At 41.0% G+C, this 72,089-nt stretch overlaps 1 protein-coding gene across 1 annotated transcript; it reads right to left on the minus strand.

The window, feature by feature from the left end:
* Window positions 1-25,874: 25,874 nt before the first annotated feature.
* slitrk6 (SLIT and NTRK-like family, member 6) lies at window positions 25,875-54,190 on the minus strand. The gene is made up of 2 exons (XM_060898432.1): window positions 53,973-54,190; window positions 25,875-34,496 (listed from the first exon to the last, which is right to left on the minus strand). Exon 2 carries the CDS (start codon window positions 34,478-34,480, stop codon window positions 32,003-32,005), a length of 2,478 nt encoding a protein of 825 aa, XP_060754415.1. The 5' UTR covers window positions 34,481-34,496; window positions 53,973-54,190; the 3' UTR covers window positions 25,875-32,002.
* Between the last annotated feature and the right edge of the window lie 17,899 nt (window positions 54,191-72,089).

A 72,089-nucleotide genomic window follows, 5' to 3' on the forward strand; every position in this document is an offset into this window, starting at 1 on the left:
ACACATCTGGACCACACATTTCAGCCTCTCACACTCTTTTGACTTCAGCTACGTTTGCAGGCTGCTTCCTCTCATGCTGTCAAAATATTTATAGAAACCCGTTTTAGCATTTTTATTGTCATGTAAAAACTGTAAGATTGGGCGGGGGGGATCATAATGAGGTTCAGTTACCCAAAAGTTAGTTGTTAGTTGTAAAACATTCAATTTGAAAAACTTTAGCATAAAATCCAAGAAGGATTTGTCTAGAGTGCCTGGCTAATTGGACTTAAAAGCAATGCCACACTTCCTTTGCTAATTTAAATCACATTTTTTAAGCTAAATTAACTTAAAGGCAAATAAATCCAACTTAATTAGCATACTGATTTAGTTCTATTTTTGACAATGGGAGTACCAATTTAAGTGGCCAAATAGATAGAAATGGCATAATTTTTGCTTTTTTTGAAATACAAAAAAAGGTCATCACCAAAGGGGATTTGAGGCTATGTCTGAGGTGTAAATTAAATGATATTATTAAATGATATTTTATTAAGATATGGTATGGTACTGATGTCCATAGTACTAAGGGACAGGTGCCAAAGCTATGAAACACCTTTTAATAATGTTTATATTTTGCAGCTTTGGTTCAGATCTTTATGCACAGGAATGGAGGTTTCAAAAGGAAACCCAAGCAGATGAGGGCTTTGGCTCTATTTTAAAGACTGAATAGTGGCTCGCTAGCAGTCTTGAGTTACTAATGCTAACCTTCACCTTCCATTGTCCTCACTGGGCGTATACATTTAGCAGATTATGCAAACACCCTACAACTGAACCTTTCATGTTATTCAAGCAATACTTTTGTGTCTGCTTATTAATCTTCAACATTGTTCTGTGTTTGTTAGGACTTGCAAACCCACATGCCTTTGAAATATGCATGAAAATGAAAGACCTGTTGAGCTTGGTACAAGCTATAATGATTAGTTTTGAGGCCATGACCATTTTTGGACAAGAATGCTAGCCAAATTGCATGATCTGGACTCTGCGAAAATAACCATGTACCTAATCCAGTGCTAATTATTCCTGTTTTTGCATGTCCTTGGATCAGCACCATATGGAAAAATGTGATGCATATTTTTTATTTATTTAACATCTGCTCACTGGGAAGTGGTGTTTACATGAAGAATTGGATTGAAGCTCAATTGCAGCAGCTGAAACTTTACACTTTCTTTGATCAGACATATGACAATTGAGCATATCAGACTGGAGCATGGAGTGAAATACCAAACCATCAACAAATAAAAACCTACTTCTGATTTAGGATACTAGTCACAGAGGTGCAAAAGAGATATTTGCTTATTAAGATCTAGTTTTACCCAAGCTTGTTTTTTCCCAGCTAAGATTTCTGGTGAAGGCTGTGTGTATTTGTGTGTATCTTCATATCCATACATTACAATTTTACCAGACCTCCACTACAAATACTGAGCATATGAACAACATCTTTGAAGAAAATAAAAAAAAATTGCCTGGCACAAATAAATGACAAATGAATGTGAGATAATGAAAAGCACCAAGGGAATGCTTCAAATTAGGTTCAAATTTCAATTTTATGCAGCAATTGACAGTCAAACCTATTACAAATCAAATATAAAAGTGTTGCATTTATTTTTGGGTTAATATCTCCTGTTCAAGGATGCACAAGAATTTGAGTGACATGTCTCATTATTCAAGGTGATGCTGAATCCTAAAATCTATAATGCTTGGAGCAAAAATGCAAAACACAAAGGAATGCAAAACTGAAAGCTCTTGAAAGGAAAAAAAATGTATGTGTGCAAAATGTTCTCCTTATGGGTTTGTTTGGAACTAAACTGGGAGCTAAATTGGGAGCAATAAGATTCTGTTTCAGAACTGTTCTCTGAATAAATGTCCCAGTTAGTTAAACCTTTTGGTGCGACCAATTACTTCTTATATTACGGAATATAAGATATAATGTCCAAGTTGCAGAAATATTCACATGTTTTAGCCATAAATGTTTTTTGTCTTGCTTTCACAACCAACCTTTTTCATGACACTGAGCACCAGACAACTAATGGAAACACTGCAAGTCCTTCAGTCAAAGAGTGAAAGAGTGACATTGGAACAGTGCAGCAGGAAGAGGAAATGCTGCTGAAGGCCATTAGAGTGATTGGAAGTGACAGCGCCCCAACACTCATTAGCACCTAGCTCCTACCAGCGATGCCGATACACCAAGTGATGTGACACCGGCTGTCTAGAACTGACATGTGGAGACGTGACATATTCTTTTATTTTGAAAATGGAAAGACGTTGATTGGGATCAGCTGTCTACCAGGGAACCCAGTGATGTGTTTATGCTCTGAAGGTTTGCAGTCAACTTGGTCACAATGTAGTCTACCAAGCCCAAAGCACAGGCCTGGTACAAGATAATACCTTGTCCAATACAAGGCTAGTACCAGACCTAGTGTAATCTAATAACATGTTCACTATCCAGTCCAGTACCCAACACCTAGAGCTGTCCAGTACTTAGCACCAATTCTGGTCCAGTACCCAATACAAAATTCTGTCCAGTAACTAACACCCAGTCCTGTCCTGTGTCTAGCATCCATGCCAGTGCAAAATGCCCAGTCCAGTACCCAACATCCAGTCCAGATTGTTCTGATAGTAAGTTTGCTACCCAATCCCATACCCAACACTCAGACAGGTTCAAAATATCCAGTCCTGTCCTGTATGAAACACCAAGTCCAATGCAGTCTAGTATCCAACACCTAGTCAAGTCCAGTCTATTGCAGTACCAAGCACCCAGTCCAATTTAGTCTAATATCCAACAACTAGTCCAATCCAGTACCCAACAAGCAGTAGAATCAAATACAGTAACTAATCCAGTATGCACTACAGTCTAGAACCCAGTGGCCGATGGGAGCCTTTCTGTGTGTAGTTTGTATGCTCTCCCCGTGTCTGCGTGGGCTTTCTCCTGGTGCTCCGGTTTCCTCCCACAGTCCAAAGACATATGGATTAGGTCGACCGGCTATTCTAAATTGCCCATAAGTGTGTATGTGTACCTGCCACCAGATGAGGGTTTGGGTCCCTCTGATGTGCTATAATCACCCAAGAGAATTGAGGGAAACTAGTTGATAGCTTCCTGGATCGCCGACCCTCAACTATGAGTACTGCAACAGACAGACAGACTACAGTCTAGACCTAGTCAACTAAGTACCTAACACAAATACAGTCCAGTACCCAGTCTCCAGCATATCATCCAATCCAGACCCAGGTAATTGTGTACAGTCCAGACCAGAATCAGTCTACTACCTATTCCAGTTCATACTCAGTCAAGTATCCAGACATTTCCCCAGGCCAGTCAAGTACTCAGACTGGTCCAGTGTACAGACCCAGTTCAGCCAAATACCTGGTCCACTGGAGCCTAGGCCTCAGGCCAATCTACAGCCAAGTAGCCATTCAGGTGCTACTCCTCAGTCAGTCGAGTTTAGTGTCTGGCAGCAAGTGTAGGTCTAGTCAAGTACCAGTCCGTTCCAGTGCACAGACTCTGGTGAGTACAGTTCAGTATATTTAATAACAGTGGTCCTACAATGGCATTGTAGCCATGAGTGTAACCTTAAAGTGCATATTCTGGACCAATTTCGTTTTTTTTTATGAAAGTATGTCCCTTTACACACTCATCCAGAAGGGTAATTTTGCACAAGGCCATCTGTCTACAACAGAAAAAAATAAAATAACAAAACGTGTTTGGAAAAATCCCAAGGGAGTCTGGAGCCAGATCCGTGATGTTACCTGCAGAATCGTAAGCAGGCTGTGCGAGCTTGCACAGTTTCGGTGCACAGCCTGTGTAGACCAAGCGCTCCCATTTCTCTCTCATTGTCTGGTCTTTTGGGAAACGATGAGTACTAATCCCATCAAGATTGGTGCTGCTACACCCTCCTACAATACATCTGTTAACCATTTTAATAATTACATGATAACGTTGAAGAAATTTGCAGAAAACCACCAGGTCGTTTTCTCATAAACAAACCAGCACTGATGTAGGATTCAGAGGGAGGCGTCCCGCACGCGACGTCACAAAAATCAATGTTTCCCAGGAAATACAAATGCCAAGTTTTTTCAGAGGGGGACCAATTTGCCTCAAATGGCTTGATTTCAACTGATTTTTTCTGGTATTGCGCAAGGTAAAAAAAATTGCACAAAATGCAAAATGTGACAGATATTTGACGAAAGTTTAATATAAAATAGGAGAATTACATTGATCTTGCTCCTGAATTTACCCGTGATATGCAGTTTAAGCACAACCATGTTGATTTTGTCTAACCAGTCCCCTCAGGGCCACACCCACCCAAAGAACTGCCCATACAACTTTCAATGATAAAAATAACAGTTTAAATTATGGGTAGTTATGAATAATCAGCCTTGTTCCACATTTAATTATTTAGAGTTGTATTTATTATTAATTCTTACTAATTCAGAACATTAAATCATATTATTTATGTATATTTATTTTTATTTAAGTGGATGTGACTTGAAGAGATGCTTTTAGTGATGACTCTGATTCTCCACACACATTATTATGCATGTATGTAACCTTAGCCTTCAACCAAACCAGATAGACACACACATACATATATACAAGAGTTAGTCATGCTCTGCCTTCCTACTCCTCTCAAATTCATTGGTGCTGCAAATGTGACTTTTCCCGCTTGAATAAGTACAAAATACTCCAGGGCTTGTTCAATTAGAAAAGAGTGAAAGGGGAAAAGGAATTTTTAAAAAAGAATGAGAAATACACCCTCCACTGCACACTAATCTCCACAGTGCTTGTTAAAATGTTTGTGTCCTCACTTTTGGACAAGTTTGTCTTTAAATGTTATAAAGAAACAAGCTGAAGAAGTCATCAAGGCTAATTCAGTGTTTCAGATTGATAGCAGCACTCAGGGATGGACCAGTATGACAATATATTGTGTTTACCAGCTCCATCTGCCACACAGGTTTACAATTACTGACTACAGTCCATCTGTTATTCTGCACAAAATATTGGCCCCACTCAGCCCAATGGATAGAGCGCATCATAAGCAGATATTGATTGTGTTCCAATCAGAAGGGAATGTCTGTAGTTAAACAGCATGCTGGAGTTCCTAAACACTCAGAACTTAAAAAAGTAAAATAGATAGATAGATAGATAGATAGATAGATAGATAGAAATGGGAATGTTCTTTGCTTACATTTTGTACTAAAAGTTAAGAAAAGAGAAATAAAGTAAGGAAGAAGAAAACAGAATGAAAGGAATATATTTGACAGAAAGTTAAAGGAAACAGAAAGCAAGGTGAGAGGAAAAGGCAAAAAAGAATGAAACAATGAATGAACAAAAACATAGAAAGAAAAAACAGGATAAAAAAGAAATTTGACATTTAAGAAATATATATATTATAAAATATGTGTGTATAAAATACAGTTGTGGTCAGAAATTTACATTCGGGGCATTCATAACATGGGAATATTGGATTTTCAATGGTTTCCTCAAGCTGTTCTTTTTCTGTGGCAGAATGGCTGTACTACATGCATCTTTAATTAAAATAATAATAATTTGGTTCACGGCGGCACGGTGGTGTAGTGGTTAGCGCTGTCGCCTCACAGCAAGAAGGTCCGGGTTCGAGCCCCGTGGCCGGCGAGGGCCTTTCTGTGTGGAGTTTGCATGTTCTCCCCGTGTCCGCATGGGTTTCCTCCAGGTGCTCCAGTTTCCCCCACAGTCCAAAGACATGCAGGTTAGGTTAACTGGTGACTCTAAATTGACCATAGGTGTGAATGTGAGTGTGAATGGTTGTCTGTGTCTATGTGTCAGCCCTGTGATGACCTGGCGACTTGTCCAGGGTGTACCCCGCCTTTCGCCCGTAGTCAGCTGGGATAGGCTCCAGCTTGCCTGCGACCCTGTAGAAGGATAAAGCGGCTAGAGATAATGAGATGAGATGAGATAATTTGGTTCACCAGCTTTAATTTATTTTGGGTTTTCTGAAATCAACACAGGGTCATTGATTTAAAACAACTCAGGAATGTCTCTTGGGGCCATTTCTAAACAACTACAGATTCCAAGATGATCGGTTCAAACAATTGTATGTAAATACAAGTTATTGGGAGGTGTATCCACTTTACCAAGCCACTTCGTTGGATGAAGACACAAAATATCATCCTCAGCTCAGAGGAAATTTTTTAGGATGGCCAGGAATAACCCAGAAACTACCAAGGCACAGGCCTGCCATGAACTGGTAGCTGCTGTACACTGTCCACAATCAAGTGAGTTTTGCATCACCATGGACTGAGAGACTGCCATCCCAGAAAGAAGCCCCTGCTCCAAAATTGACATCTTCAACCTCAACTAAAATGTGCAGCTGAAGACAAAGAAAACACCTTCTGGAGGAAGGTTTTCTGGTCATATGAGGCAAAGATTGAGTTGTTTAGCTACAATGATCAGAGGTACAGAGGAACACTGGATCAACAGTTTAGCATGATGATGATAGCATCATGCTCTGGGGCTGTTTTGCTGCCAGTGGAACTGGTGCATTGCACGAAGTGGATGTAATTATAAAGGGGGCGGACTACCTCAGAATTATTCAGCATAAACTTAAACCATCAGAAACTTGGACACAAATGGGTGTTCCAACAGGACAATGACCCCAGACATACATCAAAGCTAGTTGTGGAATGAATAAAGCAGGCTAACATTAAACTTAAAACAAGTCCTGACCTCAACCGTATTGAAAATATGTGGGCTGTGCTTAAAAGTCAGGTCCATGCCAGGGGAAATACACATTTATTTGAACTACCAATTCTTCCAGAAGCTTCGTGATGGCTACTAAAAGCATCTGGTTAAGGTGAAACTTGCAAAAGGGTCTCATCTCATCTCATTATCTCTAGCCGCTTTATCCTGTTCTACAGGGTCGCAGGCAAGCTGGAGCCTATCCCAGCTGACTACGGGCGAAAGGCGGGGTACACCCTGGACAAGTCGCCAGGTCATCACAGGGCTGACACATAGACACAGACAACCATTCACACTCACATTCACACCTACGGTCAATTTAGATTCACCAGTTAACCTAACCTGCATGTCTTTGGACTGTGGGGGAAACCGGAGCACCCGGAGGAAACCCACGCGGACACGGGGAGAACATGCAAACTCCACACAGAAAGGCCCTCACCGGCCACGGGGCTCGAACCCGGACCTTCTTGCTGTGAGGCGACAGCGCTAACCACTACACCACCGTGCCACCTGCAAAAGGGTCATTTAACCAAATATTAGGTGTGCTGTATGTACATTTTTGATCCTGTGTGTATAATATTGACCCTGTGTTGATGTCAGAAAACCCAAAAGAAATGAAAACTTCACCAAATTTTTGTTTTGTTTTGTTTTAATTGAAACTTTATGTTGTGCAATCATTTTGCCACAAAACAAAACAGTTCAGAGAAATAATTGAAAGCTCAATATTGCCATGGCATTCATGTCCTTGATGACAGTCATGTAAACTGTTGTCTGCAACTGTATTTACATGCACACACATTTTCTTTCTTTCCCATGGGTGCTAATAATTATTAAGCTGTCTGTATGTTATTCAGCACACAGTAGTATTCACCACTGCATCAACCTATCAGGCACATCACAATAATTCCAAAGCATGTACCCTAGGTGCTAGCACCACCCATAGTGCACTAGAGAGTAGGGAGTAGGGAACGATTTAGGACAGGGCAGGGCTCCAATCTGAGAGAAGTAGGGTTTAGTTTCACAGTAAGAATACAGTTCTGATGTTGAGCCCCTCAGGCTCTAAAAGGTGCTATTAGTCACACAAACACACCTGTATGGCAGGGTGTGTTCTGTATGTGTTGGAAGAATTTCTGGCGTAGGTGTTGGAGGTGTGCCTGAAACCCAGAACATCCTCGTGACAGCACTTTGAAAGTTCCACAAGCTCTAAACAAACTAATTATTGGACTGTCTAATATATGCTAACATCTGCACATCCTCAGAGTGAGGTGTGAGGGATAAAAGGAGGAAGAAAAAAGAAAGAAATCAAGACAGTAACATTACAAAACAAAAATGAAAAATGAAGCAAGGATAGAAGAAAAAAAGAAAAATATATATGACAGGGCAAGACAAAAAAGAAGAAAGGAAAATAATGAAAGAAGAAAGGAAAATCATGAAAGAATGAAGACGTTTTGAGCCAATGATGAAAAAAGAGACAATATTTAACAAGAAGAAAAGAGGAAACGGGAAGATATTAGAAAGATGAAGGAAAAAAGTAAAAAAAAGGTAAAGGGTTGTTGCCTTATTTGTGATGTAGCATCTGTATGAATGCTAATAAGAATTTCCACATAAATTCACAACAGAGCTGAACTGCTGTTTCACACACTTCACCTTTGATGTTGACTTGTTTCTTCAACGCGCTAACGGAAATGTCTCGTGGTTGGGCCTTCAAGTTCCTGATAAATGACAAATTCTCTCTCTCTCTCATGTACTTGCTTGGGGCCAAATTCCAGACGAGAGTCACAATTCAAGTGCCTCACATCTGAGTAATTCTGTTTCTGTGCTATCTGAAGAAGTGCTTTGTGAGGCTGTGTGTATGCCGAAGGTCTGCTGTATTTCTGAATAATTCTCTCTCCAGATGTCAATGTTAGTGGCTAATTTTTTGCCTGCTTGGATCCACATTAGTTCTAGACGCATTTGATTTTGCGTCTGTCACAGTCTGAGTTTGCTGTCAACAAGACATCATCAATTTTATTTCAAACTTTGTCAGCACAGAACACATACCCAAAGATCAGATGTGATAAACTCGGACATGATGAGGTTACCAATGCAGCTCAAAAGATCACTAACTCAACTAGCTATATGAAAAGCTAGTATTATATAGGAGCATTAGCCAATCAAATGAAAGAAATAAAGATTAACTAAAGTCCTTTCCATGCCACAAGGCATATCAGGCAGCGCCGCCGCCAATCTCCATTTTAGTAGCCCTTGGCCTCTCGTCTATTACATAGCTGGGGTTACAGTTAGAGGCTGGTCCTCTGGTAACCACCAGAGTTTGACTCCCTACACACATTTGTGTTGCAGCTTGCCTTGCCAGATAGCAGTAGGTACCATTTTTATGATGGTCTTTGATATGACACACAACAGCAAGTAGAACTCACGATCTCCCTGTCAAGAGGTGGACACCCTAAGCACAAGGCCAAATCGTGGTAAAGAATAACCAATCAAAGGAAAAAAAAAGAAAAAAAAACAAGTAAAACATAAAAGGCATTGCCTCTGTGTCTACAGTATCACTAAAGAAGGTGGGGCCTTTAGTAGTTTCACAAGGAAGACACAGCAGTCCTGTCAGTCTTCATTGAACATCAGCAATGCACACTAGTGTTCTTCATCCCATTATTCCTTTAATATGACTCCGTTCCTCCCTCTATCCCTCATTCGCTCCTTTCCTCTCTCCATTGCTTCACCTCCACCACTCTGCCTCGCCACTCTGAAGCTATTTTTAGCTTCCTAGCTGCAAACCTGGAATAAGCAGATCCTTCCTCTGCAGAATCAAATAAACTGATGCAGCATCTCCTGCTGCAAAAGTTTAGCCAAGGGGACAGTTGAGGGACAAAAGCAAAAGGGACAAATTGAGGGACAAAAACAAGAGGAACATTCAAGGAATAAAAGTGAGAACAATATTCACGGGGAAATTGTGGAACAAAAAGAAACAAGGGACAAGAACAAGAAGGTTAATTGAGGGAAAAACATGTGGGACACTCAAGAATAAAAATTGACTTGGACAATTAAGGGACACAGACAAGAGAACTATAAAGGAATAAAAACAATTAGGACAATTGAAGGACAAAACATAGGCAAAATCAGAAGAAAAATCAAAGGGCATAAATAAAACAAGTGTGGGGGGAGAAATAAGAAGGACATTGAGGGACAAGAACAAGACTGAACACACAAAAATGTCAAAAAACAGGAGGGAAAAAACAAGGACAACTGAGGGAAAAAAGGGACAATTGATGAAAAAAAGCAGTAGATACAACTGAGGAAAAACAACTGGGGGAGGACAACTGAGAATGAAAACCAAGAGGGACAAAAAGAGGGAAAATAGAAGGGCAATAGAAGGACAAAAACAAGAGGGACAATTGACAATCAAAAACAAGAGGGACATAATGAGGGACAAAAACAAGAAGGACAACGCCAAGATTGACAAAAATGAGAAGTACAACTGAGGGGCAGAACAAGAGGGACAAATGAGGACAAAGGACAAAACCTAACATATACAACACCTTTCAGTACAACGTGTAATAAAAGCAACCTAAACAAGATGTAAAGACCAGTATCTTGTCTCTCTCTGTCCTGCCTCTATCATCTCCGTATCTCTCTCTCTCTCTCTCTGCTCTGCTCATGCTGACAGGAAGTTTCTTCACCATGAGCGTGTCAGGAAGATAAATTCGGACATGATTAGGATTTCTGACTGTCAGGACGTACCTCTCTCAGGAAGCGTCTCTCTGACATAAAAACAAGCACATTCATGTCTTCATCATCCTGAAGACCTTCATGAAAGCCTCTTCAACAGATTTATTGTGCATGCAGTGTGTCCCAAAAAATCCTGTCCACAAAAAAATACCAGTAGTAAAATTGTATCTGGAAAAAGTGTAGTAGCATAAAGTCAAAAATACTAAATAAGTGTCGACAGGGAAAAAAAATAAAGCCCCTCCCCCAAATAAATAAATAAATAAATAAATAAATAGTAAAAGAAGAGGGACAATGGAGGGACAGGAGCAAACGGAATAAAAATAGCAGGGATAATAATCAAGGGAACAATATCAAGAGAAACAAATGAAACAAAAACAAGAGGGATAAAATGGCAGATGAAAACAAGAGGAACAACCAAGAAAAAACAAAACAAGACAGACAAAACAAAAGGGACACAAAGACAACTGGGGACAAAAACAAGAAAATACAAATAAACAAGCAAACAAAAAACCTAAATAATGGTGTGTGAAAAAATGTATGACAGTCTCTAAATATTTGTGTCCATGAGACTTACTTGTGAAAATAGTGCTACAAAACAAAAAAATATATTAATAGCAAATGTCCAAAGCGAAAGAAGGTGGAACAAAAGTAGAAAACATTGAAAAAAGTAACAAAAAATGGGAAAACAATTTAATTAATGTTCAACTTAAGTCACACATACAGGGGGCTGCAAAAGTAGGTATACAGTAACGAAAACCAAAATGTTCGCAAAAAAAATGTAAGTATTAAATGAAACCTAGCACCACTATTATAATACTGGTAATACTGGAATAATCCTTACTGTATACCTACTTTTGCAGCCCCCTGTGTGTGTATATATATATATATATATATATATATAAAAACAGTTATTCCATGAAATCGAATCATACATGAGCTGATAGCTGACGAGGCACATAGCACCGAGTTGGCTATAAGCCAGGTATGACGAGATTGAATGGAATAACTGTTTTATTCTATACACATTCACTGGATTTTGAGAAACAGAGCATTTTTATTTTTATTTTTAGCAAATTCGATAAATAAAAACTTTATACAAAACATCTGACAAAATTATTTCCACTTAGAATGTAAACAAACCAGCAAAATGCCATGTGGGAATTAAGGCTGGACTGGTGGACATTTAATGGTAATTTTCGCATTTGTCCATCTGTATTTCAAAAGCATCAGACCGGATGGCCGATAAAAAATAATTTGAATGTGCCCATCTATATTTCAGAAGCATCAAAGCGGATGACTCATGAAAAATTGTAAAGGTATGGGTCTAATCTACTTTGAATTTTCTTCCAAATGTTACACTGGGTGAATACTAGGGTTGCCACCTGTGTCTGACAAAAATCCTGGACATTTCGACCATCCAATCGACCTTTTTGCTTGTAAGCAACGGCGCCCTTCGCACATCTAACCCAAGACAAAAATCGCCCTTCTATGCTGAAATTGTATTGCTCTAATTAGTAAAAATGACGCTTTTGCTAGTTATTTGTTTAGTTAATTGCTTTACATAATATAGCAGGTCTTTATTATTTTGGTTTATTTCCAACAGTTTTTGGTTATGGGCACCTGGGGGCAGTAGTGGGCACAGGTAAAAGGGGAATGCATACTGTAATTAAGTTCTGTTTGTTTGCTTATGTGGAATAAAAATAAATAATTAATTTTTCATTGTATCTAAGAATACCTGAATGTAACAGTGTAAGGTGTAGTGTCCAACAGCTTACCTGATTGCTTAGAGTGTGGTGTGTGCTTTGCTTGTGCTTGCCTGTGCCTCTGCTGCTCTTGGCTAAACAAATACATATAGGAGGACATGTAACTGATATAACTGGGCACATACAGGAGTATGTACTACACTACACTATTTCATTTAATTCACCAAAACCTTACCTAATCTTCCGTTTATATTTGGTGTTTTTCTTTGCTGCTGCTATGAGTCCTGGCTGATTTTCAATGAAATGTCTTGAACTCAGTACAGGACAACTGAAAGTTTAGCCTGACTTGAAGCTCAGCCTTCACCATTGCAACAGAGAGTCTGTTTCTTTTATCCGTCCAAGCATCCTCCATTGCCCCTTTTCCACCAAAGCAGTTCCAGGGCTGGTTCGGGGCCAGTGCTTAGTTTGGAACCGGGTTTTCTGTTTCCACTGACAAAGAACTGGCTCTGGGGCCAGAAAAACCGGTTCCAGGCTAGCACCAACTCTCTGCTGGGCCAGAGGAAAGAACCGCTTACGTCAGCCGGGGGGCGGAGTTGTTAAGACCAACAACAATAAAAAGACCGCGAAAGATCGCCATTTTTAGGCGATGAGAAGCAGCAGCTGTACAAAGGCGAAGTCATCCATTATTATTATTATTGTTGTTGCTGCTGCTGCTTCTTCCGTGTTGTTTTTGCTTTGATATTCGCGCCAAGGTTTATGCAAATGCAGCGCCGTAACTGACGTATACAGCGACGTAAGTGACGTATACAGCGACGTAATGACGTATTCAGCGACGTAATGACGTGGCTCCGCTTAGCACGGCGAGCTTGGAAAAGCAAACTGGTTCTCAGCTGGCTCGCAAGTTGAAATACACATTTTGCCCATTATGTACAAAAAACCGGGACATTCAGTGTCCCGGTTTTTTTTTTTTTTTTCCGGGACAGACCATGAAAATCCGGGACAATCAGGAAAAACCGGGACAGGTGGCAACACTAGTGAATACATTATGTCGTAACATGGCCTGTGACTGGCTGATTGCGGACACTCTCGATGAATGACAAGTTGCCTCTCATCAGCAAATAGGAGTGCATTCTGCCAGGACACCACACAATGCTGTTATCAGCTGGGTAGGTATACTACTAACGTTAAAAGAAAATAGACTACTACATGTTTTGGACCCTGACAAAGCGTTTTTTACATCGTATTTTAACCCTCTGGGCTCCAGAACTTTGCTGGGGAAGCTCGGCATGTTTAGAATGAGGAAGTCATGTATTTAGATAAATATCTTTGCGAGTTTTTATCATACAAGCATGCTAAACTTATTGATAAATTGCCTAAATTAGATCAAACATAAAACTTGTCACCTTACTCAGTCACACTGGAGTTGGAGTGCTGAACTCCCACTTACACATTCATAAAAGACGATTCACATGGCATGATAATCACTTTCACTCTTTTGGTTTCAATTGGTTTCTCTTACGTGGTGTTTTCTTCTATTTTCTAAGTTCTAGTCCAGTAGATTTTAGTCTGAATGCCAAATAATATTACCATGTCGAGTTTTGAGTCATTTTAAAAGTCATTTTGTGACTAATTTACTTGGAATCTTGTACTCAAAATTTTAACTCTATTATGTAAGAATAGTTGTATTGTTAATTACTAAATTTCTTATAGACTCACTAGAAACATAGTATAAAAAAATAGTCATTGTTGACAATGTTTCATGAGTGTTATTATTGTACCTATATATGAGTCCCAGTAAGTTGTAACCAATTGGAACTTCCTTGCCCCCATACATTTTTCTAGACATGGAACTGACCTGTGTGTGCTACTGTTTTCTTGGGTATAACTTTAAGCATGTTTTCCTTGAATCTTCTGACATTTTCTTGGAAATTATATTCAATTTGTAGTGTAATTAGCAACTAATTTCTAGGGTAATTTGGTTAATCTTTGAAAATCACAAAAATGTGCCTGAAAATAGCTGAGAAGCCATCTCCAGGCATCTAAAGTCCTTCAGCTTCCAGGGCCCTAAGGCAGGCCCCAGACCCCCAGCCGCATTGTTCCAGGCCTTTCGCCTGTCATTCGGACAGGCTGAAATTTGGATGGACAGACAACATTTCAGACTTGTCTGTCCTGTGACAGTCTGCTGATAATTCCTTATTTCCCACAAGGAAATGACAGTAGCAATTTGTGAAAAATGCTAGAATAATAATTATTGAAAAATAAAAAAAGATACATTTTTACCATCAAATACTTTTATTCCATATTTTGTTGCTTTTTGTGTGTGTTTTGGTGGTTGGCAAACCAACTTAAAGGTGCATTACCACCACTAACTAGGCTGGCATGTAGAACAGGAGATATTGGGGAAACAAAAAGAAAAAAAAACTATATTCTTTTAGCTATTTCTGTTTCTTTTAAATACTTGATAATTTTGGGGGTTTTGTTTTCAAGTAGAGTTTTTATTTTGTCCTCGGTTGGTTCAGCAACCTGCCCTGCCAATTTTTTTTCTCTACTCATGGTATATGAGCTGATATCCTAGTAATCAGAGCGCGCGATTGCTCATATCCAGTGAATGTGTATATATATATATATATATGTGTATATATATTAGTGCTGTCAAAAATGTCGCATTATTAACGCGTTAACTTGACTCAATTTTAACGGCGATAATTTTTTTTATCACGAGATTAACGCTCTGTGACATGATGTAGGTTTTTCATAAGATTTTGAAACTGCCAGGAACTTGGAACAGAGACTTTGCTTAGAAAAACGATAGCAGCTAGACTGTAATGCCACGCCCCGCACAGCCAGAGTCCTCTGCCCTCCCCCCCAAGAATCAGCACGGGCAGGGCGCGCTAGTAGAGATGGGATTTATGGATCTTTGATGGGATCTGCATCTTTGTGATCCATTCTTTGAAAAGAGCTGTTCAAAAGACTGGCTCATTTGGCTCTTTTTAAATATTTATTCAGTTTTAAGAAGACAGCGTCTAAAGAAGCCAGATCCCTCTGAACTGTAAACTCAATGCTATCCCAGAAATCCTTCCTGTAATATGCAAATTTGGCCACCTCTGATTGGACAGCGTGACGCATCAACAGGCAGAAAGTGTAAAAGTATAAAATGTGTTAAGTGAGCTGAAACAGTAAAGATCAGATTCAATGCAATATTTATCAACAAACAACTTAAAGTTAATATAATAGTGTACTTTATATTATAATCAAGCATGTCAAGCCTACTGTCACTGTGTAACCTGTCTCTCTGATTAGAGTTGTAGACTAACTCAAGCAGTAGATCACTTCACTCATGGTTCTTTTGCTAGCCCCGGTGCTCGGCTTAGGTTTCACTTTGCAGTGGCTGTGTCAAGACATGTTATGCTTTGCAATAAAAAAAAACATTGGTACAAAGCAAGCCCATTCACATTTTTATGCTGATAAGAGAATTACAATGGTTTTTCGTGTGACAAAAATGTGCGATTAAATTGCGATTAATCGCGAGTTAACTATAACAGTCGTGACATTAATCGCGATTAAATATTTTAATCGCTTGACAGCACTTATATATATATTCTAATAGAGACCTGGCGGCTTGTCCAGGGTGTACCCTACCTTTCGCCCGTAGTCAGCTGGGATAGGCTCCAGCTTGCCTGCGACCCTGTAGAACAGGATAAAGCGGCTAGAGATAATGAGATGAGAGATGAGATATTCTAATAGAAAATATATCAGCATCTGATATTTCTCATGGATTAAAAGACATGCTGACAAAGTGTCCAAAAGGACAATTACATAATGACTCATAACAGGGTCCAAAAATAACATCTAGAGGAAAGTACTGCCCTAAATAATGTTCAAAAGAAATTGTCCTCAATATTTGCATCCAAAAAAAGATGTGTGTCCCAAATAAAATGCCTGAAATAAACAATCAGCGTGTCAGGGTCTGTGGAGTCTGTGGCATTTCTGGAGGATGGAATGAAACTCTGGTGGGCTCTGAAACACTGAATCACATGATGAGTGAGAAGTTTATTCAACTGAAGCACTCCAGCAGAAATGGGAAATAAATTATAAACACTTCAGAGCTGCTCAAACATGAGCTATACTTTATCCACATGACTAACACCCCAAAGATGAATATGTACATACACAAAATCCCAAATCAGAAAAAGTTGGGATGGTACAGAAGATGCAAATAAAAAAATATCAATAATTTCTAAATTTACTTTGACTTGCATTTCATTGCAGACAGAATGAACCCAATATATTTAATGTTTTGTTGGTCAACGTCATTTAATTTTTTAACATACATCCATTCCTGTGTTTCAGACCTGTAACATATTCCAAAAAGTTGGAATGGGGGAAATTTAGGGCGAGTAATGAGGTTAAACAATTAAATAAAGATGTGATTTGAAACAGGTGATGTCAACAGGTAATTGTAATCATGATTTGGTACAAAATCAGTATCTAGGAAAGGCCTAGTCTTTGAGGAGCAAAGATGGGCCAAGGATCTCCAATTTGTCAACAAGTGCCTGAGAAAATGATTGAAATGTCTAGAAACAATGTTCCTCAAAGAAAGATAGGAAGGGATTTGGATATTTCACCCACTATGGTGCATAATATCTTTCAATGATTCAAGGAATCAGGAGGAATATTGGTGCATAACAGTGGCGGCTGGTAGTCTTTCAAACAGGGGAGGCTGGTCAGTTACGATATTTCCAGATTTTAAAAGAAAAAAGAAAAAACACATCAATTTTGCCCATACTTTTGCCTCTGATCTGGCTGATTGTTGGCAGGGTCACAAACTGTGAAATAACAGGTTCTTTTGGCCCATTAGCCTACTGTCCAATATACATGATGGTGGTGTTGGGGGGGGTATATTTTAACATTTTATATTTTAAAATTGTGGCATGTTGTTTAAAAATTGATCATTATTGAAAGCAGCTCTTTGTCAGGAACCTCAGCAGTAACAGCAGAGTGTTCTGGAATAGGCACAAGCACTGACCTTGGGGAGCCAAACATAGAGCTGGGTGCCACACATTTCATTCAATGACATGTTCCCTATATTTTACTTATTTTGACTGAGAAATGTTTTATTGACAATTTTGATAACCCTTCACTTTTAATCCAGGTCTGTAGTGTGAAATGTTCTCGGCTGTGTTTTTGTTTAACCCTTTGGTGACTGACCCCTTGAAAATGGTTCCTCCAGGAACGATGATGTTTCAGTTGTCAAGACAACGGAAAAACTAAAATACAAAAACAGAAAGATACGTCACAATGCTCTTGTGCACAAAACAAAATGCTCTTGTATTTTAGTTTTTCCGTTGTCTTGACAACTGAAATGTTTAAAAACGTTTAATGGTTCCTGGAGGAACCATTTTCAAGGGGTCAGTCACCAAAGGGTTAAAAATGTTTTCCAAATTGTAGCTGTGTTTAATTCATATCCAGAAAAATATATATTCCAATATAATATACTCAGCATAAACATTTGTGGCAGCGGGGGCGTGGTCAAGCGCCGGTCTGTGACAGGAGGGCAGAGTCAGGGAAGGTAAGTGGCAGAATCACTACACCTGACGTCAATTAACCTGTGTTTGTGTGTGTATTCCCAGTGACCGCGCCAGATACAAGAACTGCCACAACATTTTAAATAGATTCTATATTTTTGGTCCATCCATGACATATTACTAAAGTAGCCTATTTACTGTTGTTGATGTGGGTCACTTGCAGTTAGCCAATTCACTTTCTCGTACCAGGAGAGCTGAAAGGAACGAGTATTATTCCCTACCTTTTTCACCAAGTCAATTTGAGGCATTGGTCTACCCTGCTCTTTAATTTTAATTTTTTCCTCGAAAGGAAGACTAGCAAATGGCTTCGCCAAAATTAAATCAACAATGCTTGGCATCCATGCGCAGCTTTCTTGCTAGCTGACTAGCCCCCTCAAGTTCAAGTTCAGTCACTCAAATAAACAAAATTTCTGGAACTAAGATAGCAAACTTGACAACACTATATTTACACTTTATTTACATTGAAAATATATACAAACTAAAAAAGCTGGTAGAAACCGTATGTAATGAATGAAATCGAAATGTAAGCCGATCTCTTACAACCCCGATTCCAAAAAAGTTGGGACAAAGTACAAATTGTAAATAAAAACGGAATGCAATAATTTACAAATCTCAAAAACTGATATTGTATTCACAATAGAACATAGACAACACATCAAATGTCAAAAGTGAGACATTTTGAAATTTCATGCCAAATATTGGCTCATTTGAAATTTCATGACAGCAACACATCTCAAAAAAAGTTGGGACAGGGGCAATAAGAGGCTGGAAAAGTTAAAGGTACAAAAAAAGGAACAGCTGGAGGACCAAATTGCAACTCATTAGGTCAATTGGCAATAGGTCATTAACATGACTGGGTATAAAAAGAGCATCTTGGAGTGGCAGCGGCTCTCAGAAGTAAAGATGGGAAGAGGATCACCAATCCCCCTAATTCTGCGCCGACAAATAGTGGAGCAATATCAGAAATGAGTTCGACAGTGTAAAATTGCAAAGAGTTTGAACATATCATCATCTACAGTGCATAATATCATCAAAAGATTCAGAGAATCTGGAAGAATCTCTGTGCATAAGGGTCAAGGCCGGAAAACCATACTGGGTGCCGTGATCTTCAGGCCCTTAGACGGCACTGCATCACATACAGGCATGCTTCTGTATTGGAAATCACAAAATGGGCTCAGGAATATTTCCAAAGAACATTATCTGTGAACACAATTCACCATGCCATCTGCCGTTGCCAGCTAAAACTCTATAGTTCAAAGAAGAAGCCACATCTAAACATGATCCAGAAGCACAGACGTCTTCTCTGGGCCAAGGCTCATTTAAAATGGATTGTGGCAAAGTGGAAAACTGTTCTGTGGTCAGACGAATCAAAATTTGAAGTTCTTTATGGAAATCAGGGACGCCGTGTCATTCGGACTGAAGAGGAGGACGACCCAAGTTGTTATCAGTGCTCAGTTCAGAAGCCTGCATCTCTGATGGTATGGGGTTGCATTAGTGCATGTGGCATGGGCAGCTTACACATCTGGAAAGACACCATCAATGCTGAAAGGTATATCCAGGTTCTAGAGCAACATATGCTCCCATCCAGATGGCGTCTCTTTCAGGGAAGACTTTGCATTTTCCAACATGACAATGCCAAACCACATACTGCATCAATTACAGCATCATGGCTGCATAGAAGAAGGGTCCAGGTACTGAACTGGCCAGCCTGCAGTCCAGATCTTTCACCCATAGAAAACATTTGGCGCATCATAAAACGGAAGATACAACAAAAAAGACCTAAGACAGTTGAGCAACTAGAATCCTACATTAGACAAGAATGGGTTAACATTCCTATCCCTAAACTTGAGCAACTTATCTCCTCAGTCCCCAGACGTTTACAGACTGTTGTAAAGAGAAATGGGGATGTCTCACAGTGGTAAACATGGCCTTGTCCCAACTTTTTTGAGATGTGTTGTTGTCATGAAATTTAAAAATCACCTAATTTTTCTCTTTAAATGATACATTTTCTCAGTTTAAACATTTGATATGTCATCTATGTTCTATTCTGAATAAAATATGGAATTTTGAAACTTCCACATCATTGCATTCCGTTTTTATTTACAATTTGTACTTTGTCCCAACTTTTTTGGAATCGGGGTTGTACAATACACCACAGCACTTGTGAATCCGCATGGGACTGAACTGAAATTCACCGCTGCCTGTCTATATTTGAAACGAGCTGTCAATCAAAGAAAATATCTGGCCGCTTTCACTAATCACCAGTCTCCTCAAGGAAAGCTTTGCCATGTCCCTCCCACTGTGAGGCTGGGAGTCTGTGGGGCAGGCGTTTTCGCAGTATTTTTCCAATAACCGTCTTGCATTTTGATATTGAAAAGCGCATAGCTCCCAAATGCCATTGAAGTCCACTGAGGCTGGGAGTCCGTGGGGCGGGCGTTTTCGCAGTATTTGTCCAATAATCGTCTTGCATTTTGATATTGCCCATACGAAAAAGAACAGTAAAGAACTTATAAGAATTTACCACTGTCTTAGTAGTAAATCCTTATAAATATAAGGATAAATCCTTATAAGGATTTATAAATAAATATATATGCCATGTATGATTTACTCCTGAAAGTGGCCCATTTTGCATTTTCCTCATGCAAATTTTTTATGAAAATCTAGTATGTATGAAGTGAACATTGTGCATGGTTTTTACAGATAATGTGTATGATGAATTACACCGTCTTTGTATGCTTCCTGTAATGTTTGTAGTTTTAAATTATATTTTACAGTTTAAAATGTGGGCGGCACGGTGGTGTAGTGGTTAGCGCTGTCGCCTCACAGCGAGAAGGTCCGGGTTCGAGTCCCGTGGCCGGCGAGGGCCTTTCTGTGTGGAGTTTGCATGTTCTCCCCGTGTCCGCGTGGGTTTCCTCCGGGTGTTCCGGTTTCCCCTACAGTCCAAAGACATGCAGGTTAGGTTAACTAAATTGACCGTAGGTGGGAGTGTGAATGGTTGTCTGTGTCTGTGTCAGCCCTGTGATGACCTGGCGACTTGTCCAGGGTGTACCCCACCTTTCGCCCGTAGTCAGCTGGGATAGGCTCCAGCTTGCCTGCGGCCCTGTAGAACAGGATAAAGCGGCTAGAGATAATGAGATGAGTTTAAAATGTAAAATGTATATGCCTTTTATATGTAAATCCACATATGTTTGTGTGGATTTACATATAAAAGGCATATACATTTTAAACTGTAAAATATAATTTAAAACTACAAACATTACATGAAGCATACAAAGACGGTGTAATTCATCATACACATTATCTGTAAAAACCATGCACAATGTTCACATCATACATACTAGATTTTCATAAAAAATTTGTATGAGGAAAATGCAAAATGGGCCACTTTCAGGAGTAAATCATACATGGCATATACATTTATTTATAAATCCTTATAAGGATTTATCCTTATATTTATAAGGATTTACTACTAAGACAGTGGTAAATTCTTATAAGTTCTTTACTGTTCTTTTTCATATGGGTGAAAGCGCATAGCTCCCAAATGCCATTGAAGTCCACTGAGGCTGGGCTGCATCGCACTGTCACGAGGGGGAAAAACTCATGCACACATTAGGCAAACTGGGGAAAGTTATAATGGAATGATTTCGCACTGTAGTTGGGTTGAGCACATATATTTCTATGATTCTGGATCTGAAATAGCAATGTTATAAGGTCGGCTATAACATAAGCCTAGCGCAATTCATCCTACACGATGTTCGTCATTTTTAGAGGAGGCTGAGCCTCCCTCGTTGTCTTAGAGCAATCGCCCGTGGTGCATAAATGGCAAGGGCACAAGCCTAAGCTGAACACCCATGATCTCCGATCCCTCAGACGGCACTGCATCAAGAACCGTCATTCATCTATAGCTGATAGAATCAAATGGGCTCGGGATTACTTTGGTGAATCTTTGTCAAGCACTATAATACACAGTTACCTCCATAAATGCCAGCTAAAATTTTACGATGCAAACAGGAAGACTTATTTTAACTGTGTCCAGAAGCACCGTCAACTTCTCTGGGCTCAGAGACATCTGGGATTGGACCATCACACGGTGGAAATGTGTATTGTGGTCAGATGAAGAAATATTCTGGCGTGAAGAATGGTACAAAATAATATCTGAAACACTTCATCCATTGGTGTCTTCAGTCCTTAAACATCTTTTTAAGTGTAGTGAGAAGGAATGGAAACATTATAAAGTGGTAAATGCTTTACTGTAACAACTTTTTTTAAACATGATACAAGAATCAAAATTGAAATGTGTTAATTTTGGAAAAAACCCCAAAACAAAACAAAAAATTCATGACATAAAACATCAAATAATCTGTTGTAATGTATTGAGTGCAATACAGGTCAAAGATTGTTTACAAATCATTTTCAGTTTTCATTTCGATTTCAGCATCTTGTCTCAACACACACACACACACTACTGACAGGTGAAGTGAATAACATTGGTTATCTTGTTATAATGGCACTTGTCAAGATATGTGAGATATATTTGGCAGCAAGTGAAGTCAGTTCTCGAAGTTGGTGTGTGATCTAAGGAACTTTGACAAGGGCAACAATTGTGATGGCTAGATGACTGGGTCAAAGCATCTGCAAAATGACAGGTCTTGTCGGGTGTTCCTGGTATGGACTGGTTATTACCTACCAAAAGTGGTTCAAGGAAGGACAACTACTGAACCAGCAACAGGGTCATGGGCACCCAAGGCTCAGTGATGTGTGTGAATGGGTTAAAGACTAGCCTGTTTGATTTGATTTTGTGTCCTTTTTTATTTTTTAATTTTCAATTTACTAACTTGAAATAAAGGTGAAATGGTGGCACAGCAGGGTATCACAGCTCTCAGGGCGGAGGTTTGATCCTGAGCTTGTGTACCTGCCTGTGTAGAGTTTCTGCCCACATCCAAATAACATGTCAGAAGGTCGAGTGAGTAAGGTAAATCATGAGAATGAGTATGTGTGAAAGAATGTGTGTGTGGTGCCCTATGATTGGCATTCCATCCCTGGTATATACCTGCCTTGTCACAACAGAAGTGATTTACATTTAAATTGACAGCACATAGATTTGATTAGACTAAACTGTGGAAAATGAACCTTAAACAGAAATGAAAAACAGAATATGAAACAATCTGATGAGTAATACTGTTACTGCTGTCTGATTAATTCCCATGCTGACTGTTTTAATCAGACATTAAGTTTTTAATGTCTGTTGTGTTAAGTTCTGTTTTGAATGTTACCGTATGTGACACATACCTGTGACTAATCCTACACTCAGCTCTCTGATCATCTCTAAATTTGGGTTATTTTAATCCCACAGCTTTGACGTCAATCAACTTCGCAGTGAGGAATGTGGATCTGCGTTTAGACATGCCTGAACTCTCACGACAAAAGAAAAGCAAATATGAAACTGTGTGTGTTTATAGACAGTATATATTTCAATTCACTTTAAACAATATGTAATTATAATATGTAAGAGTGTCATGTCACACTAAGACATTCCTCAGGGTTAAAATGTCATTCTTAATTTTTATCAACACCAATTCATAATTCTAACAATTCAAGTTTTTAATTGTTAATTTCTCCCCTTCCTCTCCCCCTTACCTTTCTGTTAACATCTTGAGCTTATTTATGATGGCTGTTTATACTTCTCATAATTCACTGCATCTGCACTTTGAGAGTGTCTTGGGAGATAAATTGTGAAAAGTTTTGAAGTTTATCTTCCATTCATTAATAAATCACGGAAGATAAATCAAGGAGGCTGTTTTATTTAAACTACCTCCAGATTTATTCTTTTTTTCCCCCCTCCAGGTGTACATAAGGCTAATTTTTTAAAATCAAATTAAATTTATTGTAAATAATTTGTCTATTTTAATATGGAGCAAGCTATATTTAAACTTGTGTTCATTTTTAAATGCTGTACTACACTCACTGGTCACCTTATTAGGTACACATACACCTGCTGTTTTATGCAGCCAATCCCTTGACAGCAGCACAATGCATCAAATCATGCAGATACAAATCAAGAGCTTCAGTTAACGTTCACTTCAACCATCAGAATGGGAAAAATTGTGATCTTATAGTGTGACTTTCACTGTGGCATGGGTGTTGATTTGAGCCAGATGGACTGGTTTGAGTATTTCAGAAACTGCTGATCTCCTGGGGTATTCCACACACAACAGTCTTTAACGTTGACACAGAATGGTGCAAAAAACAAAACAACACTGAGTGAGCGACAGTTCTGTGGGTGGAAACAAATGTCTTGTTGATAAGAGAGGTCAGAGAAATTGGCCAGATTGGTTTGAGCTGCTAGGAAGGATATAGTCAATCATATAATCACTCTTTACAACCGTGGTGAGCAGAAAAGCATCTCAGCATGCAACAGCAGAAGAACACATTGGGTTCCACTCCTGCAGCCAAGAACAGGGATCTTAGAATCAAGAACAAGTTCATATTAAAGTGGCCGGTGAGTGTACATTGTAATAACATTAAATAGTAATTAAATTGATCACAATGTTTTTGCAATAACTACAGCAATTTGTTTTCTTTCTTCATTAACCTAATAGAGTTTATCTGCTCTCTCTCTCTCTCACACACACACACAGGACAACGTAGTGAGCAAACTTGCTATTTCTACTCTAAGCTAATGTACCCATGAGCATCAGTTCACCTTAGCGTATGTACAGTTGTGGTCAGAAGTTTACATACAGTGACATGAATGTCATAGCAATATTTGGGCTTTCAATAATTTTTTGAACTGTTCTTTTTCTGTGGCAGAATGTACAGCATACATCTTTAATTTAAAAAAAAACACAAATTTGGTGCACAAGTTTTAATTTTCTTTGGGTTTTCTGAAATCAACACAGGGTCAAAATTATACATACAGCACACCCAATATTTGGGTAAAATGTTTCTTCACAAGATTCACCTTGACCAAACATTTTTATCATGAAAAAGCTTCTGGCAAAATTCTGGTTGGATATTTCATGACTCTTCATGGTAGAATTCAATTATTATTATTATTATTATTATTATTTTCTTGGCATGCACTTGACTTATAAGCATGGTCCATAAATTTTCAATAGGGTTGAAGTCAGGATTTGTTTTAAGCTTAATATTAGCTTGCTTTACCCTCTACAACCAGCTCTGATGCATGTTTGGGTTCACGGTCCTGTTGTAACTCCCAAGTCGTATTCAAGTATCTGATGGTTTATGCTGAAGAATTTTGAGGTAGTCCTCCTTCTTCATTATTCCATCCACTTTGTGCAATGAACCAGTACACTGGCAGCAAAACAGCCCAAGAGCATGATGATCCTACCACCACCTGGTACAGTGCCCCTCTGTAGTTGTCATTGTGGCCAAACAACTCAATCTTTGTCTCATCTGATCATACAGCTATCCTCTAGAAGGCTTTTTCTTTGTCCGTGTGGTCAGCTTCAAACTTGAGTTAAACTTGAAGGTGTCAATTTTGGAGCAGGGGTTATTTCTTGGATAGAAGACTCTTAATCCATGGTGATCTGAACTGTAGACAGTGAGCCATCAGCTTTCAGTTCATGGCAGGGCTGTTCCCAGGTTGTTCCTGACCATCCAAACCAATTTTCTTTCAGCTGAGGGTGACAGTTTGGGTTTTCTTCAAGCAAAGTGGCTTGGTAAAGTGATTACACCTCACAATAACTTGGATACACTTGTTTGAACTGATCTTGGAATTTGCAGTTGTTTAGAAATGGCTCCAAGAGACATTCCAGAGTTGTGTACAGTATATCTGCAATCCTTTTCTTAGATCTGCACTGAGCTCCTTGGACTTTCCCATTTTACTGTGTGTGGGTCAATCCAATGAGTGCTGTAAACAAACCCTTTTTATGAAGGCACAGAGAAGCTACCAGCTGTAGTCAATCATGATCACTAACAGGAAGTTAAGAGATCTCGGCCTTGACAAGATAAAAGACATTTTGGAAGTTTCAGCACCTCTGAATTAATAATCCAAGTGAGAGTGTATGCAAATTTTTGACCCTGTATGTATAATTTTGACCCTGTGTTGATTTCAGAAAACCCAAAGAAAATTAAAACTCGTGCACCAAATTCTAGTGGTATTTATTTATTTTAAAGACGTATGCTGTACATTCTGCCACAGGAAAAGAACAGTTCAAAGAAATTACTGAAAGCCCAAATATTGCCATGACATTCATATCCAAGATGACATTTATGTCACTGTATGTAAACATCTGACCACAACTGTATGTTTCGAATTAATTACACACTTAGACGCACACCAGTGACTTCTTGGGGAAAAAAAGCAACTTGTTCAGGATCAAACTAGTCAGAGTGGAGTTAGCATGTCTGAGATACACCCCAAAGTATATATTCATTGTATTATTGATTGTGGTTGAGCTACTGTGAGTTACTGTGCATTAAGGTAACTATGTTTCTTTGCTACCTCACATTTACCAGCATCCTGATGATGTGGTTAGTTTTTGAGTGAACAAAGAGAGAGCTTAAGTTAAAAAATTAGTTAGCCAAATCACTATAACAGTTTACATAATGTTGACTAGCATGCTAATAATATGGCTACCTATTTAAAATTAAACAGGTTTGCTCACATAGAGGTGTACAATTTACATTAAAAAAATGTTTTCTAGCTTGCTAGTAAACTTGGGCAACACTAACACACTGCTGTGTTTTGGCAGCTAATTACAATATTTTAGCTTCCACTGGTTAGCTAATGTAATTAAAACCTGACATTTATGCTACATATAGCTGAAAGAATGACATCGCATGATCAGGATGTTGACTAACTTTACCGAAGCGCTGCTTGATTTCATTACTTATAAAAATACTTTACCGCATGTTATCTAGCTTGCTAGTAATGTCGGCTTTTGGTGAAGCAGCGCTTCCTCAGGGAGGAATTCACTTCCTCAGGGAGTGTGAGCGTTAGTGTGAGCTAGTTTACACGTTTCAGTGTGACAGTAATGCTAACTAGCAGGATCTCATCAAACCTGTCAACATTTCTGTAGAATTGACAACTTAAAAAAAATGCACACTTTGCCTCCACGTACATATTCTGTTCCAAGTGACAAGATAGCATGCCACTAATGGTAAGTTATTTATTTTTGGACTTGTCTGTCAGGCTCCTGTGGCTTTATTTTCCCCCTCTCAGCTTTGAGCTTGTGTGTTTTCTGGAGTATGAAATCTAGTTAGCGACAGTGTGTTAACCACATCTATAGCCCAAAATCAAGCTGGAAAAAAATAAAATAAAAATGATAAAAACATACTGCCATTATTTTTGAGATTCTGAATGGACTTGGATTTAAGTGTCTTTGCCAATTACATCCTTCTTAACCAGCATTGTACACACACACACACACAAAAAGATTTGTGTTCGCGTAGATGCATACATTTTAACAGCAATGTGAATTTCATCCTCGTTTCTCTGCTAAAAATAATCAGTCATGGATTTACAGCCTTGCTGTGAAAATAAACATTGTTTTGCACTTTGCTTATGAGAAAACATCCTCCTCGCCCTCAGATTTATATCCATGTGCTGGTGCTTTTGTTTTTTTTTTTAAGAAAACTGGCGATATGAGGGTTAGGGTTATGTACACGAAACTGCTGAATGCTGCTCTTTTTTTCCAAGCATTCGTGTGTAGAAATTTAGCATAGCTTCGTTCAACTACAATGGAGATTTTTTTTAAATAATTGGAGTTTTTATAATCAAAGATGCTCATATATACAAGATATACCATCTACTTTAACATTAAAAACAATAAAAAGATGTGAGAAAACATGAAGTGAGAGAACAGATTTCTGAATTATTTACCTCTGCCAATTTTGCTGGAGAAGGTTATGGTTGCACCTGCATTTGTTTAGTTGTTTGTTTCTTTGTTTCCAATGTAACTCAAAAAGTAGTGAATGGATTTGGATGAAATTTGGTGGACAGCTTTCGTATTATCCTAGGTTCAAGATTTTGATTTCTAGCTTGGCAGAGACATCCAAGTGCCCTTCGAGTTAGGATTAATTTCATCAAGCAAAAAGTTAGGTGCCGCACTTGCCAGGAAAATACAAATATATTTTTTTTACTGTACACTATATTGTAACTTTTATTTACATCACTCATTACATTGAAACATCGAAAGGCACACATACATAGAAACGTTCCGTTATGTACAAATATATACAGAATAAATAAACTCTGATCTACCTCAATACAAAATAAAGCTATGGTGCTCTTACAGCAAATCCTTTCAAACCATCCTGCATAACTATCATGCTGAGACAAAAGAATTTATTATATTTTGTAAAGAAATTAGAACCAAAAAGGGGGGAGAGGAAAAAAAAAAAACTATACAAAAAAAAAAAAAAAATCAATCAATCTTGTCCACACCAGTAGCTACACTTGATTGTCAAGTGCCATTTCTTAAATGGCATTTTGGATAGTGCAATTCTTTTTTTCTTTTCATAAAATTATGACCTGCAGCAAATGTTAGGATTGTGATTGCAATGAGATGCACCAGATAAAAAAACGTTATGGACAGAAACTTGCTTTTTTGTTGCCAAAAATGTCAGGAATAAATAAATACAACTTCATGGAAAATGCACAGAAGACATAATAAAAATGACACCAAGCTAACCATTTATCATGGTACACCTTCTGCATAGGTTAACTGTTCCTCTGCACAATGTATTGCTCCACTTTACCCCAGAAAACAACCAACATAGGAGCATGGTGATGGTATTGAGGTATTTCACCCACGTGACCAAGTCACGTGACGCAGCCATTTTGGACGGCACGCTTAAGTCCTTCAGTGCAAGGCGGTATGAGATGGTGGAGACCTTTGCACATTTTAACAAGAAAGTAAGCTGTGATTCGTGTTAAATTGGATCTGTCTTTTATCACAAACACTGTACCCAGCCTTGGTATGGAGCCCTGTTTATTTATTTCTGTGTCCCGTTTCTTTCTAGCCTCTGTTATTGCGTTTTATGTCTGATGTCTGCTACATGCAACCCTAGACAAATTAACACTGCCTTGTTTCACTGCTCAGATGGGTTAACAAACACTGACCCATTTACTTTTTGCTATATATTTTATCAAAATTGCGTTAACTGATAAACTAACCTGAAATGAAATGATCACTGCAAAGTCTGGAGTACTCTGTTGGCTCCCAATCCTGTCTCTTCACAGCTGCAATCCATTTGGCCCTCTTGTCTGGGTCAGTAGGAAACCGGTAGTGATGTGTCGGTCGCGAACGATCCGGTTCAAAGAGCCGGCTCTTTGAAGTGAACGAGGGGAGCCGGCTCTTCGGTGGGAGCCGAATTAGTTTTTTGTCCTTAGGTGCCTCAGAGAGAGAGACCTTCACAAAAAAAGTTGCTGTCCGATTGCGTCTTTGTGTTGTCTATTACCATTCAAAGGAAAAAAAGTAGCATGGTGTACGCCTACTTTTTTTGGTTGGGGGGGGTTGATGTCATTCACAGCTGCGAAAATACGAAAATTGGTGTAATGCTTAAAGCTGTGGAGCACAGGGGAGAGGAGTCTGTGAGGCACCTGAGGAGGGGAAAATCAGCTGTGTATTTTATATTGGTAATAACAGTTTTGCATTTATGTTTGTGAGAAAATAATTTATTAATTGGTAAGTAAGTTTTATTTCTATAGCTAGAACATTGTTACACTGCTATACTTTACAAAGCTTTACAATGGCTACAAAAACTAAAAAATAAAATGGAAAACATCCTACTGATAAAATATAAATAATAATGTAATTAATTTACTAGTTAATTGCAGCAATTAAATCAAAAATAAAATCTCAGGAGCCGTTTGGGAGCCGAAAGAGCCGGCTCCTTATAGTAAGAAGAGCCAAAAGAGCCGGCTCCCAAAAAAGAGCCGAAATTCCCATCACTAGAAGGGAGCGTCCTGCACGCTGTCCCTGTCTGTTGTGGCAGCCCACAGCACAACAAGCAAACACCATGGTTATTTATAGAGTGCTTACTGACAAATTAATCTATTCTAGGTGTCTGTAACACGTTTTTTTTCAAGCTGGTTCTCCCTCTCTGTCTGCAGCGTTAGTATGTAGCTTGACGTTCAAAATGGCGGACACCGGGGCGTCACGTGACCCTGTGACGTCAGGTGAAATACCTCAATAAGAAGTTTAGGTACAGCAGTGAATAATGAGAAACAGTCCACCAAACAAAAGCACTCCAACACCCAATTAGAAACTAACCTGAGCACCATTAACACCAAAAGCATGGAAGACAAGGAGATTTAGACTTTAATTGCACTTTTCCACCAGAAAGGACAGCATAGCTTGGGAACAAAGTGCCAGGACTATCTGTATCCTGATCTTCCCTATCACAAAGATTGTTGTCCCATCAATGGGGAGCACTAATTTTAGCTCCACCCTCATGTCCTGACATGGCTCACATAAGGAAGTTTTGCACAGGTATGACTGGTACATCCAATGGAAACGTGCCCTAACTGAACATCCTTGATAATTATTTAGCTCGATATAGAACCCTACAACAGATCCTATCAGAAAGGCTTCCATAGGTAGAACCCTATTTGGAGGCTGACATCTTTTAATTATCAAATAATCCTATTGTCTAAGAGTGTATCAAGTAACAAAATAGCTAAATCTATATGTTAAGCACCAGGTAGTTTCTCGTATTAAGAAGAAAATAATGGCCAGTAATTTGTACAGTGTACCATACATTTAAGACATTATTGATGGTTTATTAGGTAATTAAGTGTTCTTGGGCTACAGTCAAACTACAGCTTGCAATGCTTTGCGATGAAGCATTTGGTGGCGAAGTATTCCCAAACCCATCTGTGAATATTCACCACTTAGTTTGCTGACGAAAACATCACCACCAAATTTCGATGCATGCATTGAAATTTTTCATGAGATTTTTGGCCACTCACGAGGTGGAGACACACCCAAAAAAAAAAAAACCCTACAAAGCTCGGAGAACAATTGCTGTGCACTGCATGATTGGTGGTGATGCTACCAATTTTTCACTGCCAAGTATTCAAGTGTCAGGCGTGATTTGTGACAGAAGGTTGCCAGCAAGAGTGAAAGGGAAAATGTACAAGACCGTAGTACGACCAACAATTTTGAATGGTTTGGAAACAGTGGCACTGACAAAAAGACAGGAGGCTGAACTGGAGGTAGTGGAGTTAAAGATGTTGAGATTCTCATTGGGAGTGATTGGTGAGATTGAGATGGTTTGGACATGTACAGAGGAGAGATCCAGGGTATATTGGGAAAAGAATGCTGGAGATGGATTTGCCAGGTAGAAGGAAAAGAGGAAGACCAAATGAGATTTATGGACATGAGGACAGTTGGTGCTACAGAAAAAGATACAGAAGACAGAAGGAGCTGGAGGGACATTATCTGCTTTGGCGACCCCTAACAAGAACAGCTGAAAGAAGAAGAATTTGCGAACCCATCCCGAGCTGTAGTGTGACCAGGGCCTTATCTTCCATAAAGTGTTCTACTCAGAATCCTTTCTGCTATGTTATAGGGTTCTACATAGAATTGATGGTTCCCCAAGAGGGACAACCAAAGGACCTTTAAGGGTACAACAGGTACTGCTGGTAAAATTGTTTAGTTATAATGCTTTGCCACTGGCTGTACCTGCTATACCTATGCTACATTTTGTTACCCCTCTTGCTTGCCAAGATACCATGTGAGTCTCTTTGGGACATTGGGAAGACCTAAAAGTAATTCAGAACACTGATTGTTCAAATCAGAACCACAGTTGTCCTGATTAATGTCTCTAGCTGGAGTAATGTCTCTACTTTTGTCTCTGGAGTAATGGTTGGATTCTATATAGAATCTTTCAGGGTCCCCCACCCCCAAAAGGAAGAACTGCAAAAACCCTTAAGGGTTCTACATTTAAGAGTGTACAAGGTGACAAGTTGAAAAATGTGTCCCATAGTACCAGAGTGAAAGTGACCGCATTTGACAAATGGCACATGACATTTATGGCAAACTGTCAAGACTCAACAAAATATACAATGACCATATTTGACATTAAATTATGAAAAGTAGATCAAGGTCAATGTTCCTCTTCAGTAACATACACTCCACTGCAATCCCCTAAATTACCACATTCACAAAGATGAGCAGCTGCACTTCATGTCTGCTGAAAACTCAAGGCACTTTGGGTATTATCTCTTGAAGCAGATCTGATATTAAAGTGTTACAGTGTGCTGCATCTCAGTTAAGAGCTGTCTGATGCTCAAGTACCTCCAAGTAATCTGGTTCAGCATGTAAATTTGCTTTCAGTTCAAAGTACTCGTTTTTAGTCTGCTCCACCATAACCTTCCTCGGCCTGGTGTACACAAGTGTCTCCATCAGTTTGAGCTCTTGATGATGCCCGGGAACTTGCACGTCTTGTAGCTGTGAGAGGTTTTTCCTGAGATATTCTGTGATGCTAAGTTGCTGGAGTTCATGTTCCCGCTCCAGGATGTTTTTGTATAAAGATCCCTTGTCACCCAAAGAAACAAAATCAGCTGGATACTCATGGGACATGGCCTTGCACTTCAGAGACCCTGTAAGGGGGGAGCCGTTCTCCTTATCCATGATGCTGTGACAAAACCGATTTGGTTTCTCTGTATCATAATCCTCTGTATCATATTCTTTGTGCTGTGAACAATAGCTAGGGTTCTTGCAAACCTGAAGAATGGGACTTCGGGAAGGTTCATCATACATGTTTGTGTCATGCCTCTCAGCCAAGTGATGAGTTGTTTTCTGTCCATACATGCTGTAATGCAGGTGGATTGGACTGTTTTCACGAGGCTGTTCCTCAGCTTGCTTTTTCTTTGAATGTCTGCGTCGGCGGTGCAAGACAAAGACAATGATCCCAGCAGAGCAGAAGATGATGGTAAGGAAAAGAATAAGAAGGCAGAGGATGAGGACAGAAAGAGGAACTGCATCCGTTAGGGATTGGAAGAAGCTGTTTATGCCTCCTTCTGGTGCTTCGGTTGTTACAGCCCCAAATTCACTTGAAGGCAGGAAGTTATGGGTGACCAAACCAGGGCAGAGGACATCATGCTTCAGGTTTCTGACCTCAGCTTTCACCACCTTTTTGGGACTATGGCACAAGATGGAGCCCACCACCGTATCCTTTCTCAGCTTCTCCAACCATTGCTTCATGCTGACTAGATCACATGTGCAGTCCCAAGGATTGTTCTCAAGGTAAATCTGTTCCAGGAAATCAAGCTGCTCCAACACATTGCTGACCTGCAGATGCATGAATAGGTTGTTTCGCAAATTCAACTTGGTCAAGGGCACGTTTCGAAATATCTGTGCTGGTAGAGCACTCAGCTGGTTGTTGTTTAAGAAGAGGAGCTTCAGGTTTGTCAAAGGGTTGAATGATCCAGACTCGAGTTCCCTGATTGCATTATATTCCAAGTACAAGTACTCCAGATTGTGGAGGCCCACAAACATAGTTGCAGTAATCTTCTCTATCCTGTTACCATTTAGGTACAGCTTTTTAAGATTGCTCAAACTCAGGAAAGTTTCATTGTCTACATAGTTTATTTGGTTGTTTGCCAGATTCAGCAATTCCAAACTGTCATACGTGACAAAATCATACTTTAGGAGTCTCTCTATCATGTTCCCAGTTAAAACAAGCTTACTTGGGCTTTGCTGAAAAATTCCAAGATCTGATATCCTCTGGATGCCTCTATCCTCACAGTGGATGAGGAACCCAATATTGGGATGGTTATGACAAGAACACTGTGATGCACATGTCGTCTTTGGGCCATGAGAAGGTGTGGGGATCTTTGCATCATTTCTTGAGTCTAGTATTTGGACCACCTTTGTGGAAGGGGTGATCACCATGTCCAGAGACTTGGGTGGTTTCTCAAAGTTTATATTTATATGGGATGGGCACAGTACATCCCGTTTCACTTTGGCCAAAGGGATACCCCTGAGATGCTGGGGACTGCTGCAAACCACTTCCCCAATGGCCGACTGTGCTCGCATGTTCTCAATCCAGATCTTCAAATGAAGGCTCTGGCAGTCACAGACCCAGTCATTGTCCTCTAGAAGCAGCTCAATGATGCGGCCTATGTGCTCCAGAAAGCCCACGTAAGGCAGAGTCTTCAGGTTGTTTCCACGCAAGTCCAAATGAGTCAGAGGCACAAATCGGAAGATGTTGTTGGGAAGAAACTCAATGGAGTTGTCATTGAGGATCAAGACTTTGAGACGGACAAGTTTGCTGAAAGCCCCAGGCTCTACAACTTGGATAAAATTTGTGTCAGCCTGGAGGTATTCCAAATTTACTAAGCCATGAAAAGTATCATCTTTCAACATCACCAAGAAATTACTGTTGATGTGCAACTTCTTCAAGGAGCCTAGTGCACTGAAAACTCCAGGCACCAGTTCCTGTATGCTGTTACCACCCAGATGCAAGGTGACTGCATTCCTGAAAGCCTCCATGTCCTCTGGGAGCAGCTCCACAATATCATTTTTGTAGAGATTCAGATGGAAAGGTCTATCTGAAGGTACCTGGACTTGAGAGATCTTGTTTATGTTCTTGTCCTCGCAGCTTATGTGCAGCACTCCGTCTTTTTCCTCACAGGTGCACAACATTACACAAGCTCCTCCAAACGATACCTTAGGCCTCTCATCCTCCTGAAAACTAGCACAAGCTAAAAAGGAACAAAGGAACACAATTCTGGCCAGCATTGTCTCTCTTGGATGTCTGCAAAGACAAGAAAAAGGAGAAAAGGAGGAATTAGTTACCAGAACATGAGGGAAAATAGGAAAGAATACCCTTAGGTGAGAAAATATTGCAAAGCATTAATTAGATCATAATTACTGATATCCATTATATACAGTAAATGCTTATTTTTAATGTCTGAGGTTAAGTCAAAAGCTTGTCTCATCAGTTGCTCACCTTCTGCTAATAAGACTTCTTTGCACCTCTCAGTTTCCTAATTAATGTGCAACTTGTATATTCCCCCCCCCTCCATCTTTTTTACCGTCAAAGGTTCAAAGGTGTTCAGAAGCTGCAAACATGAGCTTTGTTAAGCTTTTCAGCAGGCTTTTTATGTTGACGCTCATATGAATAAAGGCTATGCGCTAAGAAAATTCACTGGAAACCAGTGTGAAACTTTTTATGCTTAAAACTCGTTACTATAGAAATCCTAACATATTAGAACAAATGAATTAATATAAATGTGATTTTGAAGCTGCACCAGTGTCAGAGCTGCTGTTATAAAATCGGAACAAAAAGACCAACTCCAAACTCCAGCCCTAACATTAACCTTAACCTTCGTAACCTTTAAACACTGCTATTATTTGAGTTCAATTCAATAAAAATAGTTACTTTTAATTTTTTCAGGGTGGTGGTAGCTAAATGGTTAAGGCTCAATCTTACAGATCAGAAGGTCAGTTGTTCAAGCCTCAACTCTGCCAAACAGTCACTGTTGGGCCCTTGAGCAAGGCCCTTAACCCTTTTTGCTCCAGTGGTGCCATGTTATGGGGTCTGACTCCAACTTGCTGTAATATGCACACACACGTGACAAAAGGTTTCTCCCTCTTTTTACAATTACATATGGAAAATGTTTAATTTCACTCAGTAATAACTCTGTCAAATTAATGGTGTCAAAAAGTCTACTTCTGACCCTTATTTATTTATTTATTTATTTATTTATAAATAGTTTAATTAATGCAACTGGGGGGGTTCCTACCCCAATATAATAGCTTTTTGTCCTAACTGATGACTAAGTCTGCTGAATCCTGCAATAAATTACATGAAAAAAATCTAAACATTAAAAATGTAAATATGATGTTTTTATCCTATTGCCCAATCAGTGATAATCCAGACATTCATTATGTTTACATGCACAAGACATTACAGTTTTTGCCCTTACTTGGAAAAAAACAATATTCCTATTAAGCTGTTTAAACTGGCAAATAAAAATGAATATTCCAATTTATATGCAGCCAGGCATAATCTGATTTTCTAGTTTTGGTTTATGTACAATACACAAAACTGATTGTAAACAGGCAAGAGGCTGTGTGGCACAAAATGCCAAAGAATCCTCCTAAAACCCGAATACATCGGCATTCCTGACGTCTTAATTAGAAAATGATAAATGTGGAATAAGGCCAAATCTGGAATATCTAAACAATGTTGATTACATGACCTGTATCAAATTCCAAATATTGTCATTTAGAATTATAGTGGAATACGACGTTAGCACTATATAAAAAGGTTTTTTTTTTTTGAGACTGTTCAAGCCGAGCGGCATGGTGGTGTAGTGGTTAGTGCTGTCACCTCACAGCAAGAAGGTCCGGGTTCGAGCCCCGTGGCCGGCGAGGGCCTTTCTGTGCGGAGTTTGCATGTTCTCCCCGTGTCCGCGTGGGTGTTCCGGTTTCCCCCACAGTCCAAAGACATGCAGGTTAGGTTAACTGGTGACTCTAAATTGAGCGTAGGTGTGAATGTGAGTGTGAATGGTTGTCTGTGTCTATGTGTCAGCCCTGTGATGACCTGGCAACTTGTCCAGGGTGTACCCCGCCTTTCGCCCGTAGTCAGCTGGGATAGGCTCCAGCTTGCCTGCAACCCTGTAGAACAGGATAAAGCGGCTAGAGATAATGAGATGAGATCTATTAATATGAAAGTAGCCTAAGAGAGGGAAAGAAGAAAAAGAGGGGTAAAAAAGAAAAGCAGAAAGAAATCTTAAATTAAAAAACACCAGAAATATGATGCACGTGTGTACTTGTGTGTTTAAATGACTCAGTTCATTTTTGCATGATGTAATGTATCCTAATTGGGATCTGGATAATTTTCTTTATTAATTATTCCTTGCCTGGCCGACCTTCAGTGCTGGTTATATATTCGCGATGTATGCTTCGATAGCTTGTCCTGTGAGGCTGCTTACATTGTCCTAGTGCTGTTCCTGCAGTGAGGCACACATCCACTCATTTTTCATCAGGTGTAACGTAATTTTGAACTGACGTGATGACGCAGCAGCGGCACATCTGTTTGACAGTGATGCGGGCAATTCCATGTAAATGTCAACCTCACCATGCAATACATCAAAACCACTCCCAGAGATATCACCTAGGCCTGTATTTTACAGATGTGAATAAGTTGAACCAATTTGTAACCAACCTAATATGTCACTGTCAGTCTTTCTTTCTTATAATGTAAACCCCAAGCTAAAATCAACTTTGATCATGTACAATTCTATATTATTGCCACAAGCCACAGAAATGTATGCTAAAATCCACAAAACAGCAAAACAATAGCCATCCTAAATATTATTTAAGAACTTTGATAGTTTTAGCTGATATTTAGAGAGTTTTTCAAAGGGTTATGGTGGTTAAATTGCTGATTTTTCTAAACATATGCCATGTCTATTTCAGATGCGTCACATCCATAACGGAATTTCGTCACATCCATAACGCTGACTTTTCCTTCGGAAACTCTGCATGAAATACAAAATATTTTAAACAAAGATTTTTTAATATTCACCTTGGACCCCTCTATCAAATGGATATCTCCATTTCGACATTAGGTTTACAATTTCACAGAGTTTGATAAAAATGTACAGTCACCCAAGAAAAGTGATACTTTTTCTGTCACATCCATAGCGCATCTTTTATTGGCATTTTCTGGCATGCCCTAGATGTACTATAGGAATTGTTCTTGTTCTATCACTTCTCCAGTATGGTACAGCCTTAAAATATGCAACACCTGTTTAAATACTGGGAGACAATAAAACATGCACTGGGTCATTTGTTGCCATTTTGAGTTCAAGTGTCACATCCATAACGCTGGAATTGCTCATGCTACAGACAGACAATCGATTTCCCTGCTGAAATCAAACAGTGGCAGGAAAGAAAAAAAAAAAAAAAAAAACACAAACAAACTCAGGCCGTGGGTACAAGGAAGAGATGAAACGATCAAACAAACAAACAATTGCTTGTTTATTCCCACCCAGGGACACAGGGTGCACAAAATGAGATGAAAAACACCACACAAGGGGAAAGGCCTGCTTCCCCATTAGGACTCCCTGAAGCCAAGATTTCAGCCTCCCACGCATGCTAAATAATGAGGCACTGAAAAACCATCCAGTTGTGCTACTTGTAAATCTCAGCATCAATCAGGACGTGTCGAGAGAAGGAAAAAAAAAAAAAAAAAAAAGACACTTGACTCCAAGCACATGTCATGTTCCTGTACTGCTGATAAATTAGTTTTTAATTAATCTGTAGTTTTGTATGAAATGGCAAGGGATAAGGAAGTTTTTAGCACGGAATCATAAATCATTGGCACCAGATCATAAGTAGATTTCACAAAATAAATATCACTCGGGATGATCGATCGTTTTTCTTTCCAGTTGTTAATCGTGACATTTGCAATTCAGCAATATACAAATGAGCATACGAACAAAACCACTGTTTTTTTTCTCCTAATCTCAGAGGTTCCAAAGAAATGTTCTGTTGCTGGTCTGAGAGAGACACACACACACAAAAAAACCTTAATACATCATATCACATTTATGTATCATGGTGTGAATGAGTCAGTCAATGTTGAATATTATGTGAAATAAAAGTGGACATTGATTTAAAAAAATAAAAATAAAGAAATAAAAGCTACCTTTTTAAAAGGCTACTCTGTCGTAAGCTTTTTTTTTGGGGGGGGGGGGTATTTTTTGAGGATGTGCTTCACAAAAAGAAAAACATCTCGTAAAAATTAACGTCGACTGACTATGATTATTTTATTTCTATTTTATTTCATTCTTTGTTTAATCCATTTATTGGAGAACCACTGCTTTGTATGATGTTAAAAATTAATTTAAAATATTTTAAAATCCCTGATAGCTCAAAAATGTGCATTACTAATTTAAACAAATAATACACAATTTATAATAAACATTTTACATGTACTGGTTTCATTTTTTTCCAGATGAAAAAAAAAAAAAGCAGTGGTTTGGGTGAGGCTGTTGACATTGTCACTGTGTGTCATGGCTGAATTTCAGGAGATCCCGTAAAGGGGTGTTATTTTCAATAGCTTATTAGCATTTGTTGCTAACCACCACAACCTGAACGCTCAAGGAGAACATGTCTCATTTAATAACGTCAGGAAAGATGTTTATTTTAATTTTAGCACATGAAACTGTCTAATATTTACACTTCATTTGCACCTATATGGGTGCTCATCATGAAATATTTAAGCTGTTAGTGACTAGTAGCTTTGCAGTACCACAGAGGTTGTGTTTTGTGTTTACAACAGGTACGTTTCAAGCCTGGACATGTCACAAGAACAGGAACAGCTTACAACACTGATGGAGGAAGACAGACAGACAGACAGACATTCATTGCTAGTAGACATTCAAAGCTAGTAATAAGCACACTGAGCTAGCTAAACAGATTAAATGTGGTTTTGAATTTCACTTTTCATTAGTCATAATAGGCCTCACATAGCGAAGCCACCATTTTGTAGTCACTGGAATGCATATTAGTATTCACGCTGAAATCTAAACACACTAAGCCATGTATTTTTCCAGGCAACATTTTATAACTAAATATTAGCTAGCTTGTTTTGCAAAATTTGGCTAGCTGCCTAACATTGAAGAGTTCTTGCTGGAAAGGTAATCATTGAAGCATTGAAAAATGAAATTAAATCCACTATTTAGTGCCAAGCACTGCATCAATCCAAAGCCAAACTGGAAAGTTAGCTAATTCATTAGGCATGTCATATGAGACATCTTGTCATAATTCACAAAATTATTTCCACACACCCGATGACAACCTGCCACAATCAGCTTCATATGCTAACCATTTGAAATACAGTATTCTCCTGAAATTGTCACATACTTGCTGATTAGCACATGCCTACTTTAAACATACCAAGCTAAATAATTAATTTGCCTGAGGTGTTGAACCTTGATGTATTGCATTGTACATTATACAGCTTAAATCATTACGGTGTTTAACACACCCACACGGCATGGTGGTGTAGTGGTTAGCGCGGTCACCTCACAGCAAGAAGGTCCAGGTTCAAGCCCCGTGGCCGATGAGGGCCTTTCTGTGTGGAGTTTGCATGTTCTCCGGGTGCTCCAGTTCCCCCCCACAGTCCAAAGACATGCAGGTTAAGTTAACCGGTGACTCTAAATTGACCGTAGGTGTGAAATGGTTGTCTATGGGTCAGCCCTGTGATGACCTGGTGACTTGTCCAGGGTGTACCCTGCCTTTTGCCCATAGTCAGCTGGGATAGGCTTCAGCTTGCCTGCGACCCTGTAGAACAGGATAAAGCGGCTAGAGAGCTAATTATCATTGAGATTATATTAATTCTAGCTAGGTTAAGTAGTTATATCAGCTAACATTGGTTCAGACTGTGCTAACTAATGCAAAGCAGTGACATTTGTGATTATCTCATGGGCAGAGTGCATGCTAATCAGCCTCATATTGAGGTTTTTCACCTGACGTCACAGGGTCACATGACGCCCCGGTGTCCGCCATTTTGAAGGTCAAGCTAGCTAATGTCAACAACAGTAGCTAGTATGTTACTGTAGCAATGTTTACGTTCAATCATTTGGATGACTGTTAAAACCTTTCAGTCTCAAGTTTTTCCTTTACTGTATTTAGTAGTTTACTGTAATTATGATCCGGCAGCTATTTACACCGGATCCAATGTAAATAGCTGCCGGAGCCGACGTCCCAGCCTGCCCGAGCGCGCTAGCTCCGGCAAGCTCGGACGTCGGCTCCGGCAGCTATTTACACTGGATCCGGTGTAAATAGCTGCCGGATCATAATTACAGTAAACTAGTAAATACAGTAAAGGAAAAACTTGAGACTGAAAGGTTTTAACAGGCATCCAAATGACTGAACGTAAACATTGTTACAGTAACATACTAGCTACTGTTGTTGACATTAGCTAGTGCTAACAGCTAGCTGCTAGTACACTGCTACAACACAGACACCGACCCTAATAATACAGTTCTTGGTCATTGCCTGGTAACAGCAAATTTATAACGGGCCATGTCTCAACAGACTAAGAAATTATTTCAATGACATTTAATAACATTTTGTTTATCCTGAGGACCGAAAGTAAATGAAAATGTGAACAAACCTTAGCTGTAATAAGATGGCGACCACCAGCTCCAGGGATGACCCGCTGATGTTACCCGCATGTTACCCAGCCTGACAAAATATTTGTAGGCATCCAAAATCTTGTACGCTTTCAGATCAATACCTGTGTATGGCGATGGGTTTTTAACGACATAGGTATACAGATCATGTGGGCCGAAGTCAGGTAAAGACGAGGGCTTCGTGTACTTCCGTACGTCAGTGAACAATCCTGGTGGAAGCAGGTAAACGTCGTTCTCAAAGCCTGCTAACCTCAATTTTTGCAAATACCTCTCCCTCTGCTCGCCCTGTAAATGCCCTACGTCACTGGATAGTGAAGGTGTTTTCTGCATCTCGCTCCTTTTTCTTTTATGTTTTTCGTTTGTCGCCTTCCTCGCATTCAAACTGATTCGAGCCGTGACGTCCAAAATGGCAGCATCACATGACTTGGTCACGTGGGTGAAAAACCTCAATACTTACTGGTTGGACTTAGACTCCACGTACTGCATGTATATGCTAATAACCACTTGCGTTATGAAGCAAGTGGTTATTAGCATATACAAGCTTTATGAGCTTGGAAGAAAAAAAACAAACAAAAAAAACAGATATCCAGGCTAATTAACTGCATTTAACACAATTTTTATTTTTCCTCTTTAAAGCATACATGCAGAGCCATGGCCTCACTTTCATTTATAAATGCCTTGAGACCAAGAATGGCACAGGAAAAGTTTTAAGCATTAACAATAAAGCTAATATTGTAATTTATGATTAAAGTGATTCATACAGGTAGCAGTCTGAGTGAATGACCTTAACGTCACAGCATGAAGTTGATCAGTCTCATCGCCATTTCCGCTATACTAAAACACAGAGCTGACTGCAACTCTGATCCTCCATTTTGAACTAATTCATCGCCATGCCATGTAGATGTGTTGCTGCACCTGCCAGCAACATGACAGAAGGTGGATTTATGTTGCATTCATGGTCCAAGAATGTTCAATCTGCAAAGATTTGGACACGTTTTGCAAGAAGTTCACAGGCACATTGGGCACCGATGAAGTGGTCTCTCCTGCGCTCTGCACATTTTACTGAAGACTCGTACGAAACCTCTGATTGGTTGAGGAGCATTAGCTATAAGCCCATATTGAAAGAGGATGCAGTATCAACAAAGAAAACAAGTTTTTAATTTTATTTATTTTAAAAAGCAAAGTTCAGTTGCACCAGTCCTCCCTGAGTGAGCCGAGGGTTGTTGCTAAAACCCGGGATGGAACGGGACATGACATTATCGCTCAGGCAGTGACCTCCCCACAGTTGTTGCTAAAACCAGTGATGTCCTGTCCCAGGTTTTAGTAATTGCCTGAGCCAAGCAGTAATGGCAGAGTACTCAATAATGGAGAATGAGTGGAGCAGCCATCTTATTTCTAAACTGGATATTGCTGCCATCTCGCCCTTATGTGGAAAAAGTGAATGAACAGAGAACTGAACAAACAACTGAAAGTCAGATTGTTTCAAAGCAATTGGCCACAAGATCAGCCTTCAAGAAGCGAACACAGACGGGTAAGCTCAGCCTCTCATTTGGATTTAAAAAAAAAAAAACAAAAAAAAAAAAAACTCGTTTACCTGCATTTAGATTAATACATGTAACTTGTATTGTGTATTTAAGTTACCGGTATAAGATGATTTAATTTGCTTCAGAATGTGATTGTCTCAGTTCATCTGATTATTTAATTAGCCTTTTTTTTTTTATCAGTGAAAATGCATGCATGTACATTGCATAAGTTATAACACTTATCCTGTTTTAATGAGAGTCAACCCACAATCAATGAAGTCAAATCAGTCTTAGTTGAGCAAGTCAGTAACGGTATTTCTTACTGTCACCATAAATTATTTATAATGACTTTGGTCTTTCGCTGTCAAAGACCTCGGCCTTAAAACCGGTTACTGCAGTGACGTCATGATACTCAGGGCTGGCTGGCTAGCTCAGCGGGGCAGCTCAAATGCCAACTTTGCGGTCGATTTTAACTCTCGAAAAAAAAAAAAAATTATATATATATATATATATATATATATATATATATATATATTCCCATTTATGCACCATACAAGAGTCAAGGATGGAGATACTATCCACTCAAATTTATTTAAAAATAAAGGTTCTGCGTATCTGCTTTAATATTCTGTGCTGTTCTAGATGTAATGTGACAAAAGGATACGTAGCTTAATTTTAAGAGAATTTTAGGTGCATACTTGGATGCTAAATCAGATTAGCTGTAATTATTTCACAGGCATTAGTTATTAGATCAAGGGGATAGAATTGAATGTGAAATGAAAAATGAACATCTGGAAGCACCAGCTGCTGCACTGCTAAATAATGTGAGCAGGTTCTCCTGCTCACACAAGCACACACAGCATGTAAACGACCAAGGTATCTTGGTGATTAAGTAGCATTAATATAAATAAAACAGTCATTCAAGCGACAAGTGTTAGCTCCACCCCTCACCCTGGCATAAAACCGTTGTTTTTGTGCACACTAAAGTTTCCAGAAAGGTGCTTCGCTTTAAGAATGAAAAAGGAAAGCAGTACCGAGACCTAGAGTGCTTACAACTCAAACTTTTCTTTTCCTTATTACATGGTCTCATGTTTCATTCCTCACTTAATACAACATGCAGCTAGAGTGTACAGTTCAAATTCTACACACCATAGTGTTCATATTCTGACTCATTTAGTCAGTGTGATGTTTATGCCGGGCGGCACGGTGGTGTAGTGGTTAGCGCTGTCGCCTCACAGCAAGAAGGTCCTGGGTTCGAGCCCCAGGGCCGGCGAGGGCCTTTCTGTGCGGAGTTTGCATGTTCTCCCCGTGTCCGCGTGGGTTTCCTCCGGGTGCTCCGGTTTCCCCCACAGTCCAAAGACATGCAGGTTAGGTTAACTGGTGACTCTAAATTGACCATAGGTGTGAATGTGAGTGTGAATGGTTGTCTGTGTCTATGTGTCAGCCCTGTGATGACCTGGCGACTTGTCCAGGGTGTACCCCGCCTTTCGCCCGTAGTCAGCTGGGATAGGCTCCAGCTTGCCTGCGACCCTGTAGAAGGATAAAGCGGCTAGAGATAATGAGATGAGATGTTTATGCCTGAACCCTGTCAGTGCCTTGTAATTTGTAGCACAGGTTGAGGCTGCTAGCCTAATGCAGTCAGTCAGGTGTCTATAAACTGACACATGTACTTGATTTTCACTCGTGAGAAAGCATTTGTAAATCCTTGGGAATCTGATCAGAAGCATCCTCAGATAACTCCACTCCACTCTTCTCATTACCTTTGCTGGGACACTGTTAATTGCAATTTTAATGTCTCCTTTTTAGTCTCTAATGTCTGTGAATAATGTACAGTAGTGCTTGAAAGTTTGTGAACCCTTTAGAATTTTTATATTTCTACATAAATATGACCTAAAACATGATCAGATTTTCACACAAGTCCTAAGAGTAGATAAAAAGAACCCAGTTAACAAATGAGAAATATGTATTGGGCATTTATTTACTGAGGAAAATGATCCAATCTAATATTTGAGTGGCAAAAGCATGTAAACCTTTGCATTCAGTATCTGGTGTGACCCCCTTGTGCAGCAATAACTGCAACTAAACATTTCTGGTAACTGTTGATCAGTCCTGCACACTGGCTTGGAGGAATTTTAGCCCCTTCCTCCATACAGAACAACTTCAACTCTGGGATGTTGGTGGGTTTCCTCACATGAACTGCTCGCTTCAGGTCCTTCCACAACATTTAGATTGGATCAAGGTCAGGACTTTGACTTGGCCATTCCAAAACATTCTTCTTTAACCATTCTTTAGTAGAACAACTTGTGTGCTTAGGGTTGTCTTGCTGCATGACCCACCTTTCTTTTGAGATTCAGTTCATGGACAGATGTCCTGACATTTTCCATTAGAAATTGCTGGTTTAATTTAGAATTCATTGTTCCATCAATGATGACAAGCCATCCTGGCCCAGATGCAGCAAAACAGGCCCAAACCATGATACTACCACCACCATGTTTCACAGACTGGATAAGGTTCTTATGCTGGAATGCAGTGTTTTACTTTCTCCAAACACAATGCTTCTCATTTAAACCAAAAAGTTCTATTTTGGTCTCATCCGTCCACAAAACATTTTTCCAATAGCCTTCTGGCTTGTCCACGTGATCCTCTGCTGCTCATCTGCAGTTTGCTAAAGTTCTTTTTGGAGAGCAGTGGCTTTCTCCTTTCAGCTCTGTCATGCACACCATTGTTGTTCAGTTTTCTGATGGTGGAATCATGAACATTAGCATTAGCCAGTGTGAGAGAGGCCTTCAGTTGCTTAGAAGTTACCCTGGGGTCCTTTGTGACCTCGCCGACTATTACACGCCTTGCTCTTGAAGTGATCCTTGTTGGTCAACCACTCCTGGGGAGGGTAACAATGGTCTTGAATTTCCTCCATTTGTACACACACTGACTGTAGATTGGTGGAGTCCAAACTCTTTAGAGATGGTTTTGTAACCTTTTCCAGCCTGATGAGTATCAAAAACACTTTTTCTGAGGTTCTCAGAAATCTCCTTTGTTCATGCCATGATACACTTCCACAAACGTGTTGTGAAGATCAGACTTTGATAGATCCCTGTTCTTTAAATAAAAACAAGGTACCCACTCACACCTGATTGTCATCCCATTGATTGAAAACACCTGACACTAATTTCACCTTCAAATTAACTGCTCATCCTAGAGGTTTACAAACTTTTGCCACTCACAGATATGCAATATTGGATCATTTTCCTCAATAAATAAATGACCAAGTATAATGTTTTTGTCTCATTTGTTTAACTGGGTTCTCTTTATCTACTTTTAGGACTTGTGTGAAAATCTGATGTTTAAGGTCATATAAAATATATAATAATTGAAAGGTAATCAAAATGTGTAAAAAAAAAAGTTTATAAAAGCAGATAAGTGCATGAAACACATCACACATGTAGAACACTGTGAAACAACGGGCTAGTCAGGACCGCTCGTCGGTGAGAGGCATATAAATTGAATGAGGTTTGTGGCGAAGACGAGATGAAAAGATTTGTCTTGTGCAGAGACTGTATCGCGGTAACCCGGTAATACGCTGAGAGTGAGACAGTGAGAGGGCCACCCCCCCCAAAAAAAAAACGGATTTACACGATTTGGAAAAATGACTTTCAGAACAAAAAAAAAAAAAAAAAAAAAAAGGCGCTTCCAGCACATGCTGGAAAACTTGCACCCATGCCTTACGCTTGCATTGTTTTAGGTTGTTTGAATCGATCAAACCGTGAAACTGATAAGTTTCTTCAGGGTTCCCCATGAACTAATAACAGTGAACAAGCAGGATTTCACAAAAAGATGTCAAGAAAGGTGGCTTTTGAATCTCTCACTGAAATCAAAGGGAGGAAAGTTAAAGCATGCTCGAGTCTGCAGTGATCACTTCAAAGATTTGTATATCCCTCTCAGCCATGTTGTTACTGTTTTCCCAAGTACTTTTCTTGCTGTGTCATTATTTTGCAGTACTTTTTCGTCACGAAGTGCTAAAGTCCCCAGCTGTTTCTTTGTTTACTCCTCAAAGTCCATATGCATGAAGGTCGTGACAAAATTCTTACCCAGCCATACAGTTACAATGCGCCATGATCACTTCTCTATCTTGTTTAACTAAGATCCAGGTCTTTAAAGGAGTTTCTGATGATCTTTGTGAATGATTTACCCGAAATAAGAGCAAACAAGTGAGAATCAAGCAAACTGTTGTTTGTTTAGACTTCAACTTGCAGCACTTCGTTGTAAAGACATGAATGAAAAGCTTAAAAAAATTAAAATACTTACACTGGCAAAAATACAGAATTCATTCAGCAGCGACTTGATACCAAGGTCCTTTACCCAGCCACATACAAAAGTTGTAAGTCTCCATACTCTTCCACACTTTCATCTGTGTTGCGGTGTAGAAGAATGTCTGCAACACCAGATAGTTCGAGATTTTGAGGAACTCGACTGAAGAGTAGTTTGAGATCATATGGCAAATCCTTTCACAGACTGTAGGGGTCTATTCCATTGCACATAGCAATCTTCTGAATATGTCTAAGGCAAGCAGTCGCTTCTAGATCATGAGCATGCTCTGATAAGTTATTGCTAGTTGTTTGCACTACAGCAGCCATTTAGACCACCAGCTATTTCACTTCCAGTAAAACCGCCAAGAAGAAGAAGAAAAAAAAAAAAAAAAAAAAAAAAAGTCACGTGAGTGAAACCCAGCAATTCCAAAAATACATAAATCAGTGAAGGGGCTTCCTGTGCATCCTCAGGAGATGAACACCACAGAATCACACCTTGGTAGGAGCTTTAGCTCTCAGTGGGTTGAGTGAAATATGATTGCTAGGCTTTTAAAACCAATTTTAAATATTTTTTTCCCTTTTCTTTGGTATTTGGCTCTTGGGTAGGAATGACTTGTTGAATTTTGGATGCTAAGTGATGTGAAGGTGCTCCAAATTACCATTTTTTGACAATACTAAATCCTGTCAACTTATCAAGCAGACAGATAATTTTGATCTTTCACTACTATAAGCAATTTTTTTTTTCCTATTCAGCATGGAAATTACACCAATCATCCAAAAATTAAGAACACTGACAAGTGAAGTGAATTACATTGGCACCTGTCAAGGGGTGGGATATATTAGGCAGCAAAAGTTCTCAAAATTCTCAATTCTCGAAGTTGAGGTGTTGGAAGCAGTAAAAATGGGCAAGTGTAAGAGCTACTACAGCACAAACTGCTGAAAAAGTTAATGCTGACACCTTTCTGTTTTAGTCAGCATTCACTTTTTTCAGCAGTTTGTGCTGCAGTAGCTCTTCTGTGGGATTGGACCATATGAGCTACCCTTCATGTCCCATGCAAGTCAATGAGTCTTTGACACCCATGACCCTGTCGCTGGTTCACCGGTTGTCCTTCCTTGGACCACCTTTGCTAGATACTAACCACTGCATACCAGGAACACGCCACAAGATGTGCCATTTTGGAGAAGCTCAGACCTAGTCATCACAATTTGGCCTTTGTGAAAGTCACTCAGATCCTTACGCTTGCCCATTTTTCCTGCTTCCAACACCAACTTCAAGAACGGACTGTTCTCTTGCTGCCTAATATATCCCACCCTTTGACAAGTGCCATTGTAACAACATTCAATGTAATTCATTTTACCTGAAATATACACACACAAACATAAGTGACACACACACACACACACACGTTAGTTATTCCACAAAACCAAGTTGTACATGAGCTGATAGCTGACGAGGCACGTAGCACTGAGTTGGCTATTGAGGCTTTTCACCCACGTGACCAAGTCATGTGATGTATCGTTAGGCTGCCATTTTGGACATCACGGCTCGAATCAGTTTGAATGTGAGGAAGGCGACAAACGAAAAACATAAGAAAAAGGAGCGAGATGCAGAAAACACCTTCACTATCCAGCGACGTAGGGCATTTACAGGGCGAGCAGAGGGAGAGGTATTTGCAAAAATTGAGGTTAGCAGGCTTTGAGAACGACGTTTACCTGCTTCCACCAGGATTGTTCACTGACATACGGAAGTACACGAAGCCCTCGTCTTTACCTGACTTCAGCCCACATGATCTGTATACCTATGTCGTTAAAAACCCATCGCCATACACAGGTATTGATCTGAAAGCGTACAAGAGTTTGGATGCCTACAAATATTTTGTGTCAGGCTGGGTAACATGCCTACATCAGTGGGTCGTCCCTGGAGCCGGTGGTCGCCATCTTATTACAGCTAAGGTTTGTTCACATTTTCATTTACTTTCGGTCCTCAGGATAAACAAAATGTTATTAAAGGTCATTGAAATAACTTCTTAGTCTTTTGAGACATGGCCCATTATAAATTTACTGTTACCAGGCAATGACCAAGAACTGTATTATTAGGGTCGGTGTCTGTGTTGTAGCAGTGTACTAGCAGCTAGCTGTTAGTACTAGCTAATGTCAACAACATAGTAGCTAGTATGTTACTGTAGCAATGTTTACGTTCAGTCATTTGGATGCCTGTTAAAACCTTTCAGTCTCAAGTTTTTCCTTTACTGTATTTACTAGTTTACTGTAATTATGATCCGGCAGCTATTTACACCGGATCCAGTGTAAATAGCTGCCGGAGCGCTCCGGCTTGCTCCCCCTCAAATTAAGCAGCGTGCTCCGGAGCGCGCTGCTTAATTTGAGGGGGAGCAAGCCGGAGCGCGCTTCTTAATTTGAGGGGGAGCGAGCCAGAGCGCGCTCCGGAACCTTGGCCGGAGCACTCCGGGAGCAAGCCGGAGCGCGCTCCGGCAGCTATTTACACTGGATCCGGTGTAAATAGCTGCCAGATCATAATTACAGTAAACTAGTAAATACAGTAAAGGAAAAACTTGAGACTGAAAGGTTTTAACAGTCATCCAAATGACTGAACGTAAACATTGCTACAGTAACATACTAGCTACTATGTTGTTGACATTAGCTAGCTTGACCTTCAAAATGGCGGACACCGGGGCGTCACGTGACCCTGTGACGTCAGGTGAAATACCTCAATAAACCATGTACGATGAGATTGAGTGGAAGAACTTTTATTCAATCTACATTCACTGGATTTTGAGAAACAGAGCATTTTTATTTTCACAAATTCAATAAATAAAACTTTACACAAAACATCCGACAAAATTTCCACTTGTAAACAAATCGGTGAAATGACAATAGCAATTTGTGAAAACGCTATAGTAATTCTGGGGGGGGCTCTTACCATGAAATACATTTATTCCATATTTTTTTTTTGTCCTCGGCCAGTTGAGCAACATGCTCTGCCATTTTCTTCTTCAGGGTTTTTTGGTGGTTGGCAAACCAACTTAAAGGTGCATTACTGCCACCGACTGGGCTGGAGTGTGGAACAGGAGATTTTTTTTTTTTTGGTGGCTATATGCTTTAGAAATTTGTTTCTTTTAAAATACTTGAGAAAAGTGATATCTGATACGATGCACTCCACCATTTTGTTTTTCTGTACTCATGGTATATGAGCTGATTGGCTACTCTACTACTAGGCTATCAGAGCATGCAATTGCTCATATCCAGTGAACGTGGGGAGATATTATATAGATAAGCCATCTTCCATTGTGTGGTTATGGTTTCCTGAACAGTTTGCTCATTGACAGGACACATAATGAGTTAATGTCAGCTAGCTATGGCTACGTTTACATTACGTCGAATCAGCGGATCATCAGATTAACGTTCTTAAAACGATTCGCGTTGACACTAAAACCGTTAGCCGTGCACACAGCAACGCCAATACGCGGATACGCTCGGCTCCGCAGGCATCCTGCGCTCCAAATCACTCCGCCCTGAACAGCGAGTGCCCTCTGGAGGGTGCGCACTCCGGCCCTGCGCAGCTCACACAGCGCGCGAGTGAAGTGAACAAGCCACGATTCGGGACTGAGCCGCTGTGTGTGAGATCCCAGCGCAGATCACTTATTACTTGCAAGTGGAAGGATGGCAAGCCTAAAGACAATCATAACTACACAATGGGCAGTATTTGCATCAGTATTTGCAGTATTTTCATACTTTTATACTCTTTAATGAAAGGTGATACAAGGCGGAAGTCTGCGCCGTTTTTCAGCAGTCGTGTCACATGACCAACGCCAGCGAATCAGGAAGGTGGATGTCACAGTGACGTTGTCCAATGAGACGCCAGCTAGAGCTCAGCACAGCGTATTCGCGTATTCTCAATGTTTACACAGCACCGGAGCTGATACGATCTAGATTGAATACGTGGACGCTGGCGGATTCCCGTTTCCCCGCTTTTTCAGGGGGGTTAATGTAAACGGACAGTGCGTCCGCGAAGAAAACGAGACAGATACGGTCTAGTGTAAACGTAGCCTATGTAACGTAACAGCAGGTTGACGTCATGCAGCTGGAAACCCCTCCCATATAATTAAATATATTTAACTGCCTCAGCAACCAGTGGATGTTTTGCCATTGCATTTTTTAAAGCGTTGTAATCACTGACCAGCACTAAAACTGCCTTGACTGTTAGATTACAATCGACATGCTATAGGGCATGTCTCCACCAGAGGAACCTTTTTAGGAACTTTTTTTTTTTTCAAAAACACCCACTGAATTCCTGGGTAGCAGTTCCAGGAAAGCTACTTGTTCCTGCTGCAAAGTCAATGCTGATTTGCAGCCCAAAGACGATGAGGGGCAGAGCTTGCTATCCAGAATGTTGTTGATTTGTTGGCACATACTTTTTAACACTGAAAAGCTACTGTTGGAAAGGTAACATTAAAACACCCCCCCCCAATCCTGGCCTTAACCAATTTTTTTTTTTCCTGCACAATAAAGGTGCCAGAATTGGTTGTGTAGAGTAATATAGGGCATGTTTCCATCAGAGGAGCCTTTATAGAAACTTGTGGTTTTTGGGGAAAAAAAAAAAAACTCCCATTTCCATACATTTCTATAGAATGATCCATCCATCCATCCATCATCCTGTTCTACAGGGTCACAGGCAAGCTGGAGCCTATCCCAGCTGACTATGGGCAAGAGGCAAGGTACACCCTGGACAAGTCGCCAGGTCATCACAGGGCTGACACAGAGACAAACATTCACACTCACCTACAGTCAATTTAGAGCCACCAATTAACCTAACCTGCATGTCCTTGGACTGCTGGGAAAACTGGAGCACCCAGAGAAAACCCACACAGACACAGGGAGAACATGCAAAGTCCATACAGAAAGGCCCTTGCCAGCTGCTGGGCTTGAACTCAGGACCTTCTTGCTGTGAGGCAACAGTGCTAACCACCATGCCACCCCTCTGTAGAAATAGCAGATGGGAGCATTCTATCAGAGGAAACCTTTTGAAGGACTGGTTCTTCAGACAACAGATTTCCACTGATGTTTTCTTCCTAGACCAGATCCCTTTTATTTCTCGCTCCAGAGTCATCTAATCAGAAATTTTCAGGGGTGGAGCTTAGACAGAATGCTGTTGATTGGTCACAGACTTTCCTGATTCATTTATCTGCAAACTATTCAACAGGTTTTAGATCTTTTGTTATTCTTTTTTGATTGGGATCCCAATACACCAACAAGGCTCTTGAATTATGTAAAACAACCAGGAAAGTCGTTCTGTGGTTCTGACATTCCAGGAAAAGAAAAAAAAAAAACTACGCATAGATGTAAAATTATGACTTACTTCTGCCAACTTTCAGGCATCCAGTATTGTTTTTGAAACAATGGAACAGCAATTATGCACCTCTTTCACCTTTAACTCGGGTTCTAACTTTCAGAACTCTACTTCTGTATTATGTGTATGTGCTGTTTGGTGCCTAAAAACCAGTCATTCAGTAATTATTACTATTCCACAGTGTTTTTGAATTCAATCCTTACTGGTTAGAAGGGGTTAATTTAATTTGTTATAACAGCAGCTCTGTATTAGTCACTGTATTGTTTATATAGGAACAGCTCATTTACAGGGACTTGTGCAGTGGAAGCTTTACCTAAAGAGATTTAAAAAGGGTGTAATCATTGATGTGGTGAAATTTTCTATAGGGAGACATTTATTTATCCAGTGTTTATTGCTTACACAGTCCATATGTTCACTGTTAACTTCTAGACTGAGAAGGAGAGAGAGAGAGAGAGAGAGAGAGATCCATGTGAAGTGTGTGTTGCATGTGGAGAGAAGGCATTTTATGTGTGGAAAGTGTGTGTTGCATGCAGGGAGAGGGCATTTTATGTGCTGCATGTGGAGAGTGTGTTGCACGTAGGGAGAGGGCATTTTATGTGTAGTGTGTGCATGTAGAAATGCAGATTGCTGCATGTTACAGTGTTTCAGTCCCCTTGTTCCCTACAGTCCTAGAAAACCCTCAATCACTCTTCAGAGTCTCCTTCTGGAGAACACTGAACTGTTGAACCCAACAGAAAGGGTTTCCTTATGGAAGGATGAACCATCCAAACTGCCCTTGAGGGCGTTTTCCTAATGTCCCCTTGTTTCTGGTGTTCCTCATTTTTAAGTACTCCATATTTATTGTTTCCTAGTTACCTTGGTTCTCCTTGATGTTCCTTCATTTTCAATGCTCCCTTGTTTTCCTGTCCCCCAGTTTCTAGTGTTCCCCCTTTCCAGTATTTCCTAATATTCAATGCTTCCTTGTTTCCAGGGTTCCCTCAATTTTAGTGTTCTCTTATTTCTAGTGTGCCTTAGTTTTCACTTTCCCCGACTTTTGCTTTCTAGTTTCCAATGTTCCTGATTTCCTGGTATTCCCTGTTTTCCAGGTGTTCCCAATTTTCCCAAGCCCCCCATAGCCACTGGTTTTTAGTATTCACTACTTTCCAGTGTCCCTTGGTTTACGTCGTTCTTCAGTTTCCTGTGCTCGTTTTCAAGGCTCCTTTGTTTTCACTGCCCAACAATTTTCAGAATTCCTTGGCTTTAAATATTCCCTAGTTTCCAGTGTTCCCTCCTTCCCACAGGTCCCTACATCTCAGCGTCTCCTTACTTGTTGTCTTCTTCAGTGTTCATTTACCCAGCACAGTGCTCCCTTGCTCCCTAATTCCCAGCGCCCCGTATTCTCCCATGTCCCGGTGTCCTACTCTTACTTTGTGTATCATCAACTCTTTCCTGTTCTGTGGAGTTCAGCAGATTTCACTGGTTCCTTCGGTGTTTGATTCTTCTCTCGCGCGCTCCTGAACTGCCGTCACAAGCACTTTATTGCTTAAATAGCGCATTTTAATGATCGCTACTGCGTGCGCTGGTTTCATGACAGAAACTGCCAGTGAACGATACGATAAATGAGGCAGTCTCACGAATGTCAGCGCGTGTGCATGCAAATATCGTTGGATCTGTATGCTTTTGTATGCAAAGGCTTTTAGGTGTTATGGGCTAGTCTCAGGAGAAAGTGTGTGTGTGTGTGTGTGAGAAAATGCGCAGTCGGTCTATGACACGTCCTCCAAACTTCACATACGAGCCGCAGAACTACACAAAGATTAAATACAATGCCAACATAATTTTCTCCAGATTACATGCACGCACGCGCTCGTATACATTTAGCCAAAAATAATAATGCATCGCACTCACCGCACTTGCAGGTAAATCCACCCGTCACTTCAGCCGCCTTCTGTTTAAATCAGATTAAAAAAATAAAATAAAAAACTCCGAAATTGGTAAAATAGAAGCACCCAGGACCGGAAACGTTCCATTGATGAACGCGCTGAATAGCATGTGCGTTAAAATGAATTCCCTAGATCCCCGGTTTAAACGGAGCTCGCGCTTCACCGTCCGGCAGTTTTCTATATCTCTGTCTGTCTGTCTGTCTGTCTGTGTGTGCGCGCACACAGAACGACACTGAACTGCACCTGGGCTCCTCCTGCTGTTAGTGCGGCAGATATGCATCATCTAGTGCGCGTGCACACACACACACACAGCTTTCCTACATCAGGTGGTGTTTAGTTTTGTCTACAATTATGATCTTTCGTTGGGGAATTCAATAATTTTATATTATCCTATATAAATTTCTAAATACTAAAGCAACAATACTTAAACAGTCTTTGGACTGTTTCATATACAATTTAATTATTTCTGTTCATGCTGTAGGCCTATAACTATCACCTGTAACTGCTCATCCTGTGCAGGGTCGCAGGCAAGCTAAAGCTTATCTCAGCCAACTATGGGCAAAAGGCAGGGTACACCCTGGACAAGGTCACCAGATCATCGCAGGGCTGACACATAGGAGACAAACAACCATTCACAATCGCACCTACAGTCAATTTAGAGCCACCAATTAGCCTAACCTGCACGTCTTTGGACTGCGGGAGAAACCGGAGCACCCGGAGGAAACCCACGCGGACACGGGGAGAACGTGCAAACTCCACACAGAAAGGCCCGCCCCCCCATCAGCCACTGAGCTTGAACCCAGAATCTTCTTGCTGTGAAGCGACAGTGCCACCCACTACACCACTGTACCGCCCACAGTAAATCACAAGCCTTTAAAAAAAAAAAAAAAAAAAAAAAAAAAAGTGAATTGTATTGTGTTTTCAATTCAAACAAGTTGATTTATTTACTTGTTTGATACAGTATCCAGCTATACTGTACAACAGTGTGGATGTTCAGCTGATAAGGCATGTTCGGAAAGTTGTCTTGCATTGAGGACAAAAGAGACATTCTGCGTCCAAAAGGGTACAACAGTACTTTGCAGGGAACAGAGCTCAAACCTGAAGCAAGCACCTTCTCTCGCTGATTTGCATGTGATTGTTTTACATAAACATCCATCTGTATTTCCTTTAGGCAAATCATTCTCACCTCAGCTGCCCGCTTTAGCACATCTGCTAATCCCTCATATTCAAAACTAGTCATGAAGCTCGACATCCAGGGTCTGGCGATCAGTACAGTACAGCGTATGCTGATTGGCTAAGCTGGGATGGTAAACAAATTGTTCCTTTGTGGTCGCTGAAAATATAGACAAATTTGTGCTGCTCTACACCAATCAGCCATAACATTAAAACAACTGACACTGATCTCATTACAATGGCACCTGTCGAAGGCTCATTGATTCACATGGGGCAGGAAGGTTAGGTCATATGGTCCAATCCCACAGAAGAGCTACTGTAGCACAAACTACTGAAAAAGTTAATGCTGACTAAAACAGAAAGGTGTCAGAATGAAATTTTTCAGCAGTTTCAGGGTTGCTCATTCCTGCTTCCAACACATCAACTTCAAGAACTGACATGACCATGATCACTACACCATGACTCTTGCTGCCTAATATATCCCACTCCTTGGCAGGTGCCACTGTAACGAGAATCTCATCATCTCTAGCTGCTTTATCCTGTTCTACAGGGTCGCAGGCAAGCTGGAGCCTATCCCAGCTGACTACATGCGAGAGGCAGGGTACACCCTGGACAAGTCGCCAGGTCATCACAGGGCTGACATATAGACACAGAACCATTCACACTCACACCTACGGTCACTTTAGAGTCACCAGTTAACCTAACCTGCATGTCTTTGGACTGTGGGGGAAACTGGAGCACCCGGAGGAAACCCACACGGACACGGGGAGAACATGCAAACTCCACACAGAAAGGCCCTTGTCAGCCACGGGGCTCGAACCTGGACCCTCTTGTTGTGAGGCAACAGCGCTAACCACTACACCACTGTGCCGCCCTCATGAGATAAATCAATGTTATATAATACTAATGTAATGATAGTTAACACACGTAAATGTCTCACCTCGAAAATTTAAAAATCATGCTGGTAGTGGTAATGAATGAAATTAGAATTGGTCTCTAAGGTTTTTTTTTTCTAGAATCTACAATTAAAAGGCAGTGAATTTTGCCTCCATCATTCTAGGTGAAAAAAAAAAAACTAGGACTATCATGACAGGTTTCACTTCCCCTCCCATTACCATGGTCAAGCATCATCAGCAGACAAAGTGGGTTGAACCCACAAGAAACACATGATGATTCTCACCTGTGTGTGATCACAGCAACTTTAGTTCTGTGTGTTTGTCCTTTCAAGGGGGGGGGGGATGCTCTGAACCAGAGAGAGAAACAGAACTAAAAGAGATATCACACAGAACACCCACACCAGAACACAAGCTCGACAAGACAGAAGCCCTGAAATATTGGGACATTATTTTTGTTGAGTGTTGAAAGCCCTAGTGGGAAAACTAAACTGTGACCAAAGCTCTGTCAAAGGTTTTCTTGCCTCCAGAGTCTTCCTTCCCACCCACCTTCAACTGTTATATAAAAACATCCCACTCTAAATCACAAAAACACTGTTCCCGTATAATGAATTCCACTATAGCCAATCATATGACAGTCCCCACCCACAACCCCGCTGTAACCAATCACATGACAATCCTCATCTATAACCAGTCCCACTGTAACTGACCACACCATCCTGAATTATAATTAGTCCCACTCCAGCCAATGACACGAGTCTCCATCCGCAAGTTTTAATAAATCAGATTATTCAAAATAAGCATTATGAAAAAAATGAACAGAAACCCCCCCCCCTTTACAAAATTTGATCATGTCACTTTCTGAACAGGACTCAAGATACTGCCTACATAGGCAGCCTCCATCCAGAAGGACCCTAGGTGAAGTGTCCATGATAAAAACGAAACATGGTGTGTGTTAATTGCTGAGGTGTTTCAGCTAATCAATTACTCATGCAAACCACAGTGCAGCTTTTCATTGGCGTTTTTGTTTGAGTGAAGAACACTTGAGCAGTGCACAGAGAGAGCGCTTTCCTACTTCAGCTGCAGTTTTGTCTATAATTATGATCTTTTGTTGGAGAGTTAATTTTATCTTAAAGTATCATGTAAAATGATACTTTAAGATAAAATACCTGAAAAGATATATAATTGAAAATAACTTAAAATGACTGAAGATACTTGTACCTTATCGCAGTCTGATCAGACGGCAGGCATGTGCATTGTGTGTGTGGTATGTGTGAGATTACAGTGAAGGCTTTTTTTTTGGGGGGGGGGGGAGAGAACAATAACATCTCATTATCTCTAGCCACTTTATCCTGTTCTACAGGGTCACAGGCAAGCTGGAGCCTATCCCAGCTGACTACGGGCGAAAGGTGGGGTACACCCTGGACAAGTCGCCAGGTACAATAACATCATGTTCACTGTAAATAAATATACTGGAATGTGAACTAGCATGTTCTGGTGTTCAGAGTTATCTGCTATGTATGCCAAGTTCACAACTTTCATTTCAAAACTTTACTGTTTTATTAAATTTCATCCACAAATAATAAATTACATTTAATCCCCTGTTAAAAAAAAAAAAAGCCAAATCTAAAATGTTAGATTATTTATTTTAAATTTGATCTAATCAAAAGTTTTGGGGAAAATAAATAATCTTACCCGTGTCAAAAATGCAGGCACTTACAGATGCAAGCACAGAGGAGAGCAGGGAAGAAGACAGTCAAAGCCAAAATGATAAACAGAGGCGAAATCAGGAAACAAGTGAGGGTCAGGCAAACAAAATCGGTGAGACAAAGTCGTAGTTAAAAGAGCAAGCAAAGGCCAGAAAAATAGAGAGACAGAGAATGCAAGGCTTAGTATGAACTAGGCAAACAGAATGATATGTCACACTGGAGTGTTGTGTGAGAGTGGCTTAAATAGGTGGAGTACTGATTAGGGGAATGCGTGACAGCTGTAATTAATACTCAGGTGACAGAGGGCGCTGTAGTTCTTGGATTGTAGTTCTGAGTGTCCATGTTTGTAGTTTGTGTGTTCTCAGCAGATTTCTTGACAAACCCCCCCAAGGAGCTCCCTCTGGGAGCTATATTGAGGTATTTCACCTGACGGGTCACGTGACGCCCCGGTGTCCACCATTTTGGACGGCAAGCTAGCTAATGTCAACAACAGTAGCTAGTATGTTACTGTAGCAATATTTATGTTCAGTCATTTGGATGACTGTTAAAACCTTTCAGTCTCAAGTTTTTCCTTTACTGGATTTACTAGTTTACTGAGCTAGCGCGCGATGGCTCCCGGCTCGGCCGCCGAGCGCGCGATGGCTCCCGGCTCGGCCGCCGAGCGCGCGATGGCTCCCGGCTCGGCCGCCGAGCGCGCGATGGCTCCCGGCTCGGCCGCCGAGCGCGCGATGGCTCCCGGCTCGGCCGCCGAGCGCGCGATGGCTCCCGGCTCGGCCGCCGAGCGCGCGATGGCTCCCGGCTCGGCCGCCGAGCGCGCGATGGCTCCCGGCTCGGCCGCCGAGCGCGCGATGGCTCCCGGCTCGGCCGCCGAGCGCGCGATGGCTCCCGGCTCGGCCGCCGAGCGCGCGATGGCTCCCGGCTCGGCCGCCGAGCGCGCGATGGCTCCCGGCTCGGCCGCCGAGCGCGCGATGGCTCCCGGCTCGGCCGCCGAGCGCGCGATGGCTCCCGGCTCGGCCGCCGAGCGCGCGATGGCTCAGTAAACTAGTAAATACAGTAAAGGAAAAACTTGAGACTGAAAGGTTTTAACAGTCATCCAAATGACTGAACGTAAATATTGCTACAGTAACATACTAGTTACTGTTGTTGACATTAGCTAGTGCTAACAGCTAGTTGCTAATACACTGCTACAACTACACCGACCCTAATAATACAGTTCTTGGTCATTGCCTGGTAACAGCAAATTTATAACGGGCCATGTCTCAACAGACTAAGAAGTTATTTCAATGACATTTAATAACAATTTTGTTTATCCTGAGGACCGAAAGTAAATGAAAATGTGAACAAACCTTAGCTGTAATAAGATGGCGACCACCGGCTCCAGGGACGACCCACTGATGTAGGCATGTTACCCAGCCTGACACAAAATATTTGTAGGCATCCAAACTCTTATACGCTTTCAGATCAATACCTGTGTATGGCGATGGGTTTTTAACGACATAGGTATACAGATCCTGTGGGCCGAAGTCAGGTAAAGACGAGGGCTTCGTGTACTTCCGTACGTCAGTGAACAATCCTGGTGGAAGCAGGTAAACGTCGTTCTCTAAGCCTGCTAACCTCAATTTTTGCAAATACCTCTCCCTCTGCTCGCCCTGTAAATGCCCTACGTCGCTGGATAGTGAAGGTGTTTTCTGCATCTCGCTCCTTTTTCTTTTATGTTTTTCGTTTGTCGCCTTCCTCGCATTCAAACTGATTCGAGCCGTGCCGTCCAAAATGGCAGCGTCACATGACTTGGTCATGTGAGTGAAATACCTCAATACTCTTATGAGGACACCCTCTACCTCATGGTGCAGGCTTGAGGATTCTGGGCATAGAATTCTTGCCTGAGGAGAGAGTCTAGAATGTCTTTGGTGGGGACCCAGCTCTGTTCTTCAGGTCCATACCCCTCCCAATCTACCAGGTATTCGACTTTCCCCTCTTCTGTGTCTTGAGTCAAGGATCTTGTTTACCTGGTAGATGGACTCACTCTCTACAAGGTGTTCAGGGTGCTCGGGCACTGGTGTGTTTTCAGCAAGGGGACCTGGGATGGCTGGTTTAAGGTTGGAGACATGGAATGTGGGAGATAGTCTGCTGTGTGTGTGTGTGTGTTGGGGGGGTTCTAACCGGTAGGAGACTTCATTGATGTGACACAGGATCTTAATGTAACACGGCTGGAGCTTCTTGCAAGTGTTGGGCTCTCAGAGATTCCTTGTGGCCACCCATACTCTGTCGCCAGGAGAGAAGTCCAGGTTGTCTCCTCAGTGTGTTTGTCTACATATTCCTTATATTTCGCATTGACCGTTTCCAGACATTGGTGAACCTCCTCCCATATAGTTTGGCTGCATGCGAACCAATCCTCCACTGACTGGACCTGGCTAGGAATGTCATCCCAAGGAAATAAGGGTGTCTGGTAGCAGAGTACACATTGAAATTGGGTAGCTGTATAGCAGAGTGTTTCAGGGAGTTTTGTGCATACTCAGCCCATGGGAGACAACATGCCCAATCCCCCTGGTTGTGTATGCAGAAAATTCTCAGGAAGCAGCCAATTTCTTGGTTGGCCCTCTCCACTTGCCCATTGGACTGGGGGTGGTAGCCAGAGACAAGGCTCACTGACACCCCTAACCTATCCATGAAGCTTATCCAGAAACAAGAAATTAATTGAGATCCCCAGTCATTGACTATGTCTTCTGGGATACCATAGTATCTAAACACATGCTGGAAGAGGAGCTCAGCTGTTTGTGACAGTGGGGATGCCTGGTAGAGGAATTAGCTGAAGGCCTTTTGAGAAATGGCTTACATTACCATGATGGTTGTGTTGCCTTCTGACAAGAGGAGGTCTGTGATGAAGTCAATGGCGATACGGGACCATGGTCTTTGAGGTGTAGGAAGAGGGCATAACTTGCCAGCAGGAGGAGTTCTGGGAACTTTAGCCTGTGCACAAGTAAAACAAGAGGCAATGTATTGGTTTCTCAGTCAGCATATTTTCCCACCAATACTTGTTCCTGAGCATTTGGTGTGTGTTAGCTGCTGGGATAACCTGTGGCAGAAGATAAGTGAGCCCATGTGATGAGATGACCTCACAATGGTTTAGGAACATAGAGTAGGCCAGGTGGTAGATTGTCAGGAACAGTAGATGGTTGGGAATATCTTATCTCTGTCTAGGTTCCATGTGATGGACTGTACAAAGCATTGGGATGGAAGGATGGGATGACAGACAGGCACTTGGTGTGCGAAACTGAAACTTCGAGAGAGTGTGTCAGCCTTCATGTTCTTGGAACCAGGGTGAAATGAAATGAAGTTGAATCTGGTGAAGAATAATGCCCACCTGGCCTGGTGAAGGTTCAGCCTCTTGGCTGTCTTGAGGTATTCAAGATTTTTGTGATCTGTGAGGATAATGAAAGAATGAGTAGCTCCTTCTAGCCAGTGCCACCACTCTTCTAGGGCTAGTTTTATGGCAAGCAGTTCTCGGTTGCCAACGTCATAATTCCTCTCAGCAGAGGAGAGCTTCTTGGAGAAGAAAGCTATGGGGTGGAGCTTCTGTTTCTCACGAAAGCATTGAGATAGGATTGCCCCTACTCCAGTGTCAGATGAGTCCACTTATACAGTGAAGGGTTTCATAAGGTCTGGATGCTGTTGGACTGGAGTAGTGGTGAAGGCCTTCTTGGGATGCTGGAATGCCTCTTCAGCCCAGGGATTCCACAGGAGGTGTTTAGGTCCTTTAAGCAGTGTGGTTGGGGGGGGGGGGGGGTTGCAATAGCACTGAAGCCCCTAATGAACCAATGGTAAAAATTAGCAAAGCCGAAGAAGCTCTGAAGGTCTCTTATGGAGGTAGGAGTGGGCCAGCAGGTAACTGCAGATACCTTAGAGGATACCATGCCGACTCCTTCGGCGCTAATGTAACCCAGGAAGGAGATGTGATTTTGATGGAACTCGCACTTCTTGGCCTTGATGTAGATGTGATTTTCAAGAAGACGTTGGAGGACTGTTCTGGTGTGCTTTTGGTGGCTCTCCTCATCAGGGTAGTAGATCAGGATGTCATCCATGCCTGTGATGGTGTACCTACCCAGCATGTCCCATAAAATGTGATTAATCAAACATTGGAACATGCTGGGCACTGAAGACCATATGGCATTACCCAGTATTCAAAATGGCCAGCCTTGCTAAACACAGTCTTCCACTCATCACCTTATTTGATCCTGATCAGATTGTAAGCACTTCACAGATCCAGTTGAGAGAAGATTTTGGCAGATCTCAACCGTTCAAGGGCCGCAGGAACAAGAGGAAGAGCATATGGGTACTTACCAGAAACCTGGTTCAGGCCTCTATAATCTATGCAGGGCTGAAGTCCACCTCCTTGTTTCTCAATGAAGAAGCCTGCAGAAGCTGGAGATTTGGATGGTCAGATGTATCCCTGCTTAAGTGTCTCCTGAATGTATTCCTCCATGGCTGTGTTCTTTCTGGGACAAGGGATATATGCATCCCCAAGGTGGTGACATGCCAGGCAGTAGGTCTATAGCAGGGGTGTCCAAACTGATCCATGAAGGGCCATGTGGCTGCAGGTTTTCATTCCAGCCATGCAGCAGCACACCTGACTTGGCTCATTCAATCAACTGAACCGTCTTCACACAGTCAAATACTTGCAGCCACACCCACCCTTGATTAAAGGGTGGGTGTGTCAGTTGACTGAATAAGACAAATCAGGTGTGCTGCTGCATGGCTGGAATGAAAACCTGCAGCCACACGGCCCTTCATGGATCAGTTTGGACACCCCTGGTCTATAGTGCAGTCATAGGGTCAATGTGGTGGTAATCCACACACCTTTCCATCACTGAAGACCTCTTGTAGATCCATGTAACACTCTGGTACCTTGTCCAAGGAGTCTGGTTGAGGGCTCTCCGCAGAGGTGGAAGAAAGGTTGACTCTTGGATGCAGAATGCAATTTTGAAAGCAGGTGGGAGACCATTGGAGGATTTCTTTGTTCTGCCATATCAGTGGATCGTGAAGCTGAAGCCACAGGTAGCCAAGAATGAGATCGTGATTTACTGTGGTGGTAACATACAACCCCAATTCCAAAAAAGTTGGGACAAAGTCCAAATTGTAAATAAAAATGGAACGTAATAATTTACAAATCTCAAAAACTGATTGTATTCACAACAAAACATAGACAACATATCAAATGTCGAAAGTGAGACATTTTGAAATTTCATAACAGCAACACATCTCAAAAAAGTTGGGACGGGGCAATAAGGGGCTGGAAAAGTTAAAGGTACAAAAAAAAAAAAGGAACAGCTGGAGGACCAAATTGCAACTCACTAGGTCAATTGGCAATAGGTCATTAACATGACTGGGTATAAAAAGAGCATCTTGGAGTGGCAGCAGCTCTCAGAAGTAAAGATAGGAAGAGGATCACCAATCCCCCTAATTCTGCACCGACAAATAGTGGATCAATATCAGAAAAGAGTTTGACAGTGTAAAATTGCAAAGAGCTTGAACATATCATCTACAGTGCATAATATCAAAAGATTCAGAGAATCTGGAAGAACCTGTGTATAAGGGTCAAGGCCGGAAAACCATACTGGGTGCCTGTGATCTTCGGGCCCTTAGACGGCACTGCATCACATACAGGCATGCTTCTGTATTTGAAATCTCAAAATGGGCTCAGGAACATTTCCAGAGAACATTATCTGTGAACACAAGTCACCGTGCCATCCGCCGTTGCCAGCTAAAACTATAGTTCAAAGAAGAAGCCGTATCTAAACATGATCCAGAAGCACAGACATCTTCTCTGGGCCAAGGCTCATTTAAAATGGACTGTGGCAAAGTGGAAAACTGTTCTGTGGTCAGACGAATCAAAATTTTAACTTCTTTATGGAAATCAGGGACGCCGTGTCATTCGGACTAAAGAGGAGAAGGACGACCCAAATTGTTATCAGCGCTCAGTTCAGAAGCCTGCATCTCTGATGGTATGGGGTTGCATTAGTGCGTGTGGCATGGGCAACTTACACATCTAGAAAGACACCATCAATGCTGAAAGGTATATCCAGGTTCTAGAGCAACATATGCTCCCACCCAGATGACGTCTCTTTCAGGGAAGACCTTGCATTTTCCAACATGACAATGCCAAACCACATACTGCATCAATGACAGCATCATGGCTGCATAGAAGAAGGGTCCGGATACTGAACTGGCCAGCCTGCAGTCCAGATCTTTCACCCATAGAAGACATTTGGTGCATCATAAAACGGAAGAGACGACAAAAAAGACCCAAGACAGTTGAGCAACTAGAATCCTACATTAGACAAGAATGGGTTAACATTCCTATCCCTAAACTTGAGCAACTTGTCTCCTCAGTCCCCAGATGTTTACAGACCGTTGTAAAGAGAAAAGGGGATGTCTCACAGTGGTAAACATGGCCTTGTCCCAACTTTGAGATGTGTTGTTGTCATGAAATTAAAAAAAAATCACCTAATTTCTCTTTAAATGATACATTTTCTCAGTTTAAACATTTGATGCGTCATCTATGTTCTATTCTGAATAAAATATGGAATTTTGAAACTTCCACATCATTGCATTCCATTTTTATTTACAATTTGTACTTTGTCCCAACGTTTTTGGAATTAGGGTTGTAAAGGGAGATATGCTCTGAGTGCAGAATTCCCACCTGAAGATGAACAGGTGTGGTCCATGTGGCGATGAGGTCATCTTCTATGGGTCCTCCATCGATGGTTCTGATGTTAAGCACACTTTGTAGAAGGGTTGTGGACAGGTTGAATTTCTGCACAACCACACAGCTGATGGTTTCCTTCTGCCCTTGAATCAATGAAAGCACAGAGGATGTGCATGGCGTCCATGAGCTTTAATAATACAGGAACCTTAAAGGGACTTAGAATTAAATTCTCACCAGACCCACTGTGGGTGTAGAATCTTCTGTTGGAACCTTACAGGGAGGACGAATGGGATGGTTGTTCAGTTGATGTTCTGAATTTCCACAGAAGAAACATAACCTCTCCCTTCTCCTCCGCTCATGCTCAGAATGAGAGAGCCTTGTACTGTATGTGAAATTTCCATAGGCACACTGTAATCAGAAGTAGAGTTAAGTTTAGTGCTTCCCTGAATGGAGGGTCTGTGAGCCAACAGATGATCCAGTCAAATTGCTAGATTGATAAGTGAGTCCAACGTGAACTGTTCATCATGGCAGACAAGTTCACTCAGAACTGCAGGGCATAGACCTCTGCAAAAGACAGCAAAGGTCAGAAAAACAGAGAGCCAAACAGAGACTGCAAGGCTTGCTATGAACTGAGCAAACAGAACAATACTTCACACTGGAGAGTTGTGTCAGAGTGGCTTAAATGGGTGGAGTACTGATTGGGGAATGCGTGACAGCTGTAATTAATACTCAGGTGACAGAGGGTGCTGTGGTTCTTGGGGATTGTAGTTCTGAGTGTCCATGTTTGTAGTTTGTGTGTTCTCAGCAGATTTCCTGGCAACCTGTAACCCTCACCTTTAAAAATTGTGTGTAATTATTTTGCCTTTAAAACTAAAAAGTGTTAATAAATAAAACAAATAAATAAATACCTTGATTAAAATAGTATAATTCTGTCTAAAAATAATAAAAAATAAACATAATACATTTTTATCATAAGATAAATATAATAATAAACAGCATGTCATGGATATAATAATAATAATAATAATAATAATAATAATAATAATGAAAAAAAATATATATATAGTGGTGCTTGAAAGTTTGTGAACCCTTTAGAATTTTCTATATTTCTGCATAAATATGACCTAAAACATCATCAGATTTTCACACAAGTCCTAGAAGTAGATAAAGAGAACCCAGTTAAACAAATGAGACAAAAATATTATACTTGGTCATTTATTTATTGAGGAAAATGATCCAATATTACATATGTGTGAGTGGCAAAAGTATGTGAACCTTTACTTTCAGTATCTGGTGTGACCCCCTTGTACAGCAATAACTGCAACTAAATGTTTCTGGTAACTGTTGATCAGTCCTGCACACTGGCTTGGAGGAATTTTAGCCCATTCCTCTGTACAGAACAGCTTCAACTCTGGGATGTTGGTGGGTTTCCTCACATGAACTGCTCACTTCAGGTCCTTCCACAACCTTTCAATTGGATTAAAATCAGGACATTGACTTGGCCATTCCAAAACATTAACTTTATTCTTCTTTAAACATTCTTTGGTAGAATGACTTGTGTGCTTAGGGTCATTGTCTTGCTGCATGACCCACCTTCTCTTGAGATTAAGTTCATGGACAGATGTCCTGACATTTTCCTTTAGAATTCACTGGTATAATTCAGAATTCATTGTTCCATGAAAGATGGCAAGCCGTCCTAGCCCAGATGCAGCAAAACAGGCCCAAACCATGATACTATCACCACCATGTTTCATAGATGGGATAAGGTTCTTATGCTAGAATGCAGTGTTTTCCTTTCTCCAAACATAATGCTGAAAAGTTCTATTTTGGTCTCATCCATCCACAAAACATTTTTCCAATAGCCTTCTGGCTTGTCCATGTGATCTTTAGCAAACTGCAGATGAGCAGCAATGTTCTTTTTGGAGAGCAGTGGCTTTCTCCTTGCAACCCTGCCATGCACACCATTGTTGTTCAGTGTTCTCCTGATGGTGGACTCATGAACATTAACATTAGCCAATGTGAGAGAGGCCTTCAGTTGCTTAGAAGTTACCCTGGGGTCCTTTGTGACCTCGCCGACTATTACCCGCCTTGCTTTGGGAGTGAGCTTTGTTGGTAGGCCACTCCTGGGGAGGGTAACAATGGTCTTGAATTTCCTCCATTTGTACACAATCTGTCTGACTGTGGATTGGTGGAGTTCAAACTCTTTAGAGATGGTTTTATAACCTTTTCCAGCCTGATGAGCATCAACAATGCTTTTTCTGAGGTCCTCAGAAATCTCCTTTGTTCGTGCCATGATACACTTCCACAAACATGTGTTGTGAAAATCAGACTTTGATAGATCCCTGTTCTTTAAATAAAACAGGGTGCCCACTCACACCTGATTGTCATCCCATTGATTGAAAACACCTGACTCTAATTTCACCTTTAAATTAAGTGCTAATCCTAGAGGTTCACATACTTTTGCCACTCACAGATATATAATATTGGATCATTTTCCTGAATAAATAAATGACCAAGTATAATATTTTTGTCTCATTTGTTTAACTGGGTTCTCTTTATGTGTGAAAATCTAATGATGTTTTAGGTCATTTTTTTATGCAGAAATATAGAAAATTATATATATATATATATAAGTCTTAGGCACCTGGAAAGAAATGCTGTAGACCAAAAATGGCTGAAAAAATTTATGAAATTATATGTTTCAACATTTAAAAAAATACTATAAACAGCAGTATGTCATAACAAAGTCAATATTTGGTGTGAGATGACCCTTTGCTTTAAAAAAAATAGTTGTCTCAGGTACAGTGAGTGCAGTTTTATAAGGAAATGAGCTGTAGGTTTTACTGAGCATCTTGCAGAACCAGACACAGTTCTTCTGCACACTTTGACTGTCACACTTGCTTCTTAATTCCAGTAGCCTTCATTATGTTTTCTTTTTTAATCTGAAAAGTGGTCTCTTATGGAATATGCTGCTCAGATACAAACATTTTTTTTCTGTAACATTTAATTTTTGTGGTGGAAAACGAATGTTTGGACTCTAAAATGTTTTTGTACTGACTCGATAATGTAGAAGTCATAAAATAGAAATCTGTAACAAAGTTTGTGTGACAAAGGGGTGACTAAGACTTTTGCACAGTACTGTGCGTGAGCCCAGCAGCTGCCGGGAACTTTTCTGTGTGGAGTTTACATGTTCTTCCCGTGGCTGCGTGGGTTTCGTCCAGGTGCTTTGGTTTCCCCTGTCATCCAAAGACATGGAGGTGAGGCTAATTGGTGCCTCCAAATTGACTGTAGGTGTGAATGGTTGTTTGTCTCTGTGTGTCAGCCCTGCGATGATTTGACAACTTGTCCAGGGTGTACACCGCCTCTCGCCCATAGTCAGCTGGGATAGGCTCCAGCTTGCCCACGACCCTGTACAGGATAAGCAGCTATGGATAATGTGTGTGTATACCGTATATATTTGAAATTGCACCGTGCAAAGCATCCTGTCAAACCTCACATCAATACCGCTGCTACCGTCATCCCCGAGAATGTCTCATGCTTCAACAACATCCTAATTGATCAACTCAAGGATTGTCAGGAACTCGATATCAAAGGCCATTGGGAACACGTCAAGGATACAACTCATGCTACAGCATTACAGGCTTTCGGCATGAAAAAAAACCCCTCAAAGTCAAGACTGGTTCAACACAAATATCGCGATTCTCTTATCTTTGATCAAAGAAAAGAGAAATGCATGGCAGAACTACCAGAGAAACCCTTCACCAAGCACTCTGGAAGCACTTTGCAGGTCCAGGAGTCACGCAAAGGAAGAATGCAAGACCTGTGCTAACTGGATGAGTCTCTGTGTTGAGATTCAGTCAGATGCAGATACCAAGAACATCAGGGTTATGATCGAGGGCATCAGGAAGGCCATGGGGCCTACACAGACAAAGTGCACTTCATTGAAGTTATCCACTGGGGAGATAATCAGAGACAAATCCAAGCAGATGGAGAGTTGGGTGGAGTACTTCTCTGAGTTCTCCAGCTGCAAAAACCTTGTTTCAACTTCTGCTTTAGACCAGATTAAGAAGCTTCCAACACTGCTTGAGTTGGACGACATCCCCACCAAAGAAGAGCTCTCCAAGGCCACTAACAACATTAGATTAGATTAGATTAGATTAGATTAGATTAGATAGAATTTTATTGATCCCTTTGGGCGGGTTCCCTCAGGGAAACATATCATCTGGCAAGGCTCCGAGACTAGATGGCATTCTGGCTGAGATATTTAAATGCGGTGGGAGCAGACTGCTCAATGCTCTCCATCAGTTGCTCTGCATGTGTTGGGAGGAGGGAGCAATCCCTCAAGAGTTGAAAGATTCCATCATCACAACCTTGTACAAGAACAAAGGTGACCACAGCAACTGTGATAACTACTACGGCATCTCATTACTATGCATTGCTGGAAAGCCGTTTGCTCTAGTCGTTTTTCATCGCCTCCAAAAGCTTACAGAGAGGGTCTATCCAGAATCTCAATGTGGCTTCCATTCCATGCACTCTACAGTAGATATGACCTTCTCACTGAGACAACTCCAGAAGAAGTGCCGGGAACAACAACAGTCCTTCTTTATCACATTCATTGATCTGACTAAGGTATTTGTCAGCAGAGATGGTCTCTTTAAGATCCTGCCCTTAATTGGCTGCCCTCTGAAACTCCTGAGTTTTGTCAAATCCTTTCATTATGGAATGCAGGGCACTGTACAATTCAACGGGCACAGGTCAGATGCATTTAACATCAGGAGTGGCATGAAACAAGGCTGCATGCTTGCACCAACACTCTTTGGCATTTTCTTCTCTGTCCTTCTTAAACACGCTTTTGGGTCAGTTGATGAAAGCGTTCTGTTGTGAACTAGATCAGATGGAAAGCTCTTCAACCCAGCATGTCTCTGGGCAAAAACCAAAGTTCTCCAAGTTCAACTGTGTGACATGCTTTATGCTGACAATGCTGCCCTTGTCGCTCACAGCGGGAAAGAACTTCAGAGCTTTCTCGGTTGCTTCTCCAAGGCCTGTGATGACTTCAGCCTTACCATCAGTCTGAAGAAGATGAAAATCATGCGCCAAGGAGTTGAAGCTTCTCCAGTTGTGACCATCAAAGATTACCCACGAGAAGTTGTCTCGCAGTTTACCTACCTCGGCTCCACCATCTCAGACAACGTCTCTCTCGATACTGAGCTTGGTAAAAGAATTGGAAAAGCTGCAGTCAGCATGGCCAAGCTCTCCCCTCGGGTGTGGGAGAATAAGAAGCTTACCACTACCACCAAAGTCGCTGTCTATCACACTTGCATCATGAGTACCCAGCTATACAGCAGCGAGTCCTGGGCCACCTGTGCTTGTCAGGAGAAATACTTGCACTCCTTCCACATGAGGTGTTTATGCTGCATTCTGTCCATCTTGTGGACAAACAAGGTCCCCAACAGCACAATACTTGATAAAGCAGGCATCCATTCAATGTATACCCTCCTCAGATAATATAGGCTGAGATGACTGGGCCATGTCCAGTGAATGGAGGATGGTCGCATCCCCAAGGATCTCCATATGAAGAGCTGAAACTCAGGTCGAGGGCTGTCGGAAGACCAAAGCTACGCTTTCAAGACATCTGCAAAAGAGACATGCTTGCAGGTCTTCCAGTGGATAAGTGGGAACATCTTGTGGCATAACGTAGTATCTGGAAGGCCACTTACAGGGAAGCAGTTGAAATTGGAGAGAAAAGGCTCAATGATGAGGCAGATGCAAAAAGAGCCAGGAGAAAGGTCACTGCAGGAGCTCCATAGGCAACAGCCCATGTCTGTCCAACTTGCCATCATGTCTGCTGCTCTAGGATCAGGCTAGTAAGCCACTGAAGGAAATGCTTGAACTGGACCTGAATGTTGCGACCCATGTGATTGTCATGGACTTCGTCTGATGGATGACAATTTTATATATATATATAAATAACCTCATCTCATCTCATTATCTCTAGCCGCTTTATCCTGTTCTACAGCGTCGCAGGCAAGCTGGAGCCTATCCCAGCTGACTATTGGCGAGAGGTGGGGTACACCCTGGACAAGTCGCCAAGTTATCGCAGGGCTGACACAAAGACAAAAAACCATTCACACTCACACCTGCAGTCAATTTAGAGCCACCAATTAACCTAACCTGTATGTCTTTGGACTGTGGGGGAAACCAGAGCACCTGGAGGAAACCCACGCAGACACAGGGAGAACATGCAAACTCCACACAGGCCCTCGCCAGCCACTGGGCACAAACCCAGGACCTTCTTGCTGTGAGGCGATGATGCTAACCACTACACCACCCTGCTGCCCTACACATGCACACATTCTTAATTTCTCTGAGGGAACCCTCCCAAAGGGATCAATAAAGTTTTATCTATCTATCTATCTATCTATCTATCTATCTATCTATCTATAAAAAACAGTATGCAAGTATTTAAAAGAAACAGAAATAACTAAATAAAAGAATGTTTTCCCCCCATTACTGCCCAGTTGGTAGCAGTAATGCACCTTGAAGTTGGTTTGCCAACTGCCAAAAAAAGAACAACAGAAAATGGCAAACTGTGTTAATGAACCAACCAAGGACGAAATAAAAACTCTACTCAAACACACACCCCAAAAAAGGAAGAAAATATGGAATGAAAGTATTTGATGGTAAGAACGTATCTTTGTGTTACTTTTCACAGATTATTACTGGAGCATTTTTCACAAATTTCTACTGTCATTTTGCCAGCTTATTTACATTTTAAGCAGAAATTATTTTGTCAAACATTTTGTGTAAAGTTTTTATTTATCAAATTTGCAAAAAAAATGCTCTGTTTCACAAAATCCAGTGAATGTGGATAGAATAAAACAATTATTCCACTCAATTTTATATACACATATGTGGCAGCGGGGGCGTGGTCAAGCGTCGGTCTGTGAATGGAGGGTGGAGTCAGGGAAGGTAAGTGGCAGAATCGCTGCACCTGATGGGAATTAATCTGTGTTTGTGTGTCTTCCCCAGTGACCGCGCCCTATAAGAGGAGAGGGGGAGCAGAGGAAGGGAGCTCTCCCCAACCTGGACACTTGTGTGTGTGCATGTGTGTGTGTGTGTGGGCGAGCGAAATAAGACGCTGAAAAGCACAAATAAAAGTTTCTGTGAGAACTCAGTCCTGGCCTGCCGTGCTTCTGTGCTCCACCCACCTTCAACTATTTCTACAGTGGTGCCAAAACCCAGGACAGAGTACAGAAGAGAACAGCCTCATGGAGTCCTCCCCTTCAAGGACCTGGTCCATGCCCTTGCCACGGCCCAACAGAGCCAGCAGCAGGTGCTGGTTGCCCTCCGGAAGGAGCAGGAACAACGGTTCGAAGCCCTGGTGCTGGCGCAGCAGGAAGATCGCCAGGCATTCCGGCACCTGCTCGCATCGGCGGGGTCCACCATCACCACCGCCGTGGACCCTCCCCACCTCACCCGAATGAAGATGGGTCCGCAGAACGACCCTGAAGCCTTCCTCGCTCTTTTTGAGCAGGCAGCAGAGGTGTGGGGTTGGCCGGTGGAACAGCGCGTTGCTCGCCTCCTCCCCCTGCTAATGGGCGAGG

The sequence above is a fragment of the Neoarius graeffei genome, chromosome 18, assembly GCF_027579695.1.
Source record: "Neoarius graeffei isolate fNeoGra1 chromosome 18, fNeoGra1.pri, whole genome shotgun sequence".
In the NCBI taxonomy this organism is placed as follows: domain Eukaryota; kingdom Metazoa; phylum Chordata; class Actinopteri; order Siluriformes; family Ariidae; genus Neoarius; species Neoarius graeffei.

Bases quoted from the DNA above. Each gene is read 5' to 3' on its own strand.
- slitrk6 (XM_060898432.1), bottom strand. From the start codon at position 34,480: ATGCTGGCCAGAATTGTGTTCCTTTGTTCCTTTTTAGCTTGTGCTAGT.